Raw genomic sequence first — 72,089 nt, forward strand, 5'->3', positions numbered from 1 at the left:
ACCACAAAAGTATGTGTTATGCTATCTATAATCAAAAGTAAGTTTACAATTGATTATAGCATGACAAAGGCTAGCAAAGGTGAAATTACCCACATGGAGTAATTCCACTACCTCCACGCTTACTCACCTTTCTCAACGTACGCCTTGCACTTGCTAGGACCTCAGCGGGCGCAAAACAAAGTGTGAGTGGACTAATTTTAATTATCAAGTCAAAATCATTTTCAACATACTAACCCCCATTTTGTAAAAACATATAGTGAAACTACATAATAATAAATGAATATCACATCAATTTCCATAACCGATAGCATACAATCAATAATTCAGAAATTATACCAAGGCTGGGCACAGGCTGGGCGGGGCCTAATTTTGAAGGAACCGGACAGGACTCGGATTAAAAGAAATGGGCCGAGTACAACGTATTTTAATACAAGAACCGAACCTAACTCGGCCTATTTAAAACAGGCAGGTTCAGGCTGGATCCATGAGTCCTTGGTTTTTTTTTTTTTTCTTTTTTTTTTTTTTTTTTTTTTTTTTTTTTGCGAAATTGCCACCTTCCTTGACGTCTTCGCCTCCCTTCGCCAAGGCCACGGCTTCCTCTTCTTCGACGATGAATCACTCAAGCCCTTGGAGTCCCAATCCCAGGAATTCCAACCCTCAACTCATTCACATATGTTAGGGAAGACAATGCACGTTGACTGTCGAGAGAGAAAGGGAGTGAGATCGCAGGGAGGTGAGAAAGGAAGGAGGAACGGTCCACAGGTGGTGTATCCGCCACTGGTGACGTGGATACTGTAGCCATGGTCGTCGATAGTCTTAAAGCTGTTGACAATGAGCTCGCATTTGAGCTTGATGGTCATGTCAGTGAAGAAGATAATCCAAAGGGGCTCGATTTGGTTAACGGCATGGCAAAGCGTGCCCGGAGTTAGGTTGGCCAGGTTGGAATCCGACGAATCGATGACTATGTAGATCAGGCCCCCTTTACCTCCCATGGCGTCCATGTCGAACTCGGTGCCACAATCGGCGAGCTTTTGGTGGTTGTTGCTCCAATCCTCGTAGCAAAAATGTAGAGAAAATTAGCAAAACCCAGATTGGGGTTTTGGGCTAAAAGCTAAAAATGCATGATTTGTGGAAAACCCAGCTGGGATTAAGAACTTGAAGAAGAAGAAGAAGAAGAAGGTTTGGGGGGGGGGGAGAGAGCAAGACTGTGGGAGAGAGAGATCGAGAAGGAGGAGATTGAGAATCCACAAATCCGAAAGGGAGCACTGAGGAGAGGAGAGTATTCGAGAAGGTGTGAGAAAATAGGAGAGGCCCATAATTACTAATTTAATAAAATAGGAAAAATATGAGAAAATAGAATTTAACTCAAAGGTCCATAATTACTCAAGACACCAGCCAAGGGCATTTTAATTATTTCACATCTTTCAGCAATAGAATAATATTATTTCAAGGTACGGGTTGTAACGGTCTACCCCCGTTAAGAAAATTTCATCCCTAAAATTTCCACAACGACTGGTAGAATAGATGTGGATATTGATTTCTCATATTTTCCTCCGTCTGCCAAATAGCTTTTTCTATCTTGTGTTTATTCCACAAAACCTTCATCAATAGCATCAACTTGGTTAAAAGAGTTTTCTCTCTACAATTTAGTATAGTAACTTGTTCCTCTCCATAGCTTAGATCATTCCGTAGCTCCATTTGTGATGATTCTGAATATAAGATGCGTCTGGAACATACCTTTGAAGCATCAATACATGAAACATATCATGCACGCGTGATAACTCCGTTATCACGGAGTAAATCCAAACGATAATCTGCACTTCACTCATTTTAGAGAGGGAGTAAGGACCAATGGATCGAGGATTAAGCTTTCCTCGCTTCTTGAGTCTCGTCACCCCTTTCTTGGTGATAAGGAGTACACAATCCCTAACAGTGCCAAGTCTTGGTTTCTTGTATAATCATCAGTAATATTCTTATGTCAATTTTGAGTAACCTTCAAATACCTTCTTAACACTTTCGACTCTTTAGTAGCATTATCCACTATTTTTGGACTCATAACAATTTGTTCTTCAACTTCATTCCAATACAATGGAGTTTTGCCAATTTTACCATGCAAGCCTCGAAAGGTAACGTACCGAGACTCGTATAGAAACAGTTGTTATAGGAAAATCCTATCATACATAGATGGTGATTTCAACTTTCACCGAACTGCATCACAATTACCATTAACCTATCCTTCAACGTCTAAATAGTCCTCTCAGACCATCCATCAGTTAAAGAATGATGAGCAGTACTGTATAGTATGTGACTACCTGTGGTGTGCTAAAAAGCTTTCCAGAACTTGGACGTGAATCGGGCATCCTGATCAGAATAATTGTTACAGGTATTCCGTGCAAATGAATAATCTGGTCGCTACAGAGTTTAGCCAATTTGGTAATAGAATATGTTTCACGAACATCAAAGAAACATGTTGACTGATAGGATTTTAGCACACCACAAAGTAGCACACAAATGTCCTATTGATTTTCCTTATCAACACTAAGATTTGTCAATTGTAGCATATGAAAATAAGGGTCCTTCCCACAGAAGATTGTTTTATCTAACTACTTAAAATGTCACAAAACTGGGCTACTGTCCCTACTAACCAGCCACCGAAACATAATTATTAGACTGACTTACACTTATCTAAAGTCTATGAAATTTTATATGCAAACACTAGACACAAAGAGCTACAGTCACACAAATGTTTGGGATTTTTGGAGTTGATTTTCTATTTAAATTAAATAGAACAAAAACAGGACAAAAACATATTTTAAGTAGTTCGCAAATTAAGAAAAACGAGGTAGGGGAATTGATATCCACCACCAAATAATCATGCAAACATGTTATGTTTCATTCAAATTCCCTCTATTTCTGGATGAAGATGCTCAAGTTGGCTCAATGTTAGAACTCAACCTATTACTCTTTCTTATGTAGTATATTAAGAGAATGGCGTTTTCAACTTAACTTAGTTCCTAACATGCAATCTAGAATGGTGTGTTCATAGATTTAACAAGTAGGAATCATTAAGAATGAAAAGAGTTTGAGTCATCACAAGGCATCGTAAGTATTAGTGTTGTCTTACTTATCCTAGAAATTGGTTCACATGTTAATCGCAATTAACAAGTACTACTCTAAAACATATGTAGGTCCTCATTTGACAAGGGCAGACACACACATATTCATAGCATTAGAATCATAGATATGCTTACTAATAGAGATTTTACCACACATGCAACCGGGTAAAAAACTTCTATATTACTTGCAAGAAAGATAAGTTCGTTGTAGTATAAAATGGTTCTCGCAAGGTCGTTCTCCACAGGGATTATTAAATAATTCGAAACAAACTAAATTTCAATTAATTACTGTAAAGCAGAAAGTTGAGATGATTGGTTTTATAACCTACTTAAATTAAAACGAATTTAATTAATAAAAATAAACTAATATGCAATATTAAAGATGAAAGGAAAAGAAAACTGTTTTGGAAAAATCAAATTAAGAAAGCACTAGGGTTTCACCATCACCTAGCAATCCTATGTATTTTTATCAATTACTTATGATCTACACATGCCACTTTGACGATTAGGTTTTCCTAATTTATATTCTACTTGGAACCTCCAACATAGAACGTATATCTAACATGCAACCCGTCCGGACGTTCGGATCAAATCTGAACATGAGAGACTCATTATGCTTTATGAAAACCCCTTGAAAAAACCATGCAACCCTTAAGATGTGATGTTCATCTTAAGTGAAATTACAATTATTAATCACAAGAAGCCAGCATCAATTTCAAGGAACCTTCCGACCAAAATTGCATCAAATTACTTTTCTAAAGATCCTAATGGTGATCAGGCATTAAGACAATTAGATAGTTTTAATCATGGTGATCAATAATTCAAAGTATGCATGCAATCAATCATAAGCAATTAGATAAAATCACATATTCATGCTAAGGCTAACGGCTTCACCCTAGCAAAAGGAATTAGTTACGCATATTCATAATTGAAATCATAGAAAATATTATTAAGAATAAACGGAATGAAAACACCTTAAAGTAGAAAATCTCCAAGAACCCTAGCCAAGTTCTCTGTCTCCCAAGGTAGCATAAAAGAAAGCCCTCTCCCTGATTAAGAACGGCCAAGCCTTTTTTAATATCTCCTCCAACCAGCGCACAAACCCTAACAAGTATTTTATTCCCACTAAGAAACTAAATAATAATAAAATAAAATAGAAAATAAAGTCCTAATTAAAATAGGAAAAACTGCACAGAAACTGTTCAGCCACGTTTTAGCCTCAAATCTTCTTCAAATCCGGCCCAAGATAGCTTGTTTTAAAGATAAGAACGTTCTGAACACATCTCCAGAAGGCCACGAACCCATCCGAGGTCATCTTGGGCTCCAAAAACGCAAGTTAAGCCCAAAACGTCACTATTCCAACACTGCGCATTGCTCCTTTATTTTATTGTCAGAAAATCATCGCTTGGTAGAAAAATCTGATATTTTGATACAATCAAGCCAAGTGACTCACGAACATCCTCCAATTGAAATTACTCCAAAATTCATCCATTTGACCATGTTTTGCTCCAGAAGAAGTCGAAAATCCTATATTAGAAATACAATTCAAAGTATCAAATTTTTTCCAAATTATTAACCAAAATATATTAAGAATAGGGTAAAATATATAATATAAAATATACTCATCACTTACTAAGTATGCATCTGTAGAAAACACATAAAGAATTCATCAATGAGACAAGTAGTGAACCAATTTTCATCCATTCATACAAGTAATTCAAACGAAATGTCATAACAAACTTGCAATCATATTTGGGGCTTCAAAATAGCCCCTAACTACTAAAAATTTAGTTACACATTATTCTCATATAAAACCAAAAGAAAGACATGGGTTTGAGAAGATAAAACCAAAAGAAGAGAATGCCAAGATTTCCTCCTTCCTTTCCTTCCTTCCAACTTAGCAGCCTTGCCTATTTTCCTTCCATTCCTTCTTTTTTTTCTATCTTTTTCTTCTCTCTTTGCCGCTGCAACCTGCAGCTTTTTTCTTCTTGCTTGCTGCCACAGTTTTTTCTCCATAACTCACCCCACTAACAGTCATTTAGTGATGACAATAAGTGAGAGGAAATGGTAAAACAATTGTAACTCTTTAGGTAGCATTTATGCCCATTACTCCCACTTAATTTTCCATTTCCTTTGATATTTGAATAGGTATCAGCTGGCTTGTTCTTGGCTGCATCAGTTTTGGCTGCTAGTTTTATTCGATTTATTGCTTTCAATGCTTTCTTGTTAGTTACAAACTGCTCAGCCTCTTGGGGACCTTTTAGTGTTAAAATGGCCATAACTTCTTTTAGAAAAATAATATTAGCAATCCGTGAAATGCTCCAAAAAATAGACATATGTAGCTTTCCAAGCATATAAGGCTCATTCTCTAATTCATTCTAAGCTGTTCGTAACTTTCTTCCAAAATCAGCTGACCTGCACAGGCAGTTTTGACGAATTTGTTACTTAAAATCCCACTCGTGCTATTTTTCTTTTCTTTGCTTGACAAATCCTACAAAACACAAAAACAAAGTAAATAGCTCAAAAATATAAGGAACTAACTAAGAAAATACAAGTGAATTTTATATAAAATTTATATAAATATGAGCTTAACACTGACTTCGTGAGACGATTGACGATTATGCAAATGTCATCATTACTAATTCTCGGTTCAGAAATTTGGATAAGAAATTCATCGTAATCTCTTCCCATTCCCCATTTAGGGATAAGAAGAAATTGAGATAATCTTGCTGGGTTCCCATCTCTCGGCTTTCACTTGTTGGCATACAAACCATCTTCTTACATATTCAGCCATTTCCCTTTCATACTCGACCAGTAGTAGAAAGGCTAGATAGTGTAATACATCTTGGTTGAACCAAGATGCACAGCACTTCGCTGAGATATGTACCTCATCTAGAATTTCCTTCATCAGCTCTTTGTCTTCAGGAATATAAAGTCGATTCTCAAATATATGTGCTTCATCTCTTCTAACTTTAAGATCTTGTCGTGAACCACTTACCGCTCATTCGATAAATCTCCACTCAACATATTGTTCCGTTGAGCCGAACAAATCTGCTCAACGAGTACAGGTTGAACCTGAAAATGAGCCAATAAGGCTCCATCATTTTCACTTTTTATTGAGCTTCCATTTCCTTAGTTCAATAAGATTCGAAGTAGAGACTTCTCAAGGAGAAGAAGGTTGTCGTTTGAGAACATTACCTACCACAATAGCATAACCAGGATAGTGATTGATCGTACAATTGTAATCACTGATAAGCTCCATTCATCATTGTCGTCTTAATTTTCAGCCCCTTCTGGTCTAACAAATACTTCAATCCCTTACTATCCGTAAAGATACGACATGTCTCCGCAAAGATATTATCGTCTTGGCTTCAATGCAAATACTACTGCTGCCAATTCGAATTTATTGATATGACAGTTCTGCTCACCACGTTTCAATTGTCATAAAGTATAAGATATCGGTCTTCAGTAGGACATTGATACATATCCCGAGCTTGGATGTGAAACATCAACATATACTTTGGATTCCCTACTCTTAACAAAGAGAAAGAGCAGGTACAAGTGTTTAAGTAAGGTAATTTTTCACTTCTTGAAAATGGCTCGTGATAATCATTCCACTCAAAAGTTAATCCCTTTCGGGTTAACTTATTAAGTGTGGTAGCAATAGAAAATAAATCTTGCATAACTCCCCGGTAGTAACCAGAAAGTTGTAAGGCATTTCGAACTTCGATAAAAATCTTGGGTTATTCCCAATAAACAATTTCAGAAAAATTTTGCGGATCGACAAAAATTTCTATGGTCAAAATGACCTGACCCAAGAGATCGATATTATCCAACCAGAACTAGTATGATCAGGATTTCATAATGACCATACCAAGTTCTGAGTGCAGCTTTCGAGACATCCTCAATATAGATCTTAACTCGAATGACATTCCAGTTATGTCTTTAAGAATACATCTGAATACTCATTCACAATTATGCGAGTAAGATATCTTGAACATCCCCCCTTTTTTTTTTTTCTTTTTTTTTTTAAATAGTCACATGGCTTGAAGAGGAGGATTACGACCCATTGGTACAGTTCTTCGATTTCCTAAGAATACCATTCATGATGGTCTTGCCATATTCACTAAAAGTTATAAAGTCTAACTCATTAAATACTAATCAAAATGGGCCTACTTGCCCACTTGATTAAGGTACCCACAAATGAGCCGCTAATATTATAGTTTGCAGCTCACAATATTGACAATCACAATGTTGTCTCGATAAACAAGTAATAAATCCCTGAGAGTGCAAAGTTACTACTTTGCCCCTCATTGGGTAATATATATAAACCATTCGATTCATGGATTGCTCATAAGGACACGTACCATCTAGAAGGAAGAAAATGAATGATGAGTAACAATCACTCAATGTTCAAGCAGAATGTCCATGTAGGATTTCCACTAATCCAAAATCACATTCGAATCCTCAAAAGTCTGCTACAAACTCATCATAACACAAGTCCTTGAGTTCCATCGTCCGAATTGAGGACTCTACTTGAGCTACAGTCATGATCTTCATTTCTCATGTCATGTCTGCTGCCGAAGCCACGTCCATCTTAGATTACACTGTAAAGTTGTCATTGTCGAAAAGGTTGTTAAGCCTCGGGGAAAAAAATTTGATTGAACTAGGAAGACGAAGTGCTCAACTTCCTAACTCAACTAATCCACGACCTAGAACGATCCCTACGTGCTCATACTACAATTGTCTAAATTATAAGGTTTAATTTGTGTGCTAGTTTTTAACACATCAAATTTTGGTGCCGTTGCTGGGGATTAGCAAAATTGCTAATCTTCCCCTTTGTTTCTATTTGTGTCTTTTCTTGTGTTTCTAATTTAGTTTTGTTTTGTTTTCTTTGTTTTAGGTACTAGTTTATGACTCGAAGTTCCCAACCTGTCCGTGGGCATAAATTGGAATTTGACGACGATTTTGAACGAATGAGAAGAAAGAGGAAGCAGCCAAAATTCAATCCACCTAGTTCTAGTTCCGAATCTAAATTTGAAGCTGAAATTGAAACAGAATTGGAAGAGGAACAAGACATGGCTATTTACAATCGAACAATCAAGGAACTTTCAGCCTTGGGATTAGACAATGTCGTTCCTCTTTGCATTCAATACCCTGCAGCAATTCAAGGAAAAACTGATGAGTTTGAATTGAAGTCTAGTTTGCTGCATCACATTCCTAAGTACCATGGGCTATCCATGGAAGATCCAAACAAGCATCTTAAGGAATTTGAAGTAGTATGTTCGAGTATGACACCAATTAATGTTGATGGGAATATTTTGAAGATGAAAGCCTTTCCATTCTCTCTTTTGGAAAAGGCTAAAGATTGGCTCTTTGAATTAGCACCTGGAACCGTCACTTCTTGGGAAAGCATGAAGAGAGCATTCCCAACTTCAAGAGTCATTCTTTTGAGGAAGAGCATTAGTGGAATTCAACAAGGCCCAGGAGAAGCATTTCCAGCGTATTATGAGCGTTTCAAGACTTTAGTTGCATCTTGTCCACAACATCAAATGAAGGAAGAGCTTTTAATTCAATATTTCTGTGAAGGACTACTTCCACTTGAGAGACAAATGATTGATGCTTCAGCAGGAGGTGCTTTAGTTGACAAAACACCAGTTGCTACAAAGATCTTAATAGTAAATCGAGCCTTGAATGCACAACAATACGAAGGAGTTGGACAAAGAAAACCTACACGGCAGAATCAAGTTAATGAGGTAAGTACTATTTCAGAACTTCAATCTCAAATGGCTAATCTCTCTACTCTTATATCACAGGTTGTTGAAAGATCCAAAGTGCAAAGTGTAGCTGCATGTGGCATGTGCTCTATGCAAGGACACCCTACTGATCAATGTCCTTAATTAATTGAGAATGGGGGATAGGAAAGTGCCAATGCCATAGGTTATCAAGGCCAAAATCAACCAAGGAATGACCCATTTTCCAACACCAACAATCCGGGCTGGAGAGATCATCCAAATATGAAGTGGAGGGAACCTCAACAAACTCAACAGCAAGGCGAATATAGATAGCCACCTCCTGGGCTCTATCAAAGGCCATTTGCATCACCACAACCGCCCCCACAACCTTCCCAACCAAATTCAGGTTAATGGATAATGATAAAATTCTTCAAGCACTAACTTTTTTGACTCAGGGTTTACAAAATTAGGCCAAAGAGATGGGCGAAATGAAGTATCAAATGGGGTAAATGGCAGACTTCATGGGATAATTTAGAGAACAAGGCAAGTTTCCTATTTCAACCATTGTAAATCCAAATAGAGGTTTTGAAACTGCTAAGGGCTATTACCTTGAGAAGTGGCAAAGAGATTGGAACCAATCCAAAGACATCCAAACAAAGCCAAAAAGAGGACGAACAGCTACCGCCTGAAGAAGAAAAGTTAGACAAGGCCACGGCAAGGGAAGAACAATCCTTGCCGCAGCCTTTTAAGGCTCCTATACCTCCCAAATTAGGTAAGGTTGGTTTGAATTCAACTCCTTCTAACCCTATTCCACCAAATGTGCCTTTTCCTCGCAGGTTTATGCAATCAAAGAAAGAAGAAATGAAAAAGACATCTTAGAAACCTTCAGGAAGGTACAAGTCAATATCCCATTTATTGAAGCAATAAAGCAAGTTCTGAAGTATACTAAGTTTTTGAAGAAACTTTGTACAATAAAGAAACGGATTCCGGAGAAGTTGGTGGTACATGTAGGTGAAAATGTCTTTGCAGTTTTGCAAAGAAAGCTGCCACCCAAATGCAAAGATCCATATAGTTTTACTATCCCTTATGCTATTAATAATACAAGGTTTGAACATGCTATGCTAGATTTAGGTGCTTCCATTAATGTCATGCCATATTTTGTTTATGCGTCAATGAATCTAGTAGAGCTTAAAAATGATGGTGTCATTATTCAATTGGCTAATCGATCTAATGCATATCTGAAAGGAGTTTTGGAAGATGTTATGGTGCAAGTAGACCATTTGAAATTTCCAGCTGATTTTTATGTGCTTGAGATGGAGGATTCAGCCCACTCTACACCATTGCCAATCTTACTTGGAAGACCTTTCATGAAAACAGCCCAAACCAAGATTGATGTGTCCAAGGGAGCGTTAACTATGGAGTTTGATGACAATATGACTAATTTTAATGTTTCTAAATCTATTAAGTATCCTAATGATGTTCATTCTTGCTTTGCCATTAATGTGATTGAAAATATAGGGCAGGAACTTTCAGCAGTTATCAAGAAGGATGTATTTAGAACCACCATTGAAAAAGGAATTGGAGTGGATCACATGGCACAAGTCACTGTCCTCAAAGCACCCAAGGCCGAGAGCACCACCTCTAAAATTGTTAACAGTGCTGCTACTTTTGAGTCTTCATCACAATACGTCGGTGAGCCACATATTCCAATGCCAATTCCTATTGCAACTAATAGGTTGTTACCTTCTTTGGTTCAGGTGCCCAATCGAATCCAAACTGGTGGGAGAGTTTACATTGACTTTAGGAAGCTCAACGCCACAATCAGGAAGGATCACTATCCTCTTCCGTTCATAGATCCAATGCATGGAAGTTTTAAGGAGCATGTTGTGGAGGATGTACCCTTCCATGCTGTTGGTCCTAGTGTAGCTTAAATTGAGGTATCGTCCAACTAGAAGACATTAAAGCAAGCACTTCATGGGAGGCAACCCATGTGTTCGAATCAAGAGACGATGGAATCTCCAACTCCTATAACCAAATTTGCTCTCTTTTACCCTTCTCTTCATTGTTTTTACTTTGCCATGATTGTCTTGTTTGGTAGTTATATTTTATTGCTTTCTTGTTTAAGTTTATTTTTGAAACATTGAGGACATTGTTTGGTTTAAGCGTAGGGTAAACAGATTGTTTTTCATGACATATTTTTGAATTTCACCACCTATCGCTGCTAATATTGTTATTCACTATTTTAAAGTGTTAATTGTGTGTCATAAAAAAAATTGAAAAAAAAAAAAAAAAAAGCTTGAGAAAATACCGAAAAAGTCGTTTTTGTTGCTTGTTTGTGTCTTAGGGTACCTTCCAACACAATGATGAGGATTTGGTTTTTAATTGCATGACTGTTAAAGAAAGTTACAAACATGGGTGGAAGTTTGATATGCTCTTTGGTTAATACTTAGTTATAGTTGTCATTTACGAATTCACATGTAATCACAAAGGAAAAAAAATCAGTTTTTGTAACATGCTCAAAGGAAGAAACTCAAACTAACACTACAATCCTATGAGACTTGAGCCTATTCTTTGTTTGGAGAGTTATTAATCTGTGATATTCTTGCTTTCTAAAGTCGTTGCATGATCACATTATTTCTTTGTTTGGTTGCTACTTAGAATGCTTTTTCATCATTTTAGTTCCAAACACTAGAACTCATGCCAGTTTCATTCAAAGCATAAAATTTATTGCATAACAAATAACAAGATGAAGATGTTTAGTTACCACCAGAGCCAAAAAGCCTTATCCCTTGCATATGTATTGTAGGTTTAACCCCTTTGAGCCTTATTTGGCCTATTTTCTTTGTTAGCCTACATCTTTTGAATCCAATGAAGTAGTGCGTATGTTTCAAAGAAAAGAAAACGAAACGGAAAAAAAAAAAAAAAAGAAGGTTGAAAAGAAGTGAGAATGAGTTTATAAGTGTTGGTTGTTGAAGAAGGGTCCAAAAATGTGAATCTGTCCCTAAAGTTTGACGAATCTCTCCTTTGTGTTTATAGTTCGGTGCTGCAATCAAAAGTTGAATTCTAAGTGTTGATTTCATTACTTTGCTTACTATCACTTTAAAAACCTTTGTTTATCCTTAACCTTTCTTTGTTAGCCAATACCTTAGCCCCATTACAACCCTTAGACTTTTATCTTGATTGTTATGCTATTCAATATGTGGAGTTTGAAATTGGTACGAGCATATGGAATCCCTGGTTCTCGCTTCTAAGTAGTGGCATTCCATTCATGAGATCATATACATGTTTGTATTAATAATTCCAAGAATTGCCTTCTTGTTATAACATATGTGAGTGCTAGTCTACATGTTTAAATCAATCTTCTCACATATACTTAGTATAGGGAGTGTAGTCAGAAAATCTGTGTGAAAATAGAGAGTATATCTGGTGAGGAATTGAGTGAATTCTCTAAGGCATGTTACTACTTTCAAATGTTGTTTTAATTGATTAAATGCGAGCTAGTGAGTGGTTACTGCGGCTAAGTATAAGCTCAAGAGTAAGAATTGCTAAAATCTATGTAAGTAGTGATTTTTAATATGTCATGTTTCATTGGAAATCCCTGAGGCAATTGTTGGAAGGTTTAGGTTTTCTTTTGTTTGTTTTGCTCGGGGACTAGCAAAAGCTAAGTGTGGGGGAATTTGATAGGAGCATATTTATGCAACTTTGTTATCTTATTTCTTTGCATTTACTTCGTTAATTTCTATTTATTTTGGTAATTTATGTTATTTTCATATTATTGTAGGTCCAATTTGTAAGGATGACAATAAATGGCCAAATGGAGCAATTTGGAGCAGTTTTGGACTTGGATTGGATAACATGCGTGGAGAGCATATGGGCTGGACGTTTTTGGTGTTTAACATGTGCTAAGATCTGGAGGAATCAAAGTTGAAGCTTGGAAGACAAGGAAATACATTATCTTATCCAACATTATCCAAACTTATCTCATCTTATCCAGTCTTATCTTATCTTATATAACCTAATCCAACATTATCTCATCTTATTTCCAGCTGCAAAAGGAATCTTTATCACATTCTAAATAATTCCCATCTGATTCTAGGAGTCCTAAGATAATTCAAACACCCTAATTCTTTTTCTCCTTGGATTCAGCCATGCCCTTTGCCCTATATAAACAAGTTGTGCCGCAAATACGAGGAATGGGGATTGTGCCGCAACCTGCCATTCAACCATTGAAGTTTTCAGAGTTCTTTCTATCCTTGTTTAGTTTTAATGTTTATTTTGGATTTTTTTTCAGTTATGTTGAACATGTGTAACTAAATTTCTTTTTAGCTAGAGGTGAATCCGAAGTCATGATCATATGTTTTATATAAATTGATTACATCCAGTTATTGTTTCATAAAACATGAATGCAATTTACTTATCTATTTTATAGAGAACTTATTCTTATATGCTTATTAAGGATGCATACTTAGTTTGCATGCAGGGATTTAATGCTAGAATATAAGGGAATTTCACCTAATCGTTATGAACTTATATTTGCAAGTAGTAAAAATCACTAGTCATGATTGAGTTAAGTAAATTCTTGGTAGGAGTATCATGCTTTTCATAGTTACGAATGCTTCGTCAATGCTTATGATTTTCACATAACTTAATGATCTTCGAGATGTATCTCTATCATGCTTTTCATAGTTAGGGAAATTGAGGAGAATAACTTGATTGGGTCGCTAAGTCCAATTCAATGAACCTAGGAAAATCTGAGAGATAATTTGTGCAGTTCACAGTTAATTTAGGGCATTGTCACTCATGGTTTATAGAAATAATAACTAGAAATCGATTTGTATGCATATGTTTCATGTGTGGAGAACAATCCTCTAGCTAGCATTTCACCTATATCTCGTACAAGACCTAATTCGTTTACTGCAATTTACATTATTTTTGTTAAAATTCGTCCAATAATCCCCCTCAGTTCTTATTTTGTGTTAGTCTAGCTTAGTTTTCAGTTTTTATGTTTAATTTGTGTTGATTAGCATCCCTCCTAATCTCTGGCCTAGAACGATCCCTACTTGCTCATACTACAATTGTCTAAATTATAGGGTTTAATTTGTGTGCTAGTTTTTAACACATCAGTCCATTGAGCTTGTAGGATCCTAAACGCTCCCTCCACATCTTTCCTGTAAGACTCTTGTTTCTGCGAAAATAATTTCTTCTTCACAGTATCTAGATGAGAATAACTTTTCACAAAGGTAGACCAACTAAGACAAATACCGTCAGTTAAGTAGTAACCTAGCTCATGCCTATTACCATTTACATTGTACCTCCATTCTGGTGCCCATCCATTGACAAAATCATCGAACAAATGAGAAGAACAAAGAACGTTGATATCGTTGTTTGATCTAGGAGCAGCGAAGAATGCATGCCAAATCCATGTGTTGTAAGACGCCACAGCCTCAAGCACGATGGTTGACTTATTGTGACGACCCTTAAATTGGTCAGCCCAAGCAATAGGACAATTTTTCCACTCCCAATGTATACAATCGAGACTTCCTATCATGCCAGGGAAGCCTCTTTTGTCCACCTTGCATAGAAGCCTCTTTGAGTCTTCACGATTTAGCTTACAGAGGTATGTGGCTCCATATACGGCTTCAATTGCCTTATAGAATTGCTTGAGATTCTCAATAGCAGTATTTTCCGCAAGTCGACAATATTCTTCAGTTAAGTCTGTAGAGCACCTATTAGCTAGCATCTGAATGAGATGATAGACTTTGTTGGCCTACGACATCTATCTTTCATGCAAAGTAGTGGTCATGATGGACAACTGCATTCAAGATGATTTTAAAAAGATTTCTCCTCATCCGATACCGTCTCTGAAAATCATGAAGAGGATATCTCGGACGTTCGATGAAATAATCTTTCATCATTTGGTCATGACACACTTCTCTATCACACTGCACAAACGAACGCCCTGAGATAGAACCACGATAGCTAGATTTGGCATGGTGCTCATATTGCATAAGCAAGTTTGCATATTCGAGTTCTTCATTGTTCATTTCTGCATCCACAGTTGCAAGGCTTGCTTGGTATTGTGCGATCTGCATTGCCAAGCTACACCTTCTTCTATCACCCATTGATAAGATATTGATGATTTTGAGGAAACAAAAACACTTTGAAAGTTTGAAGATTGGTGAATATGTTGTGTGATAGTTAGATATTCAACCTATGCTTATATAGAAAATGATTGAAGGTTTGTGATTCATGTGTGTATGTTTGTGTTTCATGCATATCTTGTGTTTTGTATGTTTTTGGCATGTGTTTCGTGTGTGTCATATGTTTCACATGTTTGGTGTGTTATACATCTCTATCATGTGTTTTGTATGTGCTTATGTTAACCATAACAACTACCAAGCCTACGTGGCACACAGGCCGAGTAATTAATAAACTAACTACGTCATTCGGTTATGTGCGGGGCATGCTAACTCATCGATCGAGCTCGATTGGGGAGTAAAATGTGTTGATGTTGCGTTGGGTGCGCTGCTGACTTCTTGATCTTGCGACTGCGACCGAGGAAGGAACACGTCTCGACCTTCGAGTTCTAGAGCCTGAACATAAGCATGTTAGTCTTGCGAAGTTCACGGATCGTTGGCGTCGGGTTCGGTCATAGTGATTATATTTGTGAGAGTATAAGCACGCCGAACTGGCACCAAACTATACGGACACAAGTACTCGAAAGAGATGTATGTCCTAATGGTGAATGTGGTTCGGCCGTCAGAATGCCGAACTCTAAAACTTACTTGTGAATATCCAATCATATTCAACTCGGCTTGCAATGTGCCGAGCCCAATAACTTGTAACACCTCACTTCACTGAGAAGGCTAATGAGATGACCTCTGTCAATAAGGACTCGAAAATCCTTCTTGACCAAGACTTGGATAGGTAATCAATTGGCCTCGACGCAGTGCTGTTTATCCAAACTAAATGTGCTTCACGGTCGGCTGATTCTACGGCAACAATGTTGTTTATCCAAGCTGAAGATGTTCGTCGGTTGCCTTCACAGTGTTGTTTATCCAAACTAAAGATATGTTGGCATAAAAAATAAAATAAAAATATCATGGTTGTTGAGAGGTTTCATGTGGAGCAAGAGTTTGCGCAGGACAGTTTGTGTGTTGAATTGGAAAGCCTTTTAGTTGTTAGCCGCTTGGTATTTATAGAGATCTGCATGCCCAAGTCGCGAAAACCAATCCTAATTGCATTGTGACTCTAAGTCTTTATTGGTTGCTAACCCCACGTCTTATCAAAACTTGTTGTCATCTTGCAACCTAATGCAATCTTGTTTTGACTAGATTATTGGCATCCTGCCATGGATATTCAGTGGTACTTTCTATTCCATCATCATAATCTTTATCCATGCATAATAACCTTGTGCCAAAGACCACATACATGCATGATGATTCCTTCACCAACTTAAACTCTAAAAAGTAATTCTAATTGATGAAATATAATCAACATATCCCTTAGATAAAGCCACGTGCACCAATCCCATCCATGAATTCCAAGTCAGTTTGAATTGTACCACCCACTTCCATATCAAAAATAGGACTTAGGTTTTGATAATAATTAGCCACGTGGGACTTAGGTTTCAAATGTCCTCGCACGATCCTTTGAAGACAGATCAAATCATATTTTTCCAAACCAACCAACTGGATATATCAAATATTTGGTTTAAATATCCTAGTTAATATTAAGAGATAATATTATGATTAAAATCACAATATCATTTCTCAATAATAACTAAAAATCATTTCAGCCACTTTATCATCCAACGGTCTAATATATGCTCATTCAACGGCCTCGATTGCTCGGGCCGATAGTGTAAAATCGGGTCCAAACAACTTCATATGTGTTATGTGTGTCTTGTGTGTTTCATGTATTTTGTGTTATACATCTCTATCATGATTTTCATATTCTTCCATAGTGTTTCATGCATCGATTTAGTGATTTTTCAAATATTTATCGAAATTTAAATATTTTTACGTTAAAATGTTCATAAAATTAATTTAGGATAGTTTACATAATTTTTTTTAAATTAATTTTAAAAACAATTAGCCTAAATTCATTCTTTAATAATCTGGGGCTAAAATTTTGGACCATAAGAGTTGGAGTAGAAAAATTGTTTATGAGTTAAAACCTAAGGACCTGTTTGGTATCCTATTTGAAAATTTTTATCATTTCTCAAAACATTTGTTGAAAACAATTTTCTTTAAGACTCAAAAACTTGATTGGTTTGCAATTTAAAATTTTTAAATCTTACAATTTAAACTAGACAAAGAGATCTAAAAAGAGGGGTCGCAAGAGATGGAGATGGAGAAAGAGGAGAGAGGAGGAAATAAAGTAAGAGATGATTGAAGGAAAGAGAAAGAAGAGAGAGGGTTGGACGAGATAGAGAGGAAGAGGAGTGAGAGAAAGAATTAAGAGAATGAAGAGAGCGGATTGGAGGAGAAACTAAAAAGAGAAAAAAAAAAAAAGGAGAGAAAGAAGAAAAGAGAGAGAGATAGATTTGGAGTTAGAGGGCAGGAGGAACAGAAAAGAAATGAGTGAGTTTAAGTTTAAAAACTCACATTTTTATGTTTTTAGAGAATATACTATATTTTTTAGTTAGTTTTGAGTTCAGTTTTTTCAAATAATTCTACCAAATCAGTTTTTAAGGTTTAAAACTTGAAAATTGTTTTAAATTTAAAAAGTTGAATTTAAATAAAGTACAGTCCCTTAATTTTCTAAGTTAAAAATTTTAAGTTTTAGGTTAAAGAATGAAGATGGTCTTAGAAATGAAATAAGTTATTCAATAAATATGAAGAATATTCCACCTTTTTGGGGTACGCATAACCAAATCAGGAAAAAAAAAAAAAAAAAAGGTTAAAAAGATGATGAGGACGATGGCGCGATGAGAAGGTCAAACTTAAACAACTCAGAGGCCAAAGCTAACGTGCTGTAATCTGTGTTGTAAAACCCAACCAAATCCAGCCAGCCTCCTCATAAGAAGTCGAGAAAAAAAAAATAAAAATAAAAAAAGGTTAAAAAGATGATGAGGACGATCGCGCGGTGAGAAGGTCAAACTTAAACAACTCAGAGGCCAAAGCTAACGTGCTGTAATCTGTGTTGTAAAACCCAACCAAATCCAGCCAGCCTCCTCATAAGAAGTCGGAATATGAGGATCCTGTCTTTTGGGTTATACGAGATTGTGGTTTGGATTAATTATTTGCTAGTTTTGTTGTAACTTGTAATTTCATCTCCTGCTGCTATCTGAGAAACCCAGCTAGCAGTTCTGGGCTTCAGGTGAGTTTTTATTTTTACTTTGTTTATTTATCTTAATTGGGGAATGATGTTATGATCCATGAACAATTATTGGCTTAATATGTTATGTAACTTGTAATTATTATTAATATATTTTTCTTACCATCTATAAATTGTAAATTGTTAGATGACATTGTTTTCAGGGTTTCGTTAATTCGATACATTAAGCAAGTTTATTGGAAATTCTGTTCGTATCGGAGTCCTGGATAGAAAATGAGAGCAATTGCTCGATCTTTTCACCAATGTAGATTTGCTTTGTGCCATCAAGCATGTCATTACTCAAGTGGTTTTGTAACAAGGCAGAAGCTGTTGACAAACACCCGTGCTGTGTTTGCTTATCAACTTGCTAAAATTGCCGAATTCGATAGACTTCAACACCCCATGCTTATGGTCTCGAGAGCTCTGTCAATTGATGTTGCTCCAATTACTAATGGTGGTGCTTCTTGTATTTTGGGTTGTCTTAGTTTGTAAAGTAGCATTATAGTCTCAGTTTTGATGGTTTTGAGTTCAATAGCAGATGTAAAAACAGCGGGGCCACTTGTTGAGTATGAACGAAGAATTGCTGCAGGGGAACTTGTTGACGGTGATGCCTACCAGGTAGGGAAAACAACTCATCGGGTGTATTCTTTATCAGTTCTAAATGAGGAAATGATTAGAATGAAAACTGTTTGGCACCTTCCTTCATTTGAAATTTGAAGTGCTAAATGGCACAGTGACGGTGCATGCAGACCTTGGAAGTCAGCTTCATGTTTTCACATACTGTTTGTTTGTTTGTTTGTTTTGGTTGAACAGATAATGTTTGTTATGGACACTTTATTTAGAGGGAAATTATCCCGTAATTTGGTTTGAAGGATTTAAACTTTCGGCCTTATTTAGTAAATCCTGTGTTAAATGTGGGTTGCTCTGGTTGGATAACAGAGAACTGTACTATCGCTTCAGGCATTTATATGCATTATCTATTTATTTTTCTTTTTTAAATCTGACTAATTTTTTCAGGTAGGCACCTTAAGAGAACTTCAAAGGCTTTATGATGAACTTGTTCAATCAGCTGATGCCTGCCAGTTGGATAGATATTCAATTTCTACAAAATCTGGAAGGTACTCTTCAATAACTTGTTTAATTTCACCACTTGTGATCCAATTTCAAGTTGTAGGCTGGTACAGTATATGATACCATTAGCTTCGTGTTGAATTTTTTCTTTTCCTACTTCTAATTTGTTCCTGTCTAGGAGTATTTACCAATCATTCATCTTTTTGTCCATATACAGGAATAGGTGGTTGTGGTATCATTTCATCCCACATTCTTCAACCTCACCTGTCAAGGGTCTTTATCTGTATGGAGGAGTGGGTACCGGTAAAACCATGTTGATGGACTTGTTTTTTGATCAGCTGTAAGTTTAAATGAATGTTCTTTTTTGTTATGTTATTGTTTAATTTTCTAGATATTGCAACGCTATTGTTCATAATCGTTGAGGAACACTCCTTGTAAGTACAATGGATCTTGGTGTTTATCAAAATTTATTTATTTCTGTTCTTGAATGTTAACTTCTTCAACTTTCTGTCCATCACATGTTGTCATTTTTATCTCCTAATACTTTTATTTTCGTTTCTCAGACAATGCTGTTGGAGGAAAAAGAGGATTCATTTTCATGACTTTATGCTGAATGTACATAAAACATTGCGAGTAAGATGAAATTTTTGATAAAAGGACTTTCTTTGTTGTATCTGAGAAATATCTTCTTATGCGAACGTAGGCTGTATTTGGTAAAATTTTTAGGGTTAATTGTTTAGCTTCCGTTGCAAAAAATGTATCATGAAGTACAGTAGAACATTCAGTCATTTGTACACCGCCCTTGGATGGATGATATCCGAACAGGTTGTTCTTACAGTATTTTTGAAAAGAGAGATTTTATTTCAAAATAAGAGCTGTGCATTTACAGTACAACAGGTTTTCATACTTGAGGATTAGGAACTCATTTTTTCAGTCAGTTAATATTCGCATATATTTGAACTAAATGTTCATTTCATTCTGGACATTGGTTCTTTGGTACTCGGTCTTATACAACTACCCGGTTAAGGTTAACATGGGTGATATATATTTTCTCAGAAGCACCAGGGTGTAGAAGATCCACTTGAAGTTGTTGCAAGAGAGATATCCGACGAGGCAGTCTTGTTGTGTCTGGATGAATTCATGGTAGAGCGCTAGTATTTGAAAATATGATTCAAAATCATATCTTACTTTGTTCCTTTATTGTACTGATTGTCCTGTGGTCTTACGTAGGTGACAGATGTTGCTGATGCATTAATATTAAATCGCCTGTTTAGACATCTATTCAATAATGGTATTGTAAGTAGTTTACTTTCGTTTACTCTCTTGTGCTCATGGCCTTTTATACACTGAATCATGCAGATTCATACTATTTTCTTTGTTTCGATTTTTATTTGTGTGTTTTATTTTACTTTTTGTGCGAGGCAAGTTTAGATCCTTGTTTCCACCTCCAATCGTGCTCCAGATAAGCTGTATGAAGGTGGACTGCAAAGGGATCTTTTTCTGCCGTTCATTGCGACTTTGAAGGTATGTATCTGGATGTGATCTCATCTGCTTGTAATTAGATTGGTTCAAACCAGTGATTTTAGTATATGTTTGCCACAACACGATAAAATGTTGCCAATGCACTTGTAGAGTTACCAAACCTTTAACTGGGTTTTATTTGGTGCTAGAAATTTTTTTTTATGTATGCATTTTTTGAAGTTTTACATCTGGCACCAGTACTCATGTGCATAACATTTTATCATGTTTTCCTAGTCTGTTAATTAGTTTGTACTTCATAACAGCAGGGTATTTTGGCTGCAGGAAAGATGTGTAGTTCATGAAATTGGTTCTGCGGTAGACTACCGGAAACTGACTTCGGTGAGATATCAAGTCCACTAAGATTCCACGTGTTCAGGTGATATTACCTAATGTGTATAAATATCTAATCTCATGCTTGCACCTTAACTACAGGCAGAGCAGGGTTTCTACTTTGTTGGCAAAGATTTGTCGGGATTTCTCAAGCAAAGTTTTCAACAATTGATTGGGGAACACGAAGCTGTTCCACAAGAAGCAGAAGTAGTAATGGGAAGGACATTAAAGGTAATCTCTCGGTTGCCTTTTGGTGAGGCATGTGCCGAGAATATTATATGGTCATGTGTTTTTGGATCTGACAATATGTTCTTTAATTCATATCAGGTTCCACTCGGTGCTAATGGATGTGCGTATTTTCCTTTTGAGGAACTCTGTAACAGACCATTGGGAGCTGCAGACTATTTTGGATTGTGCAGTAAGTAAAACCTAGCAGAGTCAATAATTCATGCAAATTAGGATGTTAAATTTATTTTTAGTTAGTGATATATGACATCATTGTGTTGAGTCGTGGGATGGATGCAAATTAGTATTCTGTATTCGTGCACTCCTACACTTAAGAATAGGAACCGCAAAACATAAATCTGGATGTTGAGCATTGGAACGTACTTCCCTGTATTTCATTTTATGTTTATTAAAACCTCCCATCTTTTTCTTGACTAATATTTGCGCAGTTTCAAAAATCATTTCCCTTTTATCCGACTATGAATGATAGATATAGATCTTTGTGAACCTTTACGAATTTTATTTTTACCTGGATGCACAAATTCATATTACCTTAAAACTATTGGCTCTTTTTTAGTAGTAGGAGGTTCCAAACACCCTAATATGGGAATTTCGTATTTCAAGAATCAAGAATAACTTCTCTTAAAGATTCTTCATTTTCCTTTTTACAGAGAACTACCATACCTTGGCATTGGAGGGTGTCCCAGTTTTTGGGCTCCACAATAGAACAGCTGCATACCGGTTTGTCACTCTGGTTGATGTATGTTCTATGTTTCTTCATAATTTTTTTTTTAACAAACGATGTTATCTACACTAATGCGGAGGGTGATGGGCTTAACCTCACAATGGACTAGCAATAATGTGGTTCAGACTCGCCTTTGGCGAGAATCGAACCTAAGACCTCACTTACAAGTGAAGAGGAATACCACTAGACCGTAATACTTAATGGCTCTGTTTCTTCATAATTAGGTTGGCCATATTAGTTACAACTTTTGGAAATAATACTTCTGGAAGCGAGATATTTGGGAATAAGTTTTGTTCATGTCTTTGGTTATCCTTCAAAGGATACTGTTGTAACTGCATTTGGGTTATAGCTTAATCACCATTGCTTTCTCCACTCTCATGGGTCTTAAATTATTCTATTCACTAATGTGGTCACAGGTGATGTACGAGAACAAGGCCAGGTTGTTGTGTACAGCTGAGGGAACTCCCTTTAAACTCTTTGAAAAGGTAGTGACAATCTCTGATGCCCTACAAATCGCACCTAGAACCTTTTCAAGGTCAAGGAAAAATGATGATGCTGGACTGTGCGTGGATAATGAATTGGGTTTTGCCAAAGACCGCACCATTAGTAGGTATGTTCCTCTGCAGATCATTGTACCTGCCTCATTTGTCTATTATTGCACATTGAAGTGTCGTTTCAAGTACTGCATGACAACTCTCACAGTTTCTCGCAAATATGCACACTTTGATTGGATGAAATTTGCAAGGTTTGGATTGAAGGGCAGCAAAAGAAAATGTGGTGTTTTGTGTTTAGAAAATTTTGGTCATCAAAAGATCTCATTTTGGGTTAATCTTTCCTTCACCTCTTCTCGGCATGCATTGTTTATTCTAACCTTTTACAACGGGAGCCAAAATATCTCGTTTAGAATCTTTGCGCCATGCTTCTGTCCTATTCTGACCGATTACTACCCTAAATCCAAATAACTGTAACTAAAAACAAGTGGCTTAAGGTTTTGGGATCGATAAGAACAAGTCTATATTTGAGACGTGGTAGTTTGGTTGTATGAAAGTTGTCAATCTGGTTGTTCTTGATCTCTATTTATTGCAACGTTGCTAGTACTGACTGTGAAACCGCTGACGAGTGCAGATTAACAGAGATGAATAGCAAAGAATACTTGGAGCACCATGCTGAAACATTGGCTGAGAACTCAGAGGAAGGTGTGAATCTTAATAAGGTCGTGCAAGCATGATGACGTAAACAGATCCAGCTTACTCCAGTAAACCGGCGTTGTATAATTGTGTGGTTGCACATCAAGAATCAGCATTGTAACATGAATGCTATTTGTTTTCTTTTTTCAGTTGAATAAATGTACTCTCTCATAGTCGTATTAGATTCACCATTGTAACATAAATGTTATGATAATGCTCTGAAATTTTGAGGCTTGATAACTTCCTTGTGATTTATGGGATTGGCTACAATATTTACATGTATTTAATACAATCACCATATGAGCGTCGTATATAATTCGAAGGAAATTTTGTGAAAAACGAAGTTCATTAAACAACATAATACATGCATTTAACAATTAAATGGCAGAAGCATGTTTATATGCACTTCAAAACAAAAAATTAAACCATGAAATTCAAAGCCTAGTAGTTGTGGTAAACCAAGACTCAACCCAAATCTTAAAAGAAGGGAGTTGAGAAACTTTTATACCTTTAGCACCTCTTTGCTTAGCAAATGATATTCACCCATGTGAGGGTCTTCTTTTCTTTGTCTCCTTGCTCCTTGGCTCCATGGACGTGGATGGAGGAACTTTGCTTCTTGGCTCCATGACTTCTTGGATATGGATGGAGGAATGGGTTCTCCAAAAGTCCCTAAAATTCACCTTTAAGTTCCAACACCAAGGATGGTTGAGGAAGAAGATGAGTGACCATGGAAAAACAAAATGTTAGCAATGTTCTCCCATGGTGCCCGGCCTCTCTAGAGAGAAAAAGCTTGTGTTCTCTCATCTTTCCTCAAAGAAAACCCTCATGAAGAAAAGGCTATAAAGTTACTTTTATACCTACCTTCATTGGAGTGACAAACTTGTAATAAGTCCAAAATCACACTCTCTCTAAGCACGGCCGGCCTCCCTATTGTTGGTGGGTTAATTGTCCACTTTGTTATGGTTTAAGTTGTGTGACAACTAAAACAAAGTGGACAATTAAATAGTTTGGTCCACAAGGCACATAAGGTTTAAGTTTTAATTAATCCCTTATGTGCCTTTCGTTCTTGATTAATTAACTTTGAATTAATCCTTGCCATATACAATTAAACTATTTAATTGTCCTTACTCATCTTCATTATATCCTTCAATCATTATCTTACGCAGTGTGCGATCTATTAGGTTCCTTTTAGTGAGGCAATGGGCAATTAGAACTCTTACTAATCGATTGTGAATTGAAACTTACTTTCAATTCTCCCTTTAGTGATTATACACCTTTAGGGCTTACACAAGCCATGAGTGACACCTAACAGTATATCATGGCTACCCAAGATAATCAGAAGATGTTGGAGAACCTATTCAGTTTGGGGTTACAATGCAATACGATCTTTCTCTAATACAATACTCTTGGTTACATTGTTTGGTTTGATAGTTTTTTCATGTATATCCAATGTGATTTTACTTATATGATTACCTAGAATGTGATTTGAAACGACTTCCTAAATGTCATTTATACTCTAGCCAGAGATTATTAATCATATCATAGAGTATTCTCACTAAACTGTTTGAAGATTAGAGATCCCTTGTTGTGCATTCACCTGCCTCTATAGTTAAGTGGCTTAACCCCAACTATGTCTTAGACACTCTCTGATGGAGTGCCTTTGGCACAATCAAAGATCAAGGACCTAACCACAAGACAACTATGATGCCTCAGGTCAAATGACTACTTTGCATTATCCCAACCTTGAGTTCATGTGACATGAGTATGAGAACTCCTTGTTGATCGCGTTCTATGGACTCATTCTCTATTGAGCACCTACATGCTTGTCTTGGTGTCAGTCACACCAATGACTCTAGGCCAATCACTTTCTTTGAGAGAAGACATAGCACGTACTAATTTTAATGGACTGTCAATGCCTTGGCAATCTTATGATCATGAACTTTTAGGATATGTATACGAAAAAGAATGGTCTCATGAATCTAACATCTTTAGATCACATTCTCTCAATTACATATTCCTTGAACTTTGTTCAAGCATATAACGTTTATATGAGATGGCTTTAAACAGTAATCTTTGCTCTTATATTAAACTACATTAGTTTAACATGTGAAATGTCCGTAAACTATCATCATATTATTGGTTTTATGGCACATTTTCAACATAATTCATGTGAAGTATATGTATGTAATACAACTACCATTTGACCATCGAGATGGTGTGTAGCTAAATCCTTGATTGTATGATCTATTTAACTTGGTTGTTGGATTTCAACAATTTATATTTTACAAAACTATTTAAGGTTAAAATGGTAAAGAGAATGTTGAGACTTTATTTGGATCTTCTCCTTTAACCTCTTCATTTCTCCTTATTCTGCATGTTAAAATGACTAAATTTGAAATCATTTATCCGTTCAACGGTTCTCTCTATAATTTATAGAGGATGAATCATAAGTTTTTTAGTTGAACACTGAAATATATTTAAAAAAAGAAAAGAAAAAAAAAGAAAAAGTGTTGATAAACCCACCCCACTCTCTTTTTTTTTTTTTTTTTTTCACCCATCTTTTAATAAAAGATTTGATACAAATTTTACCCTCTTGTAAAAGGACATTAGGGATATATATAAAATAAAATAAAATAAAAAAAACAACCAAGATTATCTTCCTCACCAGCTCTTTGCAACTATCTCAATTCCTTCAAATAATTATTTTCTTCATTTTTAATTACGCTAGCTTAATCATATGTAATAATTGTTCAAAAAAATTAATTAAATAAATAATTATTTAAAATTTTGAGAAATGAAATGGACCAGAAGAAGGAATTGGGCTTGAATGGGCAAGACCGGGTTGTCGCAAACTTAGAAATGGGGCTTGAGGACACAGTTTTGAGAATGTGGCATGAGGCTTGGTCGTGGGATTTGGAAGGGGGTTGCATTGGAGGTTTGGAGAGAGAGAAGGAAGGAGAGTTGCAGTCAGATGGAAATCTAAGAAGTGACCGGATTCTGGAATTCTAGCTGGAATAAAATAAGTGAGTGGTGGCTAGTCTGGGCTTGTCAGCACTCTAAAATTTATTCTTTTGAAAAATTAAAAAAGAATTTAGATATATATAGTGGGTGGGAAAGTAGTATTTCAATTTTTTAACTTTTTATGGTGATGAGATCATAATATAGGTGAAAAATAAGACTTCATGGTAAGTCATAAAGACCTAATCCTCTCTTAATCTCTTGCCAAGGGCATTTGTTTTTTCGCCCATTGCTCTGCACACTGTTTTTGGGTTCGTTTGAAAATGTTTTAAAATGAGTGAAAATATTTTTTTTGAAAAATATTTTTGGTTTCGAAAGCACTTAAAGTGTTTTATGCAAAGAGCACAAATTATGTACTTCTTGCAGAGAGCACCAATTATGTGCTTCTTGCATAAAACACTTCAAGTGTTTTCCATGATTCACTTGCATTTTTACTAAGAATTAGTTATAAAATACTTTCATCAAAAACATTTTTGGTCATTTTAAAAGCACTTTTAAATGACCCCTTCAACTCCCAAAAATTGAATATACATCCTTCTTCTGGGGTAGTTAGGTGAATGGGTTCATCGCATGATGTAGGCATCAAGATGGGCACCTGCATTGGCGATAAATTCTTACACAAAAAAAAGTTCGTGACGGATTTAGGGACTTCCTCTTTATGATCATAATTATTGATATTATAAAACACTATGTAAAGATAATTATGGCATGTAATTAATCTATTCAGCAACGACCATAATTCACAACGGCTAAACTACCTTCATTTTTATTGATATTTTGAAAATATTCTTTTTACATAATGTTTTATAATAAGAAAGATTTTAAATATAAGCAGCAAGTTCTGAATTAGCCAAGACCTATTTTAGTGTACGAATTTCTCTACAATTTTGTGGAGCCAAGTATCTCTCAAAGACGAAAAAAAAAAAAAACAAAAAAAGCAAAAAAATGTGGAAATGGCACTTAAATTAAAAAAAAAATGATGAAATTGACGAAATTTTTTGTAAATGATTATTTCAAAATGCAAATATTAACAGCTCCCCAAAAAGTATAAATTTTTTGTAAATAATTACCATGAAATCCCTTGAAATTGATTATATTTTTTGTGTTGTTGTAACAAAGTTACGTGAAAGCTTTGTAAAACATAAGGAAGTTATATGAAAATACGAAAAGACCTTAAGGGGGTGTATATGTTTAAATTAACAATCTGAAATTTCCGAAAGTGTAATTTTGGAGCCAAGTTTTGTGAAATGATATAAAAAATTCAATAAGAAAAAGAACGAAGTGGAGGGAGGTAATTTTTAAGAGGTGGATGCCACCTCCATATATGTATGTGGTGCAAGTATGATTCACGCGTTGGTTTGTATCCTTACAATTTTCGAGTCCACATCCTGCCATTCTCTCTGACCACTGCCGTTCTCTGGCAGGCAATCAAACCCTCTGCTATGATATGCGTTGGGTTTGTATGACAATGGCTTCTTTCATTTCAATCACTTTTGAATCAAACTGTTTGAATTCTTTATACAAGAACGAGTTTGTGCTGTCTAATAAAGGTGTTTCTTGGTCCTCAAGGTACTCTATATATATATATATATATATTATAAATACCACCACATAAACAGTTCAAAAGATCATTACGTATTTTCTTTTTCTTTAATTTGAAACAAATTTTGCTTCACTTTCTTCTTCAAATAAAGTTCTGCGTTGGAGTTTATTCTTTGGGGACTGGAGAATTATATGCATATCCTCATGGACGGGACGGGACAAGACGGGAATGGCAGCAGGCACCGGCAGTTACCAAAGTTTATTCTTTGGTAATTTTTCAGCATGCGGGCACGCAACATGTTACAAGTGTGTCAAAACGCCCCTGCTCGCCAATGTGCAAGACTGGAACCAACTGGCGTACTCTGGGCTTGAACTCGGCATCCGGCGATACAACTATCACCACAAGTGACTATTGTTCACCGGCAAGGACAAAACCCTACAAAGAAGAAAAGAGGGTAGTACTGGAGCAACCAGGAATCACCTTTGCAATTCTGAGTTTAAAATTACAGCAAAACATACCGGACAACTAGTAACCCAATTACGATTGTAGGATTTATATATCAATCACTATCAACCCAGAACCCACATTGTTTGAAACGAATCTCATTCCAAGTCTCATTTACATGGTAATAAATGTAAAGAAGATCATAAACAAACTGCAATGGTGCCGATTTCATCCATATATAGAAACCATACGGGCTTAAAATTCACGAAAGCAATCACTACCAGCCACAAATGATTTTCTCAGCTCAGCATTTACTTGTAAATAACAATCCTGCCTACACAGCCATTCCTCCCTCATTGTTATAGGATATGGACACAACTGTACTAGCGTTGGAATGAAAGAGAATATGAGCCAGTGTTTGGATCTTTGACTGCTTTAAAGTTGTCGACGCTCATTCCAAAACGGCCCAAAAGCGAGTTGCCCATTTCTTTCAGCTTCCCTGCCCACACAACAGTTTTAAACCCTCAGTCTTCCTTCTTATGAGAAAATTTAATGTTAGCAAGTGGAAGTACAGAAATGTAGATTACAGAGAACGACATGTCAGCCCACTAACAGCCTAGGCTGACTTCAAAATGAATTATGCCGCATAAATATATCACCCGCAGGCATAGCAATTTTGGACATGATGTCTGATGCCACCAGAAAGCACCGCTGAATATGCGAATAACCACCAGAGTCATGAGACAGAAGAATTGAAACAAACATCTTTAATAACATAATCACTTTCTAAAGGAGAACCAATGTGTTAAATATTCATTTAGTTGACAGCATCAAGAAGAATAAAATATTGCCCGACCACTCCCTAAACTGCCACAGCAACTCCTATGGAAATCATGGACAAGTTTCGATGAAAAGCTAGCGAGTCATAAGCAAAGATCATATGTCATCAAGGAATTGATTAGTATGATGCATATTAGTACTTCCTCCTTTCCACACTTAGGTTTTCCACTGTTTCACAAAATCAGACAAAATAGTTACTTTCGCCATTCAGCATGTAATTATTTGACTTTGCAAACCACATTGCTTATTTCCCTGCAATACAGTCCAATTTGCCTATCCATTGGTCTTTGTTTCTCAAGATAAAGAATAAGTCATGTTTAATGCGAAGGCTTGCAGAATGGTCTGTCTATGGGATGGGTTGGGATTCTTTTCTGTACTTTACTGGAAAATTATATAATTATGGTACAGATAGCTTTTGGGAATAATTTGATTGAGTGGGCAAGAAAGAGAAATTAAAACCACGAAACATGGAGCGGTTAACAATATGCACAAGGAAATAATTAAATCAACCCACCAGCCACTTATATACCAAAAAACAGAGAGAAACTGACCTATCATCTCCTCTTTCATCTTTTCTCTCTTTTCTTCAGCTAGTGGCCCCAAACGGCGAATGGCCATTTTGGCTTGGTCATTTGAAGGATCCAGTTCCAAGACGCTTTTCATATCTGTAGTGTATAAACAAGAATTGAGCAATACAAATTAGTATTAATCCACCTAATGAGAAGACAAGTTGTTTCTAGTGGTTAAATTTTGGTATTAAATTCGAACTTACCAACAATAGCCTCTTCAAAATGCTCGAGCTTTTCATGAGTTTCTGCTCTTCTAAGCAGAGCTTTCATATATGAAGGATTGAGTTCAAGCGCTTTTGTGCATTCCTTGATTGCGTCCTCATACTTTTCCTGTGAAGATTAAAAGTGTAATAATTATGCACCATAACGTATCATTTGTGTACAATTCTAATGAAAAGAATACGACACCTTTTCAAAACACATAATAAGAAAAGGGAAGATAATGGAAAGACTAAAAGTGAAAACAGCCTTTTAGTTTTTTGTGAGGAAAGTGAAAACTGCTTATTCGAACAAATAGCACTCGCACTAAATTCCAACCACGGCTTAAAAATACCAGGAAAACTTTGATCAGAAATTTTGACAAACAATGCCATCTAATATAAACTTGAATTATTCGTTGTCTTTCACAATAAATCTTAAGTCCAAATATTAAGAACCTTAAAGCATCACTTATAAACTTTGATCAGTTATTACGAATATTAAGAGCCTCAACTAATTTCATCCATGTATACCAATACATCTTGCTACATATTTAGAAATTTGGAATCATAGATTGTCTAACATGTGAGAATCAAAGGGGAATCAGAGTCCAGAAGAGTTTCCAAAGATGTGAACCCACATAACGTACCAATTTCGAGAAGCATACTGCACTGTTTAAATGACAAATGGAACGTAATTCGACAGACAGTGGCATATCAGGTGCAAGGTGTAAAGCAAGCTCATACTGTGTTAGTGCCTCCTGGTATTGCCCACTGCCAAAAAGTCTATTTCCTTCAATTTTCACATCACTTGCTTCTTCAAACGCTTTCTGCTTCCGATGCAAAACCAACAAATTGAAAAAAAATGTATTTCAACACAAACATAGGAGTCGTAGGCAATAAAATCAATTCCCCGATCAGATATACATATAACTAAGAGACAATGACCAAATTGGATTTTCAGATTTCAGAACAAAATTGACCTCTTCAAGTATCAATAAGTAATTGAATCATCTACAATATCGATTACCAATGGAATTTACCAGAAGAAGATGAACAGTCGCTTCGACTGAGAGTTACCTGCTTCGATTCAACGTCGTCATCGTTCGGAGAGGGAGTTTCCTGTTGTTCGTCTTGGAGATGGAGTTGTTGAGGGATTTCGTCGTCGTTGAGTTCGCCGTCGCTGGCAGTTTCAAAGCCATCGGAGGCATCTCTGTTGGTGGCGGTGGCAGAGGAGGAGGGGGGATTTGGGGGATTCATATCGCTATGGCATTCATTCTCTCCTTCTTCTTCCTTTATCAGCATCTCTGTCGGTGAAGAAGGTTTTAGGGATATTGACCGTGTCGCCGGCGATTGCGTTTTCTTCTAGAAACTGAAATTTTACATATGAACTAGAATACAAGAAAAAAAATTCAGATAAAATCGCCAAATATTCGCCTGGATCTACCGGAGCTTAATCGCGGAACAAAAACGATCTCCAAAACTTAAAAATTAAAGAGAAAGGAGACGAAAATTCGAGAAATTAAGAAAGCGAGATTTCTACAAACAGGTGATCAGATTAGGGGATTAGGGTTTAGAGTTGCGTACCCATGGATGGCGAGAGGTCCGTGAGATCTCGCGTGAGATAAGGGTTTCGAAGAGCAGCGAGCGAGCGACGAAGGAAGGTAGTGATAAAATGAGAACACTCCACTTGTGCTGCGTGTTTCTGGAGTGTACTGGTAGCGTACCAATATCAACGTCCATCATCCCGGTTCGTTATGCACTTAATTACCCAATTTTGTAACCTGAAAAGAATGTTTTTTTTCTTCTTTTTATTTTAATTTATTTTTCAACCAATATGATTAGAATGGTATTAATTTTTTGGATTTTTTTTTTTTTTAGCAGAATCAAGGAATTAATCTAAAGAGAAACCTCGGGTCACTTAGCATTACGGTTTAGTAGTACTCCTTTTCACTTGTAGTTGGGAGGTGTTATATTCGATTCTCGCCAATGACAAATTTGTGCTCAAATATATCTACACTAAGGAATATACTGTCGAGTTGGGCGAATTTGAGTCACCAATCAATTCACCACCATCCATAGAGCAAGGTTCGAGCAATCTGTGCTCAAATATACCTTGGAGTACAAAGATTTGAAACTTTGAAAATGAGCTCAGCTTTTTCAGATAGTTTCAGGCCATCTTCGACCACTTTTCGAACTTCCAATAGATATAATCTTGTTGCTCTCTTCCAAGCTTCATTTTGACATTAGCATCATGAAATTTGGTTGAGAAATGACTCACTTATAGCTCTGTGAAGAATTCCAGCAAAAAATCCATAATTCGATGAAGTTTTGACAAAGTAGACAACATCGTTAACGACTGGAGAAAGGAAGAAGATGACAGAATAGTCTATCAAGGTGAGGAATATTCTCTAACTTAGTCATCATATTCTGATAACGGCAAGTATATTCCATAGCCTGAATCAATGAAGTTGTGAGCACTTCCTAAGTCTAGTAGGATTCTCACATAATGTGTAATACCCTGAAAATTTAAATATATGAATTAAATATTCATAATTATGAATATGTAGAGAAAAGTGAAATTCAATCGATTTATGGTTATGAAAATTTAATCGAGAAATTTTAAAATTTTGTTATGAGAAATTATTATAATTTAAGTCGTAAAATTTATTGACCAGTGGAAAAAACAAAATTGGCCCTATAGTATTAAAGGGATTCTTCGTGGACATATTTGATCTTTGCATGATTTTTCAGATTTTATTACATATTTGGATAGTACTCGTCGATATGAACATGTGGGCGCAAACAAAATGTAATTAATGTAATTTGGAGTTATAATGAATAAATTAGAGACATTTTAGTTGAAAAAAAAAAAAAAAGAAGCTGGCAAATGGCAGCAAGAGAGAGGGGAAAAGAGAGAGTTGTGGGAGAGAAAAGGAAAGGGTAGGGCCAATCAGGAAGGGAGGAAATGAGGAATCGGATTTCCTTTTGACCCGCCGACCCAGCCGTATCTCCCTCATCCGACTTTCATTTTGGGTAATATTGGTGTCCATGGAAAGCTCTCGGCGAGCCCAACATCCCTGTGGTGTTAGATTTTTAAATTCTAACCCAATTTTACAAATCAAAGCCACAAAGTTCTAGTTTGTCCAGTGGATTTCACCCTTTTTCGGTGATTCCGACAACGATTACCATCGATCCGCACCACCAATAGACTCCCCTCAATCCCAAGAGAAAGTGTAACATCCCATCCCGAAACTAACGAAACGTACATTTGAAATTACAATTTTACCCCCTAGTTCGTTACTTTACGTGTAGTTTTGTGTTGTGTGGTGTTGTAGGACCACACACACACTCATACCCTCTCTTTCTCTCCCGGGATTCCCTCCCTCTTTCCCTCACTTTTTGTCTCTCTCTCTCTCTCTCTCCCCGAGTTCTTCTTCTTCTTCTTCATTCTACATACGGACACACACACAAACATACTCAAATCTTCACGAATCAAGAAACCAAGACCACCCTCGTGCTCGTGAGGCTGAGAGGAGTCCAGTGGTACCATTTTCAGGTAGGAACTCCGACGTTTTCACGTCGGTTTCACGAGCTCAGTTTTAGTTACTGTTCATGCAAATTTAATTTACTTAGTTTTTGGACATTTGAAGCTTATAGTTGTGTTTGTGAGGTTCCCAGGAGCTTGGGAGTAGCTCGTTGGGTGAGTTTGGACGTCGGGATCGTCCTGTTCAAAGTTGGCCGAACTTGGATTGTTGTTGCAGGTATGATCTAGTGAGTTTTAGCTTGTAAAAGTGGTCTAACGTTGTTCTACTAGTCCTAAGCTTCATTTTGGCGTTTGAATCATGAAAATTGGTTGAAAAACGAAGGAGAAAACTAAGTTTGAATTTTTCCCAGTTTTCCGGCGCCGTCGCCGGCGCCGGAGAAGAAAGGAGAATATTCCGTTAAGTTTAACGGAATATTCCTAACGGCAGTGACGGCGTCAGTTAAGTTTAACGGAATATTCCGTCAGTTTAACGGAATATTCCTGACGGCGTCAGTTGACGCCGTCAGTGTGCATGGCACGTGGCCGCGCGTGGGGGGCGCGTAGGTCCGTGCCTATTCAGGCGCGTGGGGGCGCGTGCGGGGTCCAAAAATTATTTTAAAAATATGGGTGTGATCCTGAGGTTGTGTAGAGCACGTTGGTATATTCATTTGTCCAATTTGAGCAATGTATGAGAAGTTATTACGAGAAGTTGGTTAGGTGCTTTTAAATTAACGTTTTCGTAGCTTTTTCGCGTATAGGTGATACGTATTCCGAGGACGAGCGTACACACTCGAGGCAGGGGGGCTACGACCCTTCCACTTATCAGTGAGTGGGCTTTTGTTTTCCGTATATACCTATCTACATTTAAATTCCCAGAAATAGATTAAAAAGAGTAATTGATTTATGTCATGCATTTTATTATTATCGCTTATGCATCATCACATGCATTAGTAGCGGCATATATTTATATATGTGTATTTGGTGCTGTGGACGCACAGGTAAGTGGTATTCATGTTTGTATGCAGTAATAGTTTGAGATGTTTAGAGAGCTCATAATATGCACCCCCGGTGTTAGTGCTCCCGCCCGGAGTTAGGGGCATAGCCTTCACGTGTATGTTCACCCGCACCGCATGCTCGCCTTGGATCCAAGTTAGGTGCAAAGCCTGTCGTACAGACCACATTAGGTGGTTCCGACTTGTAGGTCACCCGCGATTTATCGCCCAGCTTCACGTGATCGTAGCACTAGAGCATACATATATATATTACACCAAGCCTGTCGTACAGACCACGTTAGGTGGTTCCGACTCGTGTGCAGATTCAGATATTGAGTTGAGATTGGAGATCTATATGCAGCCGTACAGGTCACGTTAGGTGACTCCCGGCTGCCAGATTATATGTTATTGATGTGAATTACGCTTGAGCATTTACATTTGATTATGAGATTCCGTTATGGCATATTCTCGAGCATGAATGGCATATTTGGAGCATGAATGGCATATTTTGGAGCATGATTGGCATATCTATACATACGTATATATGTTCATTTTCTGGGAAGTATACAGGTTTTACGGCGAGGGGTTATAATGTATTTTGCTAAAGAGTTTTCAAAGAGCTTTGTTTTTGCCCACTCACGCTTTTGTTTTTGCGCCCCTCCAGGTTCTAGTGGTCTAGCAAGTTCGGTGGTTTTTCCCAGAGGGCGTCCCAACATTTCTGACAGACACTCACCATTGTAGGGTCACCTTCGGGTGTATTTATGTCGCAACTTTCCTTTTTGACTGCTGTAGACTTGCTCTGAAATTGTGTCTCACATACGCTAGCACTTGTTTTAGTACTTTGTATGCTAGTTTTTAATTATTCGTACTTTTATATTACTATCTTTATAGCTTCCGCACGCGCACATGGCTACGTCACCTTCGTGTGATGGCCAGCACGCCCTGATCTCGGTCGGGGTGTGTCAGCTTGGTATCAGAGCCTAGGTTTGGCAGTCCTGTGTCTTTGTGAGTATTCTAATAGTTGGTGTCTTCTGTCAGAATCATGCTGCCTCGTCGGGAACCACGTCGCTCTGATGAGCCTAGTTTCCCTGATCTTACTCAGTTAGGGGAAGTTATTGCTACAGCCCTTCAGACAGTGATGCGCCCTCCCCAGAGGACTCCTCTGGAGACTACAGTGATGCGCCCTCCCCAGAGGACTCCTCTGGAGACTATGTATAATCTGAAGTTGGATAAGTTTAAAGGTAGTGAGGGTCACGAAGGCGCAGAGCGTTGGTTAGAACACATAGAGAAGACTTTCCGTGTGTTGCATAACCAGGGGAACCTTCCTATGGAGAGGTGGGTCGAGACAACCTCATGGTTTCTGGAGATGGAGTCTGCAGCCTGGTGGGAACAGGAGCTTCGTAGGTTGACTCCAGCTCAGAGGACTGATTGGAATGTTTTCAAGGATGTGTTTCAGAGGAGGTTTGTACCCCCTGAGTATATTGATCGTAAGAAACAGGAATTCACCGAGTTGAAACAGCGAAAGATGACGGCTAACGAGTATTATCGTAAGTTCACTGATCTGTCTCGTTACTATCCTGACGTCGCTGGTAATCCGGCGGAGATGCTTCGTCGTTTCCGCTTAGGCACTAGGAAGAGATGGCGTTCTATGGCGACTACTACTCACTGTGAGTCCTACCAGGATTTCTATGAAATATTGTTGAGGATAGAGGACTCTGAGAATATGTCGAGCGACAGTGATGAAAAGAAAGATGACAAAGGAAAAGGTCAAATGTCGCTTGGGCCTCGCCAGACTCAAAACTTCAAGAGGGGTGGTATTAGTTCAAGTTCGTCTAGTGGTGGTTTCAGTACCTCTGGACAGGGACGTGGAGGTAGGTTTTATGGAGGCGCTCGAGGCCAGAGACAAAGTGATGGTGGCCGAAGCCAAGTTCCATTTTATCGTAGGTGTAATAACCGACATTTCGGCGATTGCAGACATGGCAGCGGTGGTTGTTTCACTTGTGGACAGGTGGGACATAAAGCGGTGAATTGTCCTCAGGGTCAGCAGCAGAAGCCGCAGCAGACCTTTATGCCGCCGCCTGCACCGATTCGGCAAATCCAGGGTCCGAGTAATTATGGTCAAGCAGGTAGAGGTGGTGCTCACCACTATCAGGGTGATGCTGTTCCTTATGCTCCGGGACAATATCAGTACCCCCAGGACCCGTATTCACAGGGTGGTTATCCCCCGTATCCCAGCAACTACATGCCGTATCCTCCAGCTCCAACGGGTGGTTCTCAGTGGTACCAAGGAGGACAGTATCAGCAGGGTGAGATTGCCACTAGTAGTGCAGGGTCTTCGAGACAGTCGGGTCAGCCCAGTCAAGGGCGTGGAGTCAAGGTCGCGGTGTTCAAGCGAGCAGAGGTCGCGGCGGACGACAGCAGGGCCAGGGGCGTATTCACAATATTTCTCTGCAGGATGCTCAGAACAACCCGGACTTGATTATGGGTACGTTAAACATTCTTGGTTATTTTGCTAGAGTCTTAATTGATTGTGGAGCTACACATTCCGTTATTTCTCATACATTTGCTCAAGTAACGCAACCTCGCCCCACACCTCTAGGGTACGATTTAGAATTCGCTATGCCTAGAGGAGAGAGATGTGTTGTAGATTGTATGTACCCAGGATGTCCAGTGATAGTAGAGGGTGTTGTTATGCCCGCTGATCTTATCCCGTTAGATATTGTCGATTTTGATGTGATTTTGGGCACAGATTGGTTGCACTTCTATCGTGCCAACATTGATTGTTACGGGAAAGTAGTTACGTTTCACCGTCCTGGATTACCTGAGGTTACTTTTGTGGGTGAGCAGAGTGGGGTAAGACACGGCGTTATTTCGGCTTTGCGAGCGAAGAAGTTATTGTCTAAAGGTTGTCAGGGGTATCTAGCTCATGTGGTGCTAGAGGAGACCATTCCTAGCAGAATTGAGGATGTGAGAGTGGTCAGACACTTCCCTGATGTTTTTCCTGAGGATTTACCTGGTTTACCCCCAGATCGAGATGTGGAGTTCACTATTGAGTTACTTCCAGGTACTAATCCTATTTCATTAACTCTTTATCGTATGGCTCCCGCTGAGTTAAGGGAATTGAAAGTGCAGTTACAAGAATTAGTGGATAAGGGATTCATTCAGCCTAGTACTTCACCTTGGGGCGCTCCAGTGTTGTTTGTGAAAAAGAAAGATGGGACCTTGAGGCTGTGTATCGACTACAGGCAATTGAATCGGGTGACGATTAAAAACCGTTATCCATTGCCTCGTATCGACGATTTGTTTGATCAGCTGAGAGGTGCTTGTGTATTTTCTAAGATAGACTTGAGGTCTGGGTACTATCAGCTGAAGATTAGTAAGGATGATGTTCCTAAGACGGCGTTCAGGACTCGTTACGGTCATTACGAGTTTCTGGTTATGCCGTTTGGGTTAACGAATGCACCAGCAGCTTTTATGGATTTAATGAATCGGGTATTCCAGCCTTACTTGGATAGATTTGTTATTGTCTTCATTGACGATATTCTGGTGTATTCTAAGTCCAAAGCGGAGCATGTTCGACATCTCACTTTGGTGTTGAAGAGGTTGAGGGAACACCAATTATATGCTAAGTTTAGCAAGTGCCAGTTCTGGTTAGATCAAGTCGCGTTTTTGGGGCACATCATTTCTGCTCAAGGTATTCTGGTTGATCCTCAGAAGGTTGCAGCTGTGGAGGGTTGGGAGTAACCACGAACCGTCACTGAGGTGAGAAGTTTCATTGGTTTGGCGGGATATTATCGGAGATTCGTTAAGGATTTTTCGGTAATTGCCTTGCCACTGACGAGGTTAACAAGGAAAGACGTTAAGTTTGAGTGGAATGATAAGTGTGAGCAGAGTTTCCAGCAGTTGAAGCATTGTCTCACTCATGCACCTGTTTTGGCACTCCCGGATGATGCGTGATTTATACGCACACAAATTAAACCCTCTTTTCGTCAAATTATAGTATATGTATAAGTAGGGATCGTTCTGGACCGGGGATTAGGAGGGATTGTTAATCACTTGGATTTGACTCAAAAACGTAAAAACACAATATAAAACACTAAACTAGACTCAAAGAATGTAAAACTAAACTTTAAAACACTAAGACAGACCAAAGACTCAAAATGCTTTTAAAAACACAAACTAAAATGATTTCTAACTAAATTGACATTAAAGTAAAGGGGGATTTAAGTTTATACGAAAATTGAAATAACGAAACAAGTTAAATAAACTAGACAGAATGTAAATATGAAATTGATGAAATGGAATGAATGGATGATAGAATAGCTAAGGGGGTCATCTCCACATATGTTACACTTGCATAATAAAAAGATTTCCAATTGCATTTCAATAAATTATGAAACTCATCACCCCGGGTTAATTAGGTCCGCTTAAATTAACCGTCAAGTTTTCCTTAAGTTAATGAATTGGATGGGTTAGCGCAACGCAATTCACAACATTCTCCAAAAGTCCTTTACGTGAACAGCACAATAAAGATACAATCAAAGATCATTAAGCATTATGAAAACTATAAGTGTTGACGAGGCATTCGTTACTATGATGAGCATGAAACTCGTGCCAAGAATTCATTTAACGCGATTGTTTATAAGCAACCTCCACTACTTGTGAATATAAGTTCATAACGATTAGGTGAAAATCACTTATATTCTAGCGTCATATTCATGCATGAAAATTAAGCGCGCATTCTTAATAAACATACATAAATAAGTTATCAATCAAACGGTTAAACAAATTGAATCAACAACTTATGAAATGCAATTAGAAGTAATCAAATCAAAATGCAAGCATAAACATATATTTCGAATCACCCCCTAGCTAAGGGGGGGGTTTAGTTCCTCATACAAAACAAAGAGAATTAAAATTAAACATTGAAATCAAAGAAACACCTAAACATTCCAACAACTCAAACTTGAATTGTATGAACGTTTAGGCCCTCTTCTCTTCCTCTTTATTGTAGCATAAGGTCTAAGTTTAGTTGGTTTGGGGGAATGGAAGTGTGGAAGTGGATGAGGAGTGGTGGAAATGGAAAGATGGTTTTTGGATTCTAAGGGAGACGCACGGCTAAGAGAGAAAGGGATGTGTTTGTGGTGTGTTGTGTATGAAATGAGATGTCCATGAATGAATGAATGCAAGGGTATTTATAGGAGTAGTGGAGGGAACATATGGCTATGTCATTTGTAGGTGAAGTAGGTGGATGTTGTAGGTGAAGTAGGTGAAGTAGGTGGATGTTGTAGGTGAAGTAGGTGGATGTTGTAGGTGAAGTAGGTTGTGAAAACATGTGAATGCATGTGTTGATGAATGATAAGTGGTTATGATAAGTGATATGATATGTGATGAGTGATATGTGGTGTGTGATAAGTGATATGTGATAAGTGATTGAGTGTATGATATGATAAGTGGTGAATGATATGTGATAAGTGATATGTGGTGTATGATAAGTGGTAAGTGATATGTGGTGTGTGATAAGTGGGAGTGTGGAATGTTGGAATGTTATGCACGGCTAAGGATAAAGGAAAGGTTTAAATGTCCTAAAACTAAAGGGAACAAGGTTCCAACACTTTGGTCTTCAATTAGGTCTTCAATTTCGTCCAACACTTTGGCTTCAAGCATAAGCTATCCGTCCTTAGCCCAAAAGTGCTCCAAAAGTTTCCAAAATGCATCTTTTTGCTCCTTTAGCCCTTTGGACCTACAAACACACGAAAATAGCTTAAAGTACTAAAATAACTAAAGAAACATAACGTAAATGCACGAGAACAAGCTATTTAAGTCGCATGAATATGCTCCTATCAAATACCCCTACACTTATCTTTTGCTAGTCCTCGAGCAAAACAAAACAAAAGAACACGAAACTAGACAAAACGAACAAAACACAACCTACACCTTCCAACAATCGTCTCACGGATTTCCAATGCACAAGACAAGTTAAAAATCATTATTCCCACAGATTTTAGCCATCTTGACACTTAAGTACATTCTTAATCATAGTCACCACATACTAATTCACAATTAAGCATTTAAAACTATATTTTGAATGTAGTAACATGCCTTAGAGAATTTGCTCAATTCCTTACAAGATATGCTCTCGTTTTTCACACAGATTTTCTGACTACACACCCTAAACTAGTTATATGTGAGAAGATTGATGTAATCATAAAAACGAACACTCACATATATGTATTTCAAAGGAAGCAATTTCTAGAGTTAATAAGCATGTTTAGATATGATCTCATGAATGGAATGCTACTACTTAGACGCGAGAACCAGTGATACCATATGCTCATACCAAGTTCAAACTCCACAAATTGAAATACACAACACTCAAGATAGAAGTCAAGGGTTGTAACGGGGCTTGGGGTATGTGGATAACAAAGAAGGGATATGGAAAACAAAGGTTTTTAAAGAAATAGTGAGCAAAGCATTTGAATCAACTTAGAATTCACTTTTGAATGAAAACTCAACTTTTGAACAAAAAGGGAGAATTTAGACAATTTACGCCCAGAATTGGTGTTTTGGAACCTTTCTTCAATCACTTATTCTTTCATTTTTTTTTTTTTTTTTTTTCAAGCTCTTTTTTTTTTCTTTCTTTCTTTCTTTCTTTTCTCTTTTTTTTTTTCTTTTCTTTTGAATCTCAAAACATCAACACTTAAACATTCTCTCCCCCACACTTATTTTCTTTCATAATGTAACTCAAAAGGAATTCAATTAAGTCATGCTCACTATCTTTTAAGAACAAGGGTGGGGATTGTCCTAAACTAGGCTAGGTGAGGAAAATGTGGGTAAACAAAGAATAAAGGCTAAACAAGGCTCAACGGGGTTAAAACTTACAACATATACGAAGTATGGGAAGTAAGGCTATTTGGCTATGGTGGTGGTCACTACACAACTTCTTCTTGAATATGTGTTATGCAAATCAATAACATGCTTTGAATGAAATGGGCATGAGTTCTAGCATTTGGAACTATATGATAAAACGCCTTCTAAGTAGTAACCAAGCAAAGAATAATGAGATCATGCAACGACTTTAGAAAACAAGAAATCACAGATTATACTCTTCAAAGAACGTTATAGGCTCAAGTCTCTCAGGGTTGTAGCGTTTGTTTGAGTTCCTTCCTTCAAGCATGTTACAAAAACGAATTTTTTTTTCTTTTATGATTGCATGTGAAGTCATACATTATAACCATAACCAAGCATATACCAAGAGTAAATCAAACTTTTCTCTATGTTTATAACTCTTTCTAACCGTCATGCAATTATAAACCAAATCCTTATCATTGTGTTGGAAGGTACCCTAAGACACAAACACACACACAAAAACAACTTTAAAACAACTCTTTTTGGGTTTTTCAAAACAATTTTTCAAATTTTTATGGGATTTTCGAATTATAAAACAAAACACACTAAAACACTCTAAAACAACTTAAAAACACCTTAAAATAGCAAGGAACAACATTAGAAGTTATGGTGGATAAAACCCTACGAATTTGCATCAAAACACTTTAGTTACCCCCCCCCCCCCACACTTAAACCAAACATTGTCCTCAATGTTTTAAGCATAGATTCACACAAAACATAAGTAAACACACAAAAAGCAACTAAACATATTAAACATGGCATAATGTAATTAACAAAGAGAAGAGTTTAGGGACGCAAATCTGGTTATGGAGTGTAAATTCCCTCTTCTCCTTGGTGATTGCATTGAGGCTTTGATTTTTGTGATTCCACAGGCTTACTCTTGAACTGGTTTCTGCCCATCGTTGATTTTCCTTTGTGCTACTTCTTGAACTGGGCAGCAGGATGGTTCTTTTGGTTTCCCCCGAAGGTCTGAGCTTCCTCCTGTTATCTGTTTCTTTGTTCAATCTTTGCAGGAGTGGTCCCTTCTCTGGAAGTGTAACAACCGTTGAAGATGACTACTCGAGAGCAACGCTAGGTAAGCAATCAGGAATAGATTCCAGGCAGTTAGCTCCAGATCGGAAGACTGACTCCAAGTGCCGGCTGATTGCTTCTTTTACTTTGCCATGCAAGTAAGAACAAGGACAAAGAAAAAGACAGGGAAAGAGCATGATATGAGATACTTTTGCTTTTGACCTTGATGATATGAGATACCTTTGCTTTGAAGAAGCGGTGAATGAATCAGCACATGCTTCAATCCGCCGTTTCCTCCTGGGTCATATGTACTCCAGGCATCTGGTATCATCTTTGGGGAAGAAGAAAGAATTGAGTATTTTGAAAGGCTTTGCTGGGAGTGCGCCCTCAGAGGTGAGGGAGAGTTGGGCATTTTCTTCAGGTTTTCCCTGCCATAAAAGACGAAGGTCGACATATATAGAGATAATATCAAGTGGTGGTACTTTTTACCCTTGTCGACAAACGTTTTGATCCCGCAAATCCGGCTCTTTGAAATAGTGGCGCCTCTTCGATCTTTAAATACGCCTCTTCGATTTCTGAGCAGGCGCCCCTTCGATTTCTGAACGACGCCCCTTCGCTTTCTGAACGACACGTGGTAGTGCAGATGCCGCTCCTTTTGACAAAGCTGCACGCGTCTTCTGAAAAGCAGAGAAAGCGTCGCCGAACTCTGCGCTTGTCGGCTAAAGATGTGTAGATGCGATGATGGCCTCCACGTGTTTTCAGCTTTGTCAGAAATCTTTTGACAAAGTTGAACGCGTTTTCTGAAAAGCCGAGGGAGCGTCGCCTAAATTACGCCGGAAAATCCGGCTCTTTGAATCGGTGGACGCGTCGTCTTGGCTTTTTATAGAGCTATCAATCACCCCAACACACACACTCTGAAGATTTCCCATTCCTGAAACTCGACTCCGGCCCTTTGTGAAATTTTAACTCCATCCACCCCTTCTCTTTGAACACTTTTGAAAAAAATGGCAAACTCATCGAACCTTAGCTTAGATTTGAGTCTCAGCAGCGATCCGGTTGCGCCCCGTCAAGGTAATGTATGGCGCCCTTCTTTTTTATCTTCTAACGGTCCTCTTTCAGGTGAAGACTCTGTGATGCAGGACGCCACAACAGCTACAATAGTAGCTAAAAACCTCCTCACTCCAAAAGATAGTAGGCTGCTGTCAGGACGGTCCGATAAGTTGGCCGTTCAAGAGTCCCTCGCACTTAGTGTTCAGTGTGCGAGTTCTGTGTCCAACATGGGCCAACGCCTGCTTGCCCGCTCCCGTCAGGTGGAATCATTGATGGCAGAGGTGGAAAGTCTTAAGCAGGAGATCAAACTGCTTAAGCATGAGAATAGAAGTTTGCACGTGCTTGCCAACAACTATTCGACGGGCATGAAGAGGAAGCTTGATGAACTGCAAGAGTCTGAAGGTCGGATTCAAAGTGACCGTCAAAGGTTTTCGTCTTTCCTCCAGAGACACCTTTTTCCTGGATCATCCAGCGTTTGGCCAAGTATTGAGGCCTCGAATGCTCTATCTTCGATGCCTCCAGCTCCGATGCCTTCCGCTCCTATGTCTTCTGCCCCGATGCCTTCCGTCTCGATGCCTTCCGCTTCAAGAGTTTTGCCACGTAGTGGGTCTTTAAGTAAACAACCTTTGTGAAGCCTCCATCGTTCTGCCACGTGCTTTTGTTTTATTTATTTATTTATTTTTTTTTTTTTTTTTTAACATAAATAAAATCAAACGGCATGGAATTGGTCCTTGAATGGAAGGTGATACTTGAAGTGAACCGGCATTGGTTTGAATTCTAATGTAGGTGCCTGATTCATAAAAAACAACAAGTTAGTATAAAATGTAATGGAATTTGAAAAAAATGACTTACTTGTTTTGTCTGACAAGAACTCAATGACAAACACCACTCCTTTGAAAGTTTCAGGGATATTGGACTTGGCCAGATTGCATGTGATGGTTATGACTTGTCCAATGTCATCAAATTCAACTTCTTTGGGCATTGTTGTCTCAAGTATATCCCCTTTGATGAATTCATGAAATTCCCTACTTTGCACCTTTGGAAGGTCTTCCAAGATGTCTTTTTCACTTTCTTCTTCCTTGGAATTCATGAACCTGCAAGGAATAGGGATATTAGGTGGAATGGGGTTAGAACTAATTGGAACAACCTTACTTGAATTAGATGGCGTAGGAGCAATAAGTGCTTCCGGCAAAGGTGCTTCAAATCCTCCCTTCGGATTTACAATGGTTGAACTAGGGAGTTTGCCTTGGTCGCAAAATTGTCCTACGAATTCCGCTATCTGCCCAATTTGCTTTTCCAAGTGATCCAACCTTTTGTCTTCTTGTCGAGCCTCATTGTCTTGATTTTGTGAGCCCTGCACCAAACAAATTAATTCGTTAAGCTTTTTATTATAATCTATTGACGAACTTAAATTTGGTTGGGCATATTGAATATGAGGTTGTGGTGGCTGCCAATATCCTCCTTGTTGAGCATTTTGAGGTTCCCACCACATAGAGTTTGAATGATCACTCCAATCCGAATTGTAAGTATTGGAAAACACGTTATTCCTTGATTGAAGATTAAATATATCAACTCTTTGCATTTGGGACCTTTCCATGAGCTGTGACAAAAGAGAAGCGTTATCAAGTGCCATGTTGTTCTTAACAAACAAAACACAAATAAAAAAAAAACTAAATCTAAAAGACAATACAGAAACAAACAATCCAAGGGATTAGCAAATTTTCTAATCCCCGGCAACGGCGCCAAAATTTGATGTGAGAATTACTTGACACTCAAATTAAACCCTCGTTTGACAATTGTAGTAGAATGGATAAGTGAGGGATCGTTCTAGACCGGGGATTAGGAGGGATTGTTAATCACTTGGATTTGACTCAAAAACGTAAAAACACAATATAAAACACTAAACTAGACTCAAAGAATGTAAAACTAAACTTTAAAACACTAAGACAGACCAAAGACTCAAAATGCTTTTAAAAACACAAACTAAAATGATTTCTAACTAAATTGACATTAAAGTAAAGGGGGATTTAAGTTTATACGAAAATTGAAATAACGAAACAAGTTAAATAAACTAGACAGAATGTAAATATGAAATTGATGAAATGGAATGAATGGATGATAGAATAGCTAAGGGGGTCATCTCCACATATGTTACACTTGCATAATAAAAAGATTTCCAATTGCATTTCAATAAATTATGAAACTCATCACCCCGGGTTAATTAGGTCCGCTTAAATTAACCGTCAAGTTTTCCTTAAGTTAATGAATTGGATGGGTTAGCGCAACGCAATTCACAACATTCTCCAAAAGTCCTTTACGTGAACAGCACAATAAAGATACAATCAAAGATCATTAAGCATTATGAAAACTATAAGTGTTGACGAGGCATTCGTTACTATGATGAGCATGAAACTCGTGCCAAGAATTCATTTAACGCGATTGTTTATAAGCAACCTCCACTACTTGTGAATATAAGTTCATAACGATTAGGTGAAAATTACTTATATTCTAGCGTCATATTCATGCATGAAAATTAAGCGCGCATTCTTAATAAACATACATAAATAAGTTATCAATCAAACGGTTAAACAAATTGAATCAACAACTTATGAAATGCAATTAGAAGTAATCAAATCAAAATGCAAGCATAAACATATATTTCGAATCACCCCCTAGCTAAGGGGGGGTTTAGTTCCTCATACAAAACAAAGAGAATTAAAATTAAACATTGAAATCAAAGAAACACCTAAACATTCCAACAACTCAAACTTGAATTGTATGAACGTTTAGGCCCTCTTCTCTTCCTCTTTATTGTAGCATAAGGTCTAAGTTTAGTTGGTTTGGGGGAATGGAAGTGTGGAAGTGGATGAGGAGTGGTGGAAATGGAAAGATGGTTTTTGGATTCTAAGGGAGACTCACGGCTAAGAGAGAAAGGGATGTGTTTGTGGTGTGTTGTGTATGAAATGAGATGTCCATGAATGAATGAATGCAAGGGTATTTATAGGAGTAGTGGAGGGAAAATATGGCTATGTCATTTGTAGGTGAAGTAGGTGGATGTTGTAGGTGAAGTAGGTGAAGTAGGTGGATGTTGTAGGTGAAGTAGGTGAAGTAGGTGGATGTTGTAGGTGAAGTAGGTTGTGAAAACATGTGAATGCATGTGTTGATGAATGATAAGTGGTTATGATAAGTGATATGATATGTGATGAGTGATATGTGGTGTGTGATAAGTGATATGTGATAAGTGATTGAGTGTATGATATGATAAGTGGTGAATGATATGTGATAAGTGATATGTGGTGTATGATAAGTGGTAAGTGATATGTGGTGTGTGATAAGTGGGAGTGTGGAATGTTGGAATGTTATACACGGCTAAGGATAAAGGAAAGGTTTAAATGTCCTAAAACTAAAGGGAACAAGGTTCCAACACTTTGGTCTTCAATTAGGTCTTCAATTTCGTCCAACACTTTGGCTTCAAGCATAAGCTATCCGTCCTTGGCCCAAAAGTGCTCCAAAAGTTTCCAAAATGCATCTTTTTGCTCCTTTAGCCCTTTGGACCTACAAACACACGAAAATAGCTTAAAGTACTAAAATAACTAAAGAAACATAACGTAAATGCACGAGAACAAGCTATTTAAATCGCATGAATATGCTCCTATCACCGGACGATAGTGGTGATTTTGAGGTTTATAGCGATGCTTCCTTGAATGGTCTGGGATGTGTATTGATGCAGCATGGTAGGGTGATTGCTTATGCTTCGCGGCAGTTGAAACCCCATGAGATGAATTACCCTACACATGATTTGGAGTTGGCTGCTATCATCTTTGCGTTGAAGTTGTGGAGACACTATCTTTACGGAGAGAAGTGTAGGATCTTCACAGATCACAAGAGTCTTCAGTATCTCTTCACCCAGAAGGAACTTAATCTTCGTCAACGGAGGTGGTTGGAGTTGCTCAGCGATTACGATTGCACGATTGATTATCACCCTGGTCGTGCGAACGTAATGGCCGATGCACTTAGCAGGAAGTCACAGGGCCGTATCAATGCGTTGTACGCTAGTCGTATTCCTCTTTTGGTGGACTTGCGTGCTACGGGAGTAAGGTTAGAAGCAGAAGATCAAGAAGTGGCGTTACTTGCTAATTTTCAAGTTAGGCCAATCTTAGTTGATCGGGTGCTTGAAGCTCAAGTAGCTGATGAGCAGATTCAAGAACTAATTCGAGCTCGAGATCAAGGAAGGAGGCGAGATCTCAGAGTTCGTGATTCTGATGGCATGCTGATGTTAGAGGGTAGAATGTTCGTGCCTAGTAATACGGATTTGAAGAAGGAAATTCTCGATGAAGCACATATCTCGGCTTATGCCATGTACCCAGGAACGACAAAAATGTATCATACCATTCGACCATTTTATTATTGGCCGGGTATAAAAAGGGAGATAGCTGAGTATGTGAGCAATTGTGCTGTTTGTCAGCAGGTTAAAGCAGAAAGAAAGAAGCCGTTTGGATTGTTGCAGCCGCTTCCCGTTCCAGAGTGGAAATGGGAAAATATCACTATGGATTTTGTGTACAAGTTGCCGCGTACACATAATGGCTTTGATGGCATTTGGGTGATCGTTGATCGGCTCACTAAGTCGGCACATTTTATTCCAGTGAGACAGAAGTACTCTTTGAGCCGGTTAGCGGAATTGTTTATCTCAAAGGTTGTGAAGTACCATGGTGTCCCTGTGAGTATTGTCTCGGATCGTGACCCACGATTTACATCGAAGTTTTGGGTAGCTTTTCAGGAAGCTTTGGGTACGAGACTACTTTACAGTACGGCATATCATTGATAGGAGCATATTCATGCGACTTAAATAGCTTGTTCTCGTACATTTACGTTATGTTTCTTTAGTTATTTTAGTACTTTAAGCTATTTTCGTGTGTTTGTAGGTCCAAAGGGCTAAAGGAGCAAAAAGATGCATTTTGGAGACTTTTGGAGCACTTTTGGGCTAAGGACGGATAGCTTATGCTTGAAGCCAAAGTGTTGGACGAAATTGAAGACCGAATTGGAGCCAAAGTGTTGGAACCTTGTTCTCTTTAGTTTTAGGACATTTAAACCTTTCCTAATCCCAATCATGCCATGCATAACACACATCCATTCTAACACATTGTCATTGAACATGCATTTCCTTCATTAGTTAACCCACATGCACTTATCACTTATCATCACCACATATCATATCACTTAATCACTTATCACTTATCATCACCACTTATCCACTTATCATATCATAACCACATATCATATCACTTATCACTTATCACTTATCACTTAACATAACATCCACCTACTTCACCTACAACATCCACCTACTTCACCTACAACATCCACCCACTTCACCTACAACATCCACCCACTTCACCTACAACATCCACCTACTTCACCTACAACATCCACCCACTTCACCTACAACATCCACCTACTTCACCTACAACATCCACTTCACCTACAACATCCACCTACTTCACCTACAACATCCACCTACTTCACCTACAAATGACATAGCCATATGTTCCCTCCACTACTCCTATAAATACCCTTGCATTCATTCATTCATGAATCTCTCCATTTCACACACCACAACTAACACAAACACTTCCCCTTAGAATCCAAAACCGTGAGTCCCCATTCCACCATTCCTCATCCATTTCCATAATTCCCCAAACCTCACCTTAGACCTTGTGCTACAACAACGAGGAAGATAAGAGGGCCTAAACGTTCATACAATTCAAGTTTGAGTTGTTGGAATGTTTAGGTGTTTCTTTGATTTCAAAGTTTAAATTCAATTCTCTTTGTTTTGTACGTATGAGGAATGGAAGAGAAGAATGCCTAAACGTTCATACAATTCAAGTTTGAGTTGTTGGAATGTTTAGGTGTTTCTTTGATTTCAAAGTAATGAGGAACTAATCCCCCTTTAGCTAGGGGGTGATTCGAAACTATGTTTATACTTGCAATATGAATTGATTAACTTTCGTTGGAATTTCATAAGTTGTGGATTCAATTTGTTTAACCGTTTGATTGATAACTTATTTATGTATGTTTATTGAGAATGCGCGCTTAATTTTCATGCATGAATATGACGTTAGAATATATGTGAGTTTCACCTAATCGTTATGAACTTATATTCACAAGTAGTGGAGGTTGCTTATAAACAATCGCGTTAAATGAATTCTTGGCACGAGTTTCATGCTCATCATAGTAACGAATGCCTCGTCAACACTTATAGTTTTCAAAGAACTTAATGATTCTTGCTTGTATCTCTATTATGCAATTCATGTAGGGAACTTGTGAGGAATGCTTTGGGTTGTCGTATGCAATCATCCAATTCATTAACTTAAGGAAAACTTGACGGTTAATTTAAGCGGACCTAATTAACTTGGAGTGTTGAGAATTAATGATTTATTGAAATGCAATTGGAAATCGTTTTATTATGCAAGTATAACATGTATGGAGATGAACCCCTTAGCTAGCATTCATCCATTCAATTCCATCACATTCATATTTACATTCTGTCTAGTTTATTAACTTGTTTCATTATTTCAATTTTCGTGAGCTTCCCATCTCTCCCCTTATAATCCAAACACCATTTTTCCATTCCCCTTCCACTTCTCCACCACTCCTCTTCCATTCCACACTTCCATCCCCCAAACCAATTATCCCTAGACCTTATTCTACAATAAAGAGGAAGAGAAGAGAGCCTAAACGTTCATACAATTCAAGTTTGAGTTGTTGGAATGTTTAGGCGTTTCTTTGATTTCAATTCTTTTTGTTTTGTATGAGGAACCAAGAACCCCTTGGCTATTCCATCATCCATATTTTCATCATATTCATATTTACATTCTGTCTAGTTTATTAACTTGTTTCGTTATTTCAATTTTTGTCAAATCAAACCCCCCCTTTACTTTCCTGTTCTTTAGTGCTTAGAATCTGTTTAGTTTATGTTTTAAAGTATTTTTTTGTTTTTGGTTTGTCTTAGTGTTTTAAACTTTAATTTTGCATTCTTTGAGTCTAGTTTAGTGTTTTAAACTTTATTTTACGTTTTTGAGTCAGTTTCCAAGAGATTTGCAATCCCTCCTAATCCCCGGTCCAGAACGATCCCTACTTATACATATACTACAATTTGACAAAAAGAGGGTTTAATTTGTGCGCGTATAAATCTCGCATCAAATTTTGGCGCCGTTGCCGGGGAGTAGCAACTTTGCTAATCCCTTGGTTCTTTTCTTTTTTTTTTGGTTTAGTTGTTTTCGTTTTAGTTTCTAACTTAGTGTTGTTTTCTTTATTTGTTGTTACTTTTGATATTTGATTTAGTTCTTTCTTTGATTTTAGGTACTAGAGAAGTAAGATATGGATTTTGCTAGCATTCAAGCTCAATTGGCAAATCTTACTTCTAAATTGTCGCCGTATGCCGAAAGGACCACAATGCAGAGTGTCCCTACATTTGGTGCTTCATATAGGCAAGGATTTCAAGCCAATCAATGTCCACAAAGAGATTGGAGGGATCATTCAAACTCTATATGGTGGGAAGATCAACAAGTTCAACGTGAAGCATATTGGCAACCATATGAGGAGTTCTATTCAAGACCTATGCAGCCACCACAACTTCATATGCAATATGCTCAATTAAATTCAAGTTCGCCAATAGATTATATTCAAATTCTTAATGAAATAAATTCTTTGGCGCAGGGGTCACAAAATCAAGCCAAGGAGGCTCAACAAGAAGCATATTGGCAACCATATGAGGAGTTCAATACAACACCTATGCAGCCACCACAACCTCCCCCACAACAATTCCAATCAAGTTCAAGTATGTCCATGGATAATGATAAAAAATTTCAATTACTAACCTCTTTGACGCAGGACGAACAAAATCAAGACAAGAAGTTGGGTAAATTGGACGAGCAATTTGGGCAGATTATGGAGTTCATGAAACAAATTCAAGAGCAAAGTGAACTCTCCAACTCAACTATTGAAAACTCAAAGGAAGATTTTGAAATCCATAATGCTATCACTTTGGGAAGTGCTATGGAGGTTGGAGCTGACCTAAAAATGTCCAAACATAGCCTAGAAGTGGATGAAGAGCTGCTAATTGAGGAGGAGGAAGAAGACATGCACACGGCAAGGGTAGAACAACCCTTGCCGCAGCCCCCTAAGCCCTCTAAACCACCCACCACCAGTAAGGACGTCCCAATTCCATGTTATTCTGATGTTATTCCACCCAATGTCCCTTTTCCTAGCAGGTTTTTGATTCCCAACCAAGAAGAGAGTAAAAAGGACATCGTGGAAGCCTTCCCAAAGGAGCAAAATGCTATTCAAATTCTTGGTGCAACACAGCAAGTTTTAGATGGTGTTGAATTCTTCAAAGAACTTTGTACACCAAGAAGAATGATTCAAGAGAAGGTAGTGGTTGGAGAAGATGTAGAAGGCATCAAAAAGGACATATTTGAAACCACAATTCCCAAGGAAGTTGGATTTTATGACACGGGACAAATCATAACTTTCGAAGGGGTGTTTATTCTGGAGTTCATTTTGGAGCACACAGGTAAGCCGCCTCCCCGAATTTCAATTTTCTTTTATACTAACATGTGGTTAATGATTCAGGCACCCAATCTGGAATTTAAACTATTACCGGATCATTTCAAGTATCACCGCCCATTCAAAGATAAATTCCATGCCGTTTGATTTTATTTATGTAAAAAAAAAAAAAAAAAAAAAAAAAAAAAGATACTAAACATGGAGAAAGGTGGAGCTTCACAAAGGTTGTTTACGTGAAGCCCCACTACGAGGCGCAGAAGCGGAAGGCGCAGAAGCGGGAGGCATAGAAGCGGGAGGCATCGGAGCGGAAGCCATCGGAGCGGGAGGCATCGGAGCTAGAGCATTCCAGGCCTCAATACTTGGCCAAGCGCTGGATGACCCAGGAAAAAGGTGCCTTTGGAGATAAGACGCAAGCCTTTGACGGTCATTGTGAATTCGACCCTCAGATTCTTGCAGCTCATCAAGCTTCCTCTTCATGCCCGACGAATAGTTATTTGCAAGCACATGCAAACTTCTATTCTCATACTTAAGCTGCTGGATCTCCTGCTTGAGATTTTCCACCTCTGCCATCAATGATTCCACCTGACGGGAGCGGGCAAGCAGGCGTTGGCCCATGTTGGACACAGAACTCGCCCACTGAACACTAAGTGCGAGGGACTCTTGAACGGCCAACTCATCGGACCGTCCTGACAGCAGCCTACTATCTTTTGGAGTGAGGAGGTTCCTAGCTACTATTGTAGCTGTTGTGGCGTCCTGCATCACAGAGTCTTCACCTGAAAGAGGACCGTTAGAAGATAAAAAAGAAGGACGCCATACATTACCTTGACGGGGCGCAACCGGATCGCTGCTGAGACTCAAATCTAAGCTAAGGTTCGATGAGTTTGCCATTTTTTTTCAAAAGTGTTCAAACAGAATGGGTGGATGGAGTTAAATTTCGAAGGGCCGGAGACGATTTTCAAGAATGGGAATTCTTCAGAGTGTGTTTGTGGCGGTGATCGATACCTCAATAAGAAGCCAAGGCGACGCGTCCACCGATTCAAAAAGCCGGAATTTCCGGCGTAATTTAGGCGACGCTTTCTCAGCTTTTCAGAAGACGTGTTCAACTTTGTCAAAAGAGTTCTTCTTTTCAGACAACACGTGGAGGCCATCATCGCAACTACACATCTTTAGCCGACAAGCGCAAAGTTCGGCGACGCTTTCTCAGCTTTTCAGAAGACGCGTGCAGCTTTGTCAAAAGGAGCCGCATCAGCACTACCACGTGTCGTTCAGAAAGCGAAGGGGCGTCGTTCAGAAATCGAAGGGGCGCCTGCTCAGAAATCGAAGAGGCGTATTCAGAGATCGAAGAGGCGCCACTATTTCAAAAAGCCGGAATTGCGGGATCAAAACGTTTGTCGACAAGGGTAAAAAGTACCACCACTTGATATTATCTCTATATATGTCGACCTTCGTCTTTTATGGCAGGGCAAACCTGAAGAAAATGCCCAACTCTCCCTCACCTCTGAGGGCGCACTCCCAGCAAAGCCTTTCGAAATACTCAATTTTTTATTCTTCCCCAAAGATGATACCAGATGCCTGGAGTAAAGATGACCCAGGAGGAAATACATGTGCTGATTCATGCACCGCTTCTTCAAAAGCAAAGGTATCTCATATCATCAAGGTCAAAAGCAAAAGTATCTCATATCATGCTCTTTCCCTGTCTTTTTCTTTGTCCTTGTTCTTACTCGCATGGCAAAGTAAAAGAAGCAATCAGCCGGCACTTGGAGTCAATCTTCCGATCTGGAGCCAACTGCCTGGAACCTATTCCTGATTGCTTACCTAGCGTTGCTCTCGAGTAGTCATCTTCAACGGTTGATACACTTCCGGAGAAGGGACCACTTCTGCAAAGGGGAGCGAGTAAGGCAAGTGAAAATGATACATTGAAGCATGTGGAGACAAACTTAGGCTGAGTTATCCTCCAACCCTTTTCAATACGAATTGGAAAGATTGAACAAAGAAACAGACCAAAGGAGTAAGCTCAGACCTTCGGAGGAGACCAAAAGAACCATCCTGCTGCCCAGTTCAAGAAGTAGCACAAAGGAAAATCAACGATGGGCAGAAACCAGTTCAAGAGTAACCCTGTGGAATCACAAAGATCAAAGCCTCAATGCAATTACCAAGGAGAAGATGGAATTTACACTCTATAACCAGATTTGCGTCTCTAAACTCTTCTCTTTGTTAATTACATTATGCCATGTTTAATATGTTTAGTTGCTTTTTGTGTGTTTACTTATGTTTTGTGTGAATCTATGCTTAAAACATTGAGGACAATGTTTGATTTAAGTGTGGGGGGGGGGGGGGGGTAACTAAAGTATTTTGATGCAAATTCGTAGGGTTTTATCCACCATAACTTCTAATGTTGTTCCTTGCTGTTTTAAGGTGTTTTTAAGTTGTTTTAGAGTGTTTTAGTGTGTTTTGTTTTATAATTCGAAAATCCCATAAAAATTTGAAAAATTGTTTTGAAAAACCCAAAAAGAGTTGTTTTAAAAGTCGTTTTTGTGTGTTTGTGTCTTAGGGTACCTTCCAACACAATGATAAGGATTTGGTTTATAATTGCATGACGGTTAGAAAGTGTTATAAACATAGAGAAAAGTTTGATTTACTCTTGGTATATGCTTGGTTATGGTTATAATGTATGACTTGACATGCAATCATAAAAGAAAAATTCGTTTTTGTAACATGCTTGAAGGAAGAAACTCAAACAAACGCTACATCCCTGTGAGACTCGAGCCATTACTTTCTATGGAGAGTTATTTTCTGTGATTCTTTATTTTCTAAAGTTGTTGCATGATCTCATTATTCCTTGCTTGGTTGCTACTTAGAATGCAATTGTATCATGATAGAACTAAATGCTAGAACTCATGCCCATTTCATTCAAAGCATGTTATTGATTTGCATAACACATATTCAAGAAGAAGTTGTGTAGTGACCACCACCATAGCCAAATAGCCTTACTTCCCATACTTCATATATGTTGTAAGTTTTAACCCCGTTGAGCCTTGTTTAGCCTTTATTCTTTGTTTACCCACATTTTCCTCACCTAGCCTAGTTTAGGACAATCCCCACCCTTGTTCTTAAAAGATAGTGAGCATGACTTAATTGAATTCCTTTTGAGTTACATTATGAAAGAAAATAAGTGTGGGGGAGAGAATGTTTAAGTGTTGATGTTTTGAGATTCAAAAGAAAAGAAAAAAACAAGAGAAAAGAAAGAAAGAAAGAAAGAAAAAAAAAAAAAAGAGCTTGAAAAAAAAAAAAAAAAAAAAAAAATGAAAGAATAAGTGATTGAAGAAAGGTTCCAAAACACCAATTCTGGGCGTAAATTGTCTAAATTCTCCCTTTTTGTTCAAAAGTTGAGTTTTCATTCAAAAGTGAATTCTAAGTTGATTCAAATGCTTTGCTCACTATTTCTTTAAAAACCTTTGTTTTCCATATCCCTTCTTTGTTATCCACATACCCCAAGCCCCGTTACAACCCTTGACTTCTATCTTCAGTGTTGTGTATTTCAATTTGTGGAGTTTGAACTTGGTATGAGCATATGGTATCACTGGTTCTCGCGTCTAAGTAGTAGCATTCCATTCATGAGATCATATCTAAACATGCTTATTAACTCCAGAAATTGCTTCCTTTGAAATACATATATGTGAGTGTTCGTTTTTATGATTACATCAATCTTCTCACATATAACTAGTTTAGGGTGTGTAGTCAGAAAATCTGTGTGAAAAACGAAAGCATATCTTGTAAGGAATTGAGCAAATTCTCTAAGGCATGTTACTACATTCAAAATATAGTTTTAAATGCTTAATTGTGAATTAGTATGTGGTGACTATGATTAAGAATGTACTTAAGTGTCAAGATGGCTAAAATCTGTGGGAATAATGATTTTTAACTTGTCTTGTGCATTGGAAATCCGTGAGACGATTGTTGGAAGGTGTAGGTTGTGTTTTGTTCGTTTTGTCTAGTTTCGTGTTCTTTTGTTTTGTTTTGCTCGAGGACTAGCAAAATATAAGTGTGGGGGTATTTGATAGGAGCATATTCATGCGACTTAAATAGCTTGTTCTCGTACATTTACGTTATGTTTCTTTAGTTATTTTAGTACTTTAAGCTATTTTCGTGTGTTTGTAGGTCCAAAGGGCTAAAGGAGCAAAAAGATGCATTTTGGAGACTTTTGGAGCACTTTTGGGCTAAGGACGGATAGCTTATGCTTGAAGCCAAAGTGTTGGACGAAATTGAAGACCGAATTGGAGCCAAAGTGTTGGAACCTTGTTCTCTTTAGTTTTAGGACATTTAAACCTTTCCTAATCCCAATCATGCCATGCATAACACACATCCATTCTAACACATTGTCATTGAACATGCATTTCCTTCATTAGTTAACCCACATGCACTTATCACTTATCATCACCACATATCATATCACTTAATCACTTATCACTTATCATCACCACTTATCCACTTATCATATCATAACCACATATCATATCACTTATCACTTATCACTTATCACTTAACATAACATCCACCTACTTCACCTACAACATCCACCTACTTCACCTACAACATCCACCCACTTCACCTACAACATCCACCTACTTCACCTACAACATCCACCCACTTCACCTACAACATCCACCTACTTCACCTACAACATCCACTTCACCTACAACATCCACCTACTTCACCTACAACATCCACCTACTTCACCTACAAATGACATAGCCATATGTTCCCTCCACTACTCCTATAAATACCCTTGCATTCATTCATTCATGAATCTCTCCATTTCACACACCACAACTAACACAAACACTTCCCCTTAGAATCCAAAACCGTGAGTCCCCATTCCACCATTCCTCATCCATTTCCATAATTCCCCAAACCTCACCTTAGACCTTGTGCTACAACAACGAGGAAGATAAGAGGGCCTAAACGTTCATACAATTCAAGTTTGAGTTGTTGGAATGTTTAGGTGTTTCTTTGATTTCAAAGTTTAAATTCAATTCTCTTTGTTTTGTACGTATGAGGAATGGAAGAGAAGAATGCCTAAACGTTCATACAATTCAAGTTTGAGTTGTTGGAATGTTTAGGTGTTTCTTTGATTTCAAAGTAATGAGGAACTAATCCCCCTTTAGCTAGGGGGTGATTCGAAACTATGTTTATACTTGCAATATGAATTGATTAACTTTCGTTGGAATTTCATAAGTTGTGGATTCAATTTGTTTAACCGTTTGATTGATAACTTATTTATGTATGTTTATTGAGAATGCGCGCTTAATTTTCATGCATGAATATGACGTTAGAATATATGTGAGTTTCACCTAATCGTTATGAACTTATATTCACAAGTAGTGGAGGTTGCTTATAAACAATCGCGTTAAATGAATTCTTGGCACGAGTTTCATGCTCATCATAGTAACGAATGCCTCGTCAACACTTATAGTTTTCATAATACTTAATGATCTTTGATGGTGTCTTTATTGTGCTGTTCACGTAAAGGACTTTTGGAGAATGTGGTGAATTGCGTTGCGCTAACCCATCCAATTCATTAACTTAAGGAAAACTTGACGGTTAATTTAAGCGGACCTAATTAACCCGGGGCGTTGAGTTTCATAATTTATCGAATGACCAACTGAGAATCAATCTTGTATGCAAGTGTAACATGTGTGGAGAAGAACCCCTTGGCTATTCCATCATCCATATTTTCATCATATTCATATTTACATTCTGTCTAGTTTATTAACTTGTTTCGTTATTTCAATTTTTGTCAAATCAAACCCCCCCTTTACTTTCCTGTTCTTTAGTGCTTAGAATCTGTTTAGTTTATGTTTTAAAGTATTTTTTTTGTTTTTGGTTTGTCTTAGTGTTTTAAACTTTAATTTTGCATTCTTTGAGTCTAGTTTAGTGTTTTAAACTTTATTTTACGTTTTTGAGTCAGTTTCCAAGAGATTTGCAATCCCTCCTAATCCCCGGTCCAGAACGATCCCTACTTATACATATACTACAATTTGACAAAAAGAGGGTTTAATTTGTGCGCGTATAAATCTCGCATCAATCATCCACAGACGGACGGACAGTCCGAGAGAACTATTCAGACCTTGGAAGATATGCTACGAGCTTCGGTGCTACAGTTCAGTGATGTTTGGCACCAGCGGTTAGATTTGATGGAATTTGCTTACAACAACAGTTTCCATTCGAGTATTGGCATGGCGCCATTTGAAGCTTTGTATGGTAGATCTTGTCGCACTCTGTTATGTTGGTCAGAGGTTGGCGAAAGAGTCTTAGTGGGCCTGGAGATTGTCGAGGAGACTACTCAAAATGTTCAAGTAATTAGGTCTAACTTGAAAGCAGCTCAGGATAGGCAGAAAAGTTTAGTAGATCGGCATGCTACGGACAGAGTGTATAAGGTCGGAGATTGGGTATTTTTGAAGCTTTCACCGTGGAGAGGTGTTGTGCGGTTTGGAAAGAAGGGGAAGTTGAGTCCCAGGTACATTGGACCATACATGGTCACAAAAAGAGTTGGTGAGGTAGCTTACAGATTGGAGTTGCCTCTGGAGTTGGCTAAAGTGCATAACGTTTTTCACGTGTCTATGCTCCGACATTATGTTGCTGATTCGTCGCATGTGATACCTCCTCAACCGTTAGAGATTAATCCAGATTTGACGTATGACGAGGAACCGTTAACGATCTTAGATTGGAAAGAGAAGGTTCTGAGGAACAAGACGGTGAATTTAGTGAAAGTTTTGTGGAGGAATCACTCGGTTGAAGAAGCTACATGGGAGACAGAAGATCGAATGAGGGATTTGTATCCTAGATTGTTCTTCGATCACTAGGGGTTATATGTGATTGTTTTGAATTTCGGGATGAAATTCTATTAAGGTGGGTAGGTTGTAACATCCCGTCCCGAAACTAACGAAACATACATTTGAAATTACAATTTTACCCCCTAGTTCGTTACTTTACGTGTAGTTTTGTGTTGTGTGGTGTTGTAGGACCACACACACACTCATACCCTCTCTTTCTCTCCCGGGATTCCCTCCCTCTTTCCCTCACTTTTTGTCTCTCTCTGTCTCTCTCTCTCTCTCTCTCTCTCCCCGAGTTCTTCTTCTTCTTCTTCATTCTACATACGGACACACACACAAACATACTCAAATCTTCATCAATCAAGAAACCAAGACCACCCTCGTGCTCGTGAGGCTGAGAGGAGTCCAGTGGTACCATTTTCAGGTAGGAACTCCGACGTTTTCACGTCGATTTCACGAGCTCAGTTTTAGTTACTGTTCATGCAAATTTAATTTACTTAGTTTTTGGACATTTGAAGCTTATAGTTGTGTTTGTGAGGTTCCCAGGAGCTTGGGAGTAGCTCGTTGGGTGAGTTTGGACGTCGGGATCGTCCTGTTCAAAGTTGGCCGAACTTGGATTGTTGTTGCAGGTATGATCTAGTGAGTTTTAGCTTGTAAAAGTGGTCTAACGTTGTTCTACTAGTCCTAAGCTTCATTTTGGCGTTTGAATCATGAAAATTGGTTGAAAAACGAAGGAGAAAACTAAGTTTGAATTTTTCCCAGTTTTCCGGCGCCGTCGCCGGCGCCGGAGTCTCGCCGGAGAAGAAAGGAGAATATTCCGTTAAGTTTGACGGAATATTCCTAACGGCAGTGACGGCGTCAGTTAAGTTTAACAGAATATTCCGTCAGTTTAACGGAATATTCCTGACGGCGTCAGTTGACGCCGTCAGTGTGCATGGCACGTGGCCGCGCGTGGGGGGCGCGTAGGTCCGTGCCTATTCAGGCGCGTGGGGGTGCGTGCGGGGTCCAAAAATTATTTTAAAAATATGGGTGTGATCCTGAGGTTGTGTAGAGCACGTTGGTATATTCATTTGTCCAATTTGAGCAATGTATGAGAAGTTATTACGAGAAGTTGGTTAGGTGCTTTTAAATTAACGTTTTTGTAGCTTTTTCGCGTATAGGTGATACGTATTCCGAGGACGAGCGTACACACTCGAGGCAGGGGGGCTACGACCCTTCCACTTATCAGTGAGTGGGCTTTTGTTTTCCGTATATACCTATATACATTTAAATTCCCAGAAATAGATTAAAAAGAGTAATTGATTTATGCCATGCATTTTATTATTATCGCTTATGCATCATCACATGCATTAGTAGCGGCATACATTTATATATGTGTATTTGGTGCTGTGGACGCACAGGTAAGTGCCAGGTAAGTGGTATTCATGTTTGTATGCAGTAATAGTTTGAGATGTTTAGAGAGCTCATAATCTGCACCCCCGGTGTTAGTGCTCCCGCCCGGAGTTAGGGGCATAGCCTTCACTTGTATGTTCACCCGCACCGCATGCTCGCCTTGGATCCAAGTTAGGTGCAAAGCCTGTCGTACAGACCACATTAGGTGGTTCCGACTTGTAGGTGACCCGCGATTTATCGCCCAGCTTCACGTGATCGTAGCACTAGAGCATACATATATATATTACACCAAGCTTGTCGTACAGACCACGTTAGGTGGTTCCGACTCGTGTGCAGATTCAGATATTGAGTTGAGATTGGAGCTCTATATGTAGCCGTACAGGTCACGTTAGGTGACTCCCGGCTGCCAGATTATATGTTATTGATGTGAATTACGCTTGAGCATTTACATTTGATTATGAGATTCCGTTATGGCATATTCTCGAGCATGAATGGCATATTTGGAGCATGAATGGCATATTTTGGAGCATGATTGGCATATCTATACATACGTATATATGTTCATTTTCTGGGAAGTATACAGGTTTTACGGCGAGGGGTTAGAATGTATTTTGCTAAAGAGTTTTCAAAGAGCTTTGTTTTTGCCCACTCACGCTTTTGTTTTTGCGCCCCTCCAGGTTCTAGTGGTCTAGCAAGTTCAGTGGTTTTTCCCAGAGGGCGTCCCGGCATTTCTGACAGACACTCACCATTGTAGGGTCACCTTCGGGTGTATTTATGTCGCAACTTTCCTTTTTGACTGCTGTAGACTTGCTCTGAAATTGTGTCTCACATACGCTAGCACTTGTTTTAGTACTTTGTATGCTAGTTTTTAATTATTCGTACTTTTATATTACTATCTTTATAGCTTCCGCACGCGCACATGGCTACGTCACCTTCGTGTGACGGCCAGCACGCCCTGATCTCGGTCGGGGTGTGTTAGAAAGGCCCAAGCATTGGTTGTAGCGTCGAAGTTTGTTTTGGCGTTGAATCAAGAACACCCATTTCTAGGGTTTCCGATGGTGTGAGGCCAATTTCAGGTGCTTCCCGGCCAAATTGAACTTCGGCCCAGGTATGAAAGTTGTTCCCCTTGTTGTGTTCTATAAGTCCGTAAAAATTTGGTAATTTTTGGAGTTCTTCAGAAAATTGGATTTCCGTTCGTCGGAAACTGCCACCTGCGACTACGCGTGGCCAATGGGCCGATGCTGCCTTTTTAAGTAGATTTCGATATTCTGAATTCATTTCTGGGTATCCATTTGATGTGTTTCTATTGCTAAATATGGTATTGAATATTTCCTCTACTTGAATATTTTAGGAAATGGATTAAAAATGAAAGGTGAACTACGAATGGCTTGATCCCTATTGAGGGTAGGTAGGCAGTCTAACAAGAAGTTAGATGCAGCCATAAAATAATTGAGATTAACCTTTTGTTGAAAATTTGTCTTAGAAAAGGAATTGGGTGATTAGTTTAAAAATAAATCTTAGGGTTTAATTTCTTTGGGCTTACCATAGTAATTATCTTCCGAATTAAGAAATTGGGTTGTTACAAATGGTATCAGAGCAAATGATCCCACCTTACAATGTGAGATAATATTGATGGTTGTGGATGTGAATTGTGAAGTGTATTGATATTGCACTATTTCATAAGTTCTTGACTAATGATGAATTTATGTGAAATGCCTATATTGTGAATCACTATGAAGTGAATTGAATTGAGTAGGAGTAGAAAATTTTAAAATGTCATATTTTATGCATAGCTTTAAGAATGAGCGTTTGGTTTAAAGTTCCAGATTAATCTTGAATGGAGTTGATATTATGTTATGTATTATGAAAAATTTGAATGTTAGGATGATTGTGAAATTGAGACAAGTAGATGGAAAAGTTGTATTATACCTATGCAATTGAGAAATATTGATTTGGACGGAAATGGCTCGAGGATGATGAATTGGGTGAAAATGACCGAGGATGATGAATTGGGCGAAAGGGCCCATGGATGTTGATTAGGGCGGAAAAGGCCCGTGAATGTTGACTTGGGCAAAAAGGCCTGTGGATGTCGATTTGGGCTTGATAGCCCGTGGAATTGGAGGAATGTCTAATTGGGCAAAATGGTCCGTGGATGTGGATTTGGGCAGAATGACCCATAGAAAGTGGAAAAGTGGTTGAATGGGCATAAAAACCTAGTGTTTCCGGGAGAAAAGCTCTGTGTGTGGGCTGTGAGAATGAGTTATCAATGGGATGTGTGGAAAGGTATAATTGATGGGTATATTACGATTCTTTCCAAACTACTAGTCACATGTTGGAACAGAAAGAAAATCGTGGTAAAATCTTTGTTTGACCAATGATGATTATGCTTAGGAATTCTTTATATTTGCATGGCCAATGATAATGATGGATGAAAATTTTAATATTTATGAAAGTCATGGTGGTGTATCGAATGGGAATGAAATTATAAACTGTGGTTATGATTTGACCATTATAATTGGAATGGTGAAAAGACCATGAAGATTTCTTTTCATTTATTATTGGTGGACGTGAATGAAAATATGGAATGAGATTTTGAGTTCATTTAATATAAACGTTTTCCTAGTTAAATTTTTATGTTTGATGAAAAGAATTGATGGGGAAATTTTATAATTACAAATTCGATTGTTTTGGTTGCCATAGTTATGAGTTGTCATTGTTAGATTTGATACTGCGAACAAAACTGATGACGAGCACACATTCTTGTGGCTTGGTGATTAATAAGGGTTTAGTTATGTTGGCCAATGGAGTTGTAATATATTTAAATTTCTCTTCCTTGGTTGATGAAATGTGAATAGTACTTTAGAAGTGCGAGTCACTCATTTATTTGATCTTTGGCTGCACCTTAAAGCAATTTAAAAGAGAATCAATTGAAAGAAAGATTTGGAAGAAAAAAAAAATTCTGATGTTTGGTATCACTCATGAGTGCAGTTAGAAATTTTGAGGTAGAATTGTTGTAACGGTGATGTATAGCCAATGATGGTACGTGATGTAAAAATTAACTCGACACATAAATTAAACCCTAATGTCAACAATTGTAGTATATATGTAAGTAGGGATCATTCTAGACTGGGAATTAACTAGGGATGCTAATCAACACAAATAAGACTTAAAAACACTAGATTAGACTTTATAGACTCAAAACTGACTCAAAACACTCAAAACAGCAACAAACAATAAAAAAGACTCAATTCTAGACCTAACAAGTGATTTTTACGAAAATAAGACTTAACTTGACTCAAGAGACTAAAAGAAAACAGATTCTGACTCAAATAACAAGACTCAATGGAAGGGGAATTGTTTTTGATGAATTTAAAACTTAAAACAGAAACTTTGCATAAAACACTTTATAAAAAACAATTTGGTGAATTGAAAAAGGTGAAAGGCTAGTTAGAAGGTCCTTCTCCACACATGACATATGCATACAAACCAATTTCCAGATATAATTCCTTTAGACTATGAATGATAACATCCCAAGTTAACCGTGATAGCACAAATTAACCATCAGATTTTCCTTAACTCATTGAATTGGATGGAATACGCATCGCAACCAAGTTATCCTTATCAAGTTCCCTAACTATGAAAAGCATGATGGAATGACATATCGAAGGTCATTAAGTTCTTTGAAAACCATAAGTATTGACGAGGCATTCGTAACTATGAAAAGCATGATACTCATACCAAAGATTTACTTAACACAATCATGACTAGTGACTTCCACTACTTGTGAATATAAGTTCATAACGATTAGGTGAAACTCCCTTATACTCTAGCATCAAATTCATGCATGCAAATTAAGTGTGACCCTTAATGAACATACATAAACAAGTTTTGATAACTCAGATAAGCAAATCACATTCAAGACTCAAGAAACAATAACTGGATGTAATCAATTCATATAAAACATATAATCATGGCTTCGAATTCACCTCTAACTATAAAGAAATTAGTTCCTCATGTTCATCATAATTGAAAACCAAATTAAAATAAACATCAAACTAAAATTAAGGATAGAAAGAACCCAGAAATGCTCCACACTCCATTGGCAAGCACGGCTCCCTTTGGATGGCAGATTGCATGGCGCAAGTCCTTCCCTCCTTCCTTCCTTGCTGCGGCACTAGAGAGAATTATATGTAAGTGGTGTGAATTGTGGTGTGAGATGGCTGAATGAATGAGTGCTTGAATGAGTGAATGGATGGATAAGGGTGGTGGTTGATTTATGCGGCAAAATGTAGTATTTATAGGCTAGGGTTTTGCACAATTTCTGAAAGGAAAAGGATGGCACAATCCTAGGGGAAAAGGACTAGGGTTTGGTAGAAACCAAGGGGGAAAAGGTTAGGAACCTGTGGCAAGGATTTAGGCCTTCTAGAAAGGGTATTATGGCAGGTTTTTAGGGGCTAAGGGGTGCGGCACCAATGTAGGAGAAGGATAGAGCTTCTAGAACCTAATATTTAGGTGAATTAATTTAAAATTAAGTCATCTTTGCAGCTGGAATTAAGGTGGAACAAGATTAGGTTAGGATAAGATAAGATAAGGTTGGATAAGGTTTGGATAATGTTCCATGTTTCTTGCTCTTTCCTTATCTTCTTTGTCTTGAACTTGTTTCTCCAGATTTGTTGCATGTTCCTAGCCTCTTTTGACTTCAAATTCGTCCATCCACCTTGCTCCATATGCAAGCTATCCATTCCAAGCCCAAAAATACTCCAAAATGCACTTTCTTGCCTCTTTTGCCATTTAAACCTACAAACACACAAAAATAGCTTAAATCAGTATAATAAATAGAAACTAACTATGTAAATGCAAGAAAACAAGCTAACTAAATCGCATAAATATGCTCCTATCAGTACGTGGTTTACCAATGATTGTGGTTGTCACATCCCTGCCTGGGACGGATCACTTCTCGGGCCCGCTCCACCACCGTAGCACGATATTTTCCGCTTTGGGCTTACCATTCCCTCACGGTTTTGTTTTTGGGAACTCACGAGCAACTTCCCAGTGGGTCACCCATCATGAGATTGCTCTAGCCCCCTTCTCGCTTAACTTCGGAATTCCTATCGAACCCGAAGCCAGTGAGCTCCCAAAAGGCCTCATGCTAGGTAGGGATGGGAATATACATATAAGGATCACTCCCCTAGGCGATGTGGGATGTCACAGTGGTTATTATGCTAGTATTTATCTAGCCAATGGTAGATGTGGTTTGAGATTCTGGTATTTATTTAGCCGATAAGAATTATGGCTTGATGTTTGATATTATTTTTGCCAATGTGTATGGCTAGAAATTCTGATATTTATTCTGCCAATGAATGTGGCTGGGAATCTGAGAATGTGGGTGAGAATCACAATTATTAATCGTTGGTTGCTTATTTTTGGAGACTGAATAAAATCGTGGACTGAGATTATGATTTTATTCACCATTAAAGGAATGGTGGGAATAGTTCTAATTCCTTTTCATAACTCGATGGTTGAAATCTTGGGGACGAGATTTATTTTAACGGGGGGTGAATGTAATACCCTGAAAATTTAAATATATGAATTAAATATTCATAATTATGAATATGTGGAGAAATCCGAAAATCAATCGATTTATGGTTATGAAAATTTAATCGAGAAATTTTAAAATTTGTTATGGGAGATTATTATAATTTATGTCGTAAAATTTATCGATAAGTGGAAAAGACGAAAATGACCCTATTGTATTAAACGGGATTCTTCGTGGACATATTTGATCATTTCATGATTTTTCAAATTTCTTTACATATTTGGGTAGTACTCGTCGATTCGAACGCGTGGGGTGCAAACAGAATGTAATTTGGAGTTATAATGAATAAATTAGAGACGTTTTAGTTGAAAAAAAAAAAAAGAAAAAAAAAAGAAAGAAGAAGCTGCCGGATGGCAGCAAGAGAGAGGGGAAAATAGAGAGTTACGGGAGAGAAAAGGAGAAGGGAGGGCCAACCAAGAAGGGAGGAAAGGAGGGGAAAGGAGGGAGAAGAGGAATAGGGAACTGGCTTCCCTTTTGACCCGCTGACCCGACCTGGTCGTATCTCCCTCATCCGACTTCCATTTTGGGTGATCTTGGTGTCCATGGAAAGCTCTTGGTGAGCCCAACATCCTTGTGGTGTTAGATTTTTAAATTTCTAACCCAATTTTACAAATCGAAGCCACAAAGTTCCGGTTTGTCCGGTGGATTTCACCCTTTTTCGGTGATTCCGACAACGATTACCGTTGATCCCCACCATCAATAGACTCCCCTCAATCCCAGGAGAAAGGCCCAAGCATTGGTTGTAGGTCAAAGTTTGTTTTGGCGTTGAATCAAGAACACCCATTTCTAGGGTTTCCGATGGTGCAAGCCAATTTCAGGTGCTTCCCAGCCGAATTGGACTTCGGCCCAGGTATGAAAGTTGTTCCCCTTTGTTGTGTTCTACAAGTTTGTAAAATTAGGTAATTTTTGGAGTTCGTCAGAAAATTGGGTTTCTGTTCGCTAGAAACCGCCACCTACGGCAACGCATGGCCAATGGGCCGATGCTGCCCTTTTATGCAGATTTCGATATTCTAAATTTGTTTTTGGGTATCCATTTGATGTGTTTCAATTGCTAAGTGTGATATTGAATATTTCCTCCATTTGAATATTTTAGGAAATGGATTAAAAATGAAAGGTGAACTACGAATGGCTTAATCCCTATTGATGGTATGTAGGCAGTCTAATAAGAAGTTAGATGTAGCCATAAAATAATTGAGATTAATCTTCAATTAAAAATTTGTCTAAGTAAAGGAATTAGGTGATTAGTTTAAAAATACATCTTAGGGTTTAATTTCTTTGGGCCTACCATAGTAATTATCTTTCGAATTAAGAAATTGGATCATCACATAATGGTTTTAAACAAACCCCTCAACCTTCATAGTATGCATGGATTGATTGGCCATAGTTCCATTAAAAGCATATTCACTTAACATATTGTGCAATTGAGGAATCATTTCATCTTCATCCACAGAGATATCATCATCCACCTCTACCACATCCATCATTAACAACTACTTACAGTAGCACTTATGTCCTCTCACCCATTTTTCATCATAGAAACAACACTCACCTCTCTCTCTCTCTCTCTCTCTCTCTCTCTCTCTCTCTCTCTCTCTCTCTCTCTCTCTCTTTCTTTGCACTTCATCAGGAGACAACTTCTTCACAAGTAGAGTAGTTTTTATTTTGGTGTTTTGGAAATTGGTTTGAAAAGTAGGGGCAAGCTTAGCTTTCTAACTTAACCTAGAGGTACCAGATTTGAGCTCTTTAAGCTTAGCATCTATTTGCATAGCAATAGCTATAGCATCATGGACAGTAGAGGATTTCAATAATTTCACATCATACTTCAAATCATGCTTTAAACCTCCCAAAAAACAACTCTTAAGTAAAATTGGTCCAACATCAGATCTGTTGGCTTGTGAAATTCCATGATTATTTTACTGTGCATGTTGGGCGTAGTTTGAACAAAGCCTCAGTGCTATCTTCAAACATAGAAAGCCCAAACTCCTGACAGAAAGCTTTGGTGAATTCCTCCCAACGAGGTGTGCTCTGCAAACAATCACTCCATCGAAACCACTGCAAGGCTTCATGCTCCAAATGAAAAGAAACCGTGAGCACTTTCTGGTAATTTGGTGTGTCATAATATCAAAAGTACTGCCCCGCTTTATAGATTCATGCCATAGGCTCATCACCATCAAAGAAATGAGGGAAATCCAATCTGTGGTACCATTGCAGATTGTTTGGTTGAACTCCAGGATCACAGATCTCGCAAACTAGATCTTGATTGGAGCCATTTCAAAGTCTTAGGATGTTGATGACCAATATTATGTGGATCTGGATCATCCGTTGGAGGAACCAACTCCGACGAGGAACTCCATCCCCCCTTAAAATTGAGCTCACGCCGGAATTGAGGGACCATTTCCATGGAAGATTCGAGCGTAGCAAGTTAACTGTCCATGCCTGTGAAACGAGTCGTGGTTGTGTGGCGGGGCATACATGAAGGGAAATTAGGAATCAAAGGATGATACTAATGATAGGATCCAAGATCCAATTCCTGATTCAACCTTAAGTAGAAGCAAGATTAGGGGTGGGTTCGGTTTCATTCGGTTTGATTCGATTTCCTCTCGTTTTTTCGGTTTGGTTTTTTTTTTTCCTGTTTGGTTTTGATTTTTTTTATTTAATAAAACTTGGTCTTTTTTAATATGAAATTTAGAAAACAAGCTTGGATTGGTAGACTAATAAAAATAAAATGGGGAAACTGGGAAGGTAGTTGTATATATACAATCCTATTCTATTAACAACCTCAATTGCAACGAAAATGATCACCATATCCATTCTAAAAGCAAACAAATAGAGAAGCTCTTCCAAGTTCCGAAGTCATCCAAAACATTCCTTTATAACCAACGAAATATCCTCCCTAATTGAACCAAGTATGTTCCTTGAAAAGGCCCTAGGCTTAGTTTCAAACTTGGCAACAAAGTTTCACAAAAGAAACATCATTGGCATAAATTCATAAAGTGTAAAGGGATTCAGTTTTCCAAACCTCTAAAACCGAAACCAAACTAATAAAGTTCGGCTCAGTTCGGTTTTTCCTTTTTCGATTCAGTTTTTTTTTTTTTTTTTTTCCGATTTTGATTTAGTGTTCGGTCCCCTTTTTTTTTTGGTTTTCAGTTTTTTGAACCCACGCCTAAGCAAGATCATAGATGAGGGATGAGAGGAAGGAAGAAGAAGATGGAGCTGAGCTCCTAATTCCGGAATATTATTTTTTTACTAAAATGAGTGTTGCATTCCCGCTAACTGTAAGAGCACTTATAAAACTCGAGTATACATTTTCTGCCTGCTAGCAATTCCTAACAACCTTAACTAATCACCTATTAGATCCTGATTAATCCCACACACTAAGTGATTAAGCTAATCACTCATTACAATCATATCATGCGGCGAAACGATGAATTGGAATCAAGGAAGTCATGAATTCGGATGGTGATTGAGTTTAGTTTGAAATCTGACTTAAAAATGAAGAAAAAGAATACAAAATGTCAAGTGACATTGTTATGTTTGAAAAGGGAACACGTACCAAAAGATTGGCTGCGTTGTAATATGGGGCACGCAACGCAACCCATCATTTGGATAGAGAGCATATATGAGTGAATGTGGGATCCAATTTGGAGTGGGAACAGAAACTTGTGGTCCGCTGATGAAAGGCATGTCAAGCATCAGGACCCTTCAATTTCATGCCAGGAGAAAATGTGTGAAAACTTTCCCCGCTAGGCCAGTTTTGACAAATATAACTGATTAGGATAACCCCAAAATGAAAAATAACGCTTGTGATTAACAACACCACCACCACCACCAAAGCTTAAGTGAGGTCGGCTATATGAATCCTAGAACACTTCTAATCAACAAAAGTTAAATATTCTTGTAGCTCATGCAGTTACCAGGCTTAAAATGCGATTGATGAAAGAAAATACAACACTGCAAATTATAATGCCTCCTAAATTGTTGTTAGAAAGGAATCATCTTCATCGTGTATTATAATCAACTACACATGGTCTATAAATCTTGTATCTAAAGTTAAAACAAATTTCTTCAGTTAATAATGTTATTCACCAATGAAGAATTTCTCTGATGAGAACATTTGCCCTTCAAGTTAAATCAGGCTATAGTTTCCATTCAGTTAAAATTTCTGTGGTTTTTGCTTTTTTTCCCGTCTTCCAGTGACTAATTTTTTGGGTTCAGTATGCAATTCAAAGAATGAAAGAACCTGCAGCTTGATACGCTTACAAAGAACACAAATCTGCATGATAAACCAACCTTGATGCTGCCAAGGGATCATATTCATTCATTTTTGAACAAGCTTGATGGAACCTGAAAGGAGAATATTATCGCAACTTTCAGAAAACAGAGCACAGATATCTCAAGAGTTTCAAATCTAATAGTTAGTCTCAATGGTGAAATCTAGCCTCTACATATGAAGAAAGGATTGGCTCAAGGAATCAACAAAAGATATCCAAAATATCCAATCTTATTGAAACGAAGAGAAGAATATCAAAATCTACAAAGAAAAGATATGTTCTATATATTGAGAAATCAGCCAGATTACGTTAATCTCCCGCCACCCCCCTGCTGTTATATTAAGTTTAGGTGTTTAATGTGAGAACGTATTTGAGATAAGCCAACGAAGTCCAGATGAGCTCCCAGCACTAGGCAAGTACATTACTAAGAATTGATTTTCTACAAAATTTGGTTTCAAACTTGAAAAGGGAGACCACAAATAGAGTGGTAACATGAGCAAATGGTGGGTTATAAAATATGAAAGTTGGAACAAGCATTTGCCGTAAAAATACTTGTACAGTGATTCAAATTTTATCGCATCTATGATATATATCAATCCAGCATAATATGGAATTTCTGTGTCTCTGACCCATTTTTCTTTTCTATCAGATCAAAATTTGAAAAAACTATAGTGGCTGATTGCACTACAACAGAAATGAATGGGAAGTTTTCTGAAGCTGTATCTACTAAGTTAATCCGGAGGCATCTCACTGAGGAGCGTGGTTTTTTAACAGATACTACAGTTTTTATTTTATAATCCAGTATTATTTGAAAATTTAGTGTCAGGCATACCTTCACATGATGTGGCATAATCTTAATATCGAAGGGCACATGGAGCCATGCTTCAGGTGGATAGAGCAAAAAATTCTCTGGCTTACTGGTATAGACATCTGCATACTGATGAATGTGATAGGCAAAAGCAGATTCCTGACCTTTATCCGTAAGAAATGTGGCTCCAAAGGACCTATTAAACATTTTTTTCATCTTGTGACTTGCCTCCTGCCTCCATTCATTTAACTCCTCCAACAGTGATACGTAAGCTTCCCTCTTCTGAGTAAAAGCAACAGTAGCGTGCAATCTACCAAGCAATTCTTGTACTATATGAAATTTCGCCTGTGCCCAGAAAGAAGTTTCAGAAGCATGAAAATTACCTGACAACTTTGAATAGCAGGAACCCTTCTTATGAGCTTAGAGGATAAGGTAATGTACATTTGATCACCATATGTGAGCACTGCGCGTTGTCAATCCAAAGTAGTTGGGTGTACAAACATCAAGAAATAAAAATAGCAACACCAACGAAAAACAAGAAATAAAAATAAATAAATAAATAAATGAACAAAATGAGAAAGATTATCAGAAAATACCTGTTCCAAGCGGTAAGTATCCTTGTTTTGAATAAGTATTTCATCCTGCCAAAAACAGAACATATCAATGGAAAAACAATCCACAAAATGGTTCAGACTTTCAAACTGAAATGTCCAGAAAAGCAAAACAAAGGAATTCGCATGATCCTTTTTGCCCATTGCTATGGATACACAAAACATTGGCTAATTTAGATGTTAAGTTTGAATCAAGTAATTAAGAACCAACACCCATAAGTATAAAATTTTTCCCTTTTAATTGAACCGAAGTCTATTAAAAATCAGGTCTGATTTTGAAGAAGAAACAAATTTTCATTGCAAAGTAAAAATACAGGAGCGGACAAGAAGTCCGCAAAAGCACAAACAAAACAGGATAATTAGCAACATCACCATGACACTTGGAAACTCTGAAAACAACACAATACTAACTAATAGTAGCATTCTAATCACGCCAAATTTCTGAAAAAGACAAACAACAACAACAAAGTCTTTTCCCACTAAGTGGGGTCAGCTATTAAATTTCTGAAAAAGACAAATCTCTAAATTCTGTAGTAACCGATGCCCACAGAGATGACCATAACCAAACTTTATCCCAAAGATTCTCCCTTCTACTGACTTCGTAGTCCTAAAAAATCAGCTTGTTTCTTTCCATCCAAATGACCCTAAATAGCTGAAACTATT

General features: G+C 37.9%; 3 protein-coding genes across 6 annotated transcripts in view; 1 reads left to right on the plus strand and 2 right to left on the minus strand.

Annotated features, from left to right (window-relative positions):
• The first annotated feature begins 17,806 nt into the window (after nucleotides 1-17,806).
• Nucleotides 17,807-23,549, plus strand: LOC137731480 (uncharacterized). Its single transcript, XM_068470596.1, has 15 exons — nucleotides 17,807-18,175; nucleotides 18,337-18,626; nucleotides 18,711-18,790; nucleotides 19,190-19,290; nucleotides 19,461-19,583; nucleotides 19,807-19,876; nucleotides 20,300-20,386; nucleotides 20,474-20,539; nucleotides 20,675-20,767; nucleotides 21,047-21,103; nucleotides 21,197-21,325; nucleotides 21,422-21,512; nucleotides 21,991-22,079; nucleotides 22,481-22,674; nucleotides 23,190-23,549. Exons 2-15 carry the CDS (start codon nucleotides 18,407-18,409, stop codon nucleotides 23,290-23,292), a joined length of 1,503 nt encoding a protein of 500 aa, XP_068326697.1. The 5' UTR covers nucleotides 17,807-18,175; nucleotides 18,337-18,406; the 3' UTR covers nucleotides 23,293-23,549.
• Nucleotides 23,550-28,341: 4,792 nt separating this feature from the next.
• On the minus strand, nucleotides 28,342-31,605 carry LOC137731064 (uncharacterized). The gene is made up of 6 exons (XM_068470134.1): nucleotides 31,450-31,605; nucleotides 30,943-31,253; nucleotides 30,513-30,692; nucleotides 29,869-29,995; nucleotides 29,648-29,761; nucleotides 28,342-28,755 (listed from the first exon to the last, which is right to left on the minus strand). The coding sequence occupies exons 2-6, from the start codon at nucleotides 31,165-31,167 to the stop codon at nucleotides 28,640-28,642; spliced, it is 762 nt and encodes a 253-aa protein (XP_068326235.1). The 5' UTR covers nucleotides 31,168-31,253; nucleotides 31,450-31,605; the 3' UTR covers nucleotides 28,342-28,639.
• Nucleotides 31,606-69,670: 38,065 nt separating this feature from the next.
• The window catches only part of LOC137732323 (uncharacterized), an 8,471-nt gene continuing 6,052 nt past the window's right edge, over nucleotides 69,671-72,089 (minus strand). For 3 of the 4 annotated variants that reach the window (XM_068471631.1, XM_068471632.1, XM_068471630.1), the window contains exons 12-14: nucleotides 71,412-71,456; nucleotides 70,840-71,160; nucleotides 69,671-70,080 (exon numbers count right to left, since the gene is read on the minus strand). In XM_068471631.1, the coding sequence (XP_068327732.1) occupies nucleotides 70,051-70,080; nucleotides 70,840-71,160; nucleotides 71,412-71,456 (396 nt within the window). In that variant the 3' untranslated portion in view covers nucleotides 69,671-70,050. Of the gene's footprint in view, nucleotides 70,081-70,839; nucleotides 71,279-71,411; nucleotides 71,457-72,089 lie in introns of those variants that run through there. The other variant, XM_068471633.1, reaches the window with a different exon arrangement.

The sequence above is a fragment of the Pyrus communis genome, chromosome 4, assembly GCF_963583255.1.
Source record: "Pyrus communis chromosome 4, drPyrComm1.1, whole genome shotgun sequence".
Classification (NCBI taxonomy): Eukaryota; Viridiplantae; Streptophyta; class Magnoliopsida; order Rosales; family Rosaceae; genus Pyrus; species Pyrus communis.

Coding starts and splice junctions, on each gene's coding strand:
- LOC137731064 (XM_068470134.1), bottom strand. CDS start 31,167: ATGCTGATAAAGGAAGAAGAAGGAGAGAATGAATGCCATAGCGATATG. Junction 29,762..29,868: donor TTTTGAAGAGGCTATTGTTG/GTAAGTTCGAAT, acceptor TATACACTACAG/ATATGAAAAGCGTCTTGGAA. Junction 28,756..29,647: donor GATGAAAGAGGAGATGATAG/GTCAGTTTCTCT, acceptor TTGTGTGGGCAG/GGAAGCTGAAAGAAATGGGC.
- LOC137731480 (XM_068470596.1), top strand. CDS start 18,407: ATGAGAGCAATTGCTCGATCTTTTCACCAATGTAGATTTGCTTTGTGC. Junction 18,791..19,189: donor TTGACGGTGATGCCTACCAG/GTAGGGAAAACA, acceptor TAATTTTTTCAG/GTAGGCACCTTAAGAGAACT. Junction 22,080..22,480: donor GGTTTGTCACTCTGGTTGAT/GTATGTTCTATG, acceptor ATGTGGTCACAG/GTGATGTACGAGAACAAGGC.